General features: G+C 53.5%; 3 long non-coding RNA genes and 1 other non-coding gene across 9 annotated transcripts in view; 1 reads left to right on the top strand and 3 right to left on the bottom strand.

The window, feature by feature from the left end:
- LOC131501047 (uncharacterized) overlaps positions 1 to 2488 on the bottom strand; it is a 4721-nt gene extending 2233 nt beyond the window's left edge. For both annotated transcript variants that reach the window (XR_009256602.1, XR_009256601.1), the window contains exons 1-2: positions 2313 to 2488; positions 795 to 921 (exon numbers count right to left, since the gene is read on the bottom strand). This is a non-coding gene — a long non-coding RNA (uncharacterized LOC131501047). The remainder of the gene's footprint in view (positions 1 to 794; positions 922 to 2312) is intronic.
- Positions 2489 to 29734: 27246 nt separating this feature from the next.
- Positions 29735 to 46280, bottom strand: LOC131500782 (uncharacterized). 5 transcript variants are annotated; one of them, XR_009256459.1, is made up of 3 exons: positions 45986 to 46280; positions 34218 to 34625; positions 29735 to 31757 (listed from the first exon to the last, which is right to left on the bottom strand). It is a non-coding gene; the product is annotated as an uncharacterized LOC131500782 (long non-coding RNA). The 5 variants fall into 5 exon arrangements; XR_009256457.1 differs by lacking the exon at positions 34218 to 34625; XR_009256460.1 differs by lacking the exon at positions 45986 to 46280 and having other exon boundaries at positions 34253 to 35806.
- A 10856-nt stretch (positions 46281 to 57136) lies between these two features.
- Positions 57137 to 60320, top strand: LOC131500893 (uncharacterized). Its single transcript, XR_009256523.1, has 2 exons — positions 57137 to 57656; positions 59746 to 60320. It is a non-coding gene; the product is annotated as an uncharacterized LOC131500893 (long non-coding RNA).
- A 2095-nt stretch (positions 60321 to 62415) lies between these two features.
- TRNAT-CGU (transfer RNA threonine (anticodon CGU)) lies at positions 62416 to 62487 on the bottom strand. The gene has a single exon. It is a non-coding gene; the product is annotated as a tRNA-Thr (tRNA).
- Between the last annotated feature and the right edge of the window lie 162 nt (positions 62488 to 62649).

Raw genomic sequence — 62649 nt, forward strand, 5'->3', positions numbered from 1 at the left:
CTGCCCAGCATTGGGGGCCTGGGAGCCCCCTTGTTCACAGCCCCCACCACGTCTGTCGTCTCCCACCTGCCTCCTGCACTCCTGGGTCCCTGGCCTCTCCCTGAGGGCCTGTGAGTCTGTGGTTCCAGCTGGGGGCAATGAGAGGCCTCGTTAGGGAGCGCCATGGAGACTGGGGGATGGCTTGGAGGGGACAAAGTGTGCCAGGAGCCCGAGGTGTCATGGTCTCCCCACCTGCGGGAGCTGACAAGCCTTGACTGCAGGCAGTGGGTGTGGGATGGAAGGATGGCTCACTCTATCCTCTGGCCCAGACCGGTCTTTCTGGATTTCTCACGATGACAGCCCAGGGCTTGGTCACCTTCTCCCCGTTGCCCTCCGTCCCTGTCCCATCACGTCCTTCCAGCTGACCTCTGATCCCGCAAGGAACCTCTTCAAGTCTGGATCAGACCCTCCAGAAATTGCCCCATAAAGCTAGCCAGGAGGTGGTCATCGGCGATAAGTGAAGGCTTTCGGCCCCAGCCCGGGGCTCCCTGGGTGCGGAGCCTTGGTTCGGGGTGCCTGGCTGGTGGGAGGGCCTCTGCAGGGTCCCCAGGGCTCTGCTTGCATTTGCCCCGTGCCTGTGTGCACCCTTAGTCAGGAACCACTGACCAAGGTTCTCGGTGACTCAGCACCCCGTGCTGACAGTGCCTGTGGAAACCAGAGTTCCTCAGGGCTTTTCAGGAGGGGACCCTAGATAGAAGTTTCTGGCCCAGGAGGGGGCAGAGCCGTGGGGCTTCCCCTGCGTGTGCGGGTCTCACCGAGCACAGACGGTCTTGTCCCCGCGGGCTTCGGGCTGGAGACATCGCTTCTAGCTGCTTCTAGCCGTTTGTCTCTCCCCCACACACCAGCCATTCATTTTTGTGTGGTATGGCCTTCTTTTCGTCTCTGGGGGGAAGAAACGCTTCAGGAGGGAAGGAAAGTCACGGATGGCTGTGGACGTGTTAGGAGCACTGGCCACAGCTCAAAGTCCCTGGATAGTACTGGCCCCATTGCGCAGAGGGGGAAATAAAGGCTTGATGGCACAGTGATGAGGGAGGGGGGCATTGTTTCTGAGCTTGGCAGCCGGGAGGCCTGCCCTTCGCCTTCAAGCCCCTGCTGCAGCCCTCTGGCTCCTCTGTGACGGGTGATGTCGAGAAGGCCAGCCACTGGGGTGGCCGGGCTGGGGGGATCCCTCCCAGCTCCCCTCACCCCATTTGCCAAATCTGACTGGCTCTTTCTGGCAGGAGTTGTGGTCTTTGGCCTGGACTAGCCAGGCCCCTCCAGTCCCCACCTTCCCAGCTATGGCTAAGCGTGGGCAGGTGTTCAAATGGGAACAGAGAGACATTTTCCGTCTGCTTCCCAACACGGGCTTCAGCTGTGTGCACATGCTTTAAAACTTAAAAATCACCCTCACACCTGGGGGGCTCAGTTGGTTAAGCGTCCGACTGCTGCTCAGGTCATGATCTCGCGGTTCGTGAGTTCGAGCCCCGCGTCGGGCTCTGTGCTGACAGCTCGGGGCCTAGAGCCGGCTGCGGATTCTGTGTCTCCCTCTCTCTCTCTGCCCCGCCGCCACTTGCCTGCACTCTTTCTCTCCTTCAAAAATAAAAAAAAATTTTTAAATTTAAAAAAAAAAGGGAGAAAACTTAAAATCACCTGCAACATAACGTTTTCTGAGGGCCTTAAACTTGGTGCTTTACCAGCACATTTGAATCACAGCTCTTCAACCTAATGCCTCCGTGACCTTGGGCAAGTTTCTTAAGCTCTCTGTGCCTTGCTTTCTGATTTGGCAGATGGGGGCGGTGATGGTGGTCTAATCTTGAAGGATCTGGTACGCACAGAGTCCTTAGTGCAGGGCCTGGCACCACGTGCGTTCAGGGCATGGCTGTGGCCACCTCACTCAGCCTCTGCAGCATTCATTCATGCCTCCACTGGACCCATTTTATAGTTGAGGAAACTGAGGTTCAGAGCAAGAAGTGACTACCCCCCCACCCCAAGGTCAAGACATCATTGTAAAATCTCTTGAAGTAATAATGCCATTGAGGAGATGAGGTGGGGTGGACAGTCACGGCCACCCCCGGCCCCCAGGCACACTGAGAGACCAGATCCCCCTCCCCACCAGTGACCAGCCCCTCCCCCACCCGAAGCCTCCCTTGCCTAGGAGCCAACTCCCCCCAGGTCTCCAGACTCTGCGGCCACCTGGGGACACTGCTGTGGATCTGACCTCTTCTCCGGACTCTTCTCCTCTAACACCCCCCACCCCCGCCATTAGGAGCCATCTCCCACCCCCCATCACTCACGCTCTAACCCCAGTTCCCAGAAAGTTCTCTCTCTCTCTCCTGGAGTTCAAAACAGCCCTGTGGACCCCTTTTGGCCTGGCCCTGCCCTGCAGATGGCCCGACAGACGTGTGACCCGGCGTGGCCGGATTCCACAGCGGCGGTTAAGCGTTATTTATTTCCTTTGATGCGCGCGTATACACACGCACAGCCGCCTGGCAGGATGCCCGGCTGCGGGCGGACAGGGAGTCAGGGCGCTGGGCTCCCGCGCGTGCGCGTGGCTGTCTGGGCGGACGCGGACCCGCCCCTGCATATCAGCGTTTTTAATTTAACGTCTTTACTTTGGAAAATTTCGAACATGCACGGAAGTCGGGAAGACCAGACGGTGATTCCGGCATCCCCACCCCGCCGCGTCACCCCTGGCAAGGTTTAGCAGTCTTGCTTCATCACCTCCTCATGGGCTCCCTCTCCTGCTTTTCCCCCATTTGGCTGGAGTATTTGAACGCAAACGGCAGACATCGGAGCATGCGTGTCATTTACAAAAAAAAAAAAAAAATTTTTAATTTGAGTTATGAAATAATTTTAGAGCCGCAGGGAATTGAGAAGATAAAGCCACATGGTGCTGTGTTCCACCCTTCACCCGGTTTCCCCCAATGGTTACACCGCACGTAATTATGCTACAATACCTAAGCCCCGAACGAGATTAGGAAGGTGTGTATGTGCCTGTGGTTCGACGGCATTCTGTCACGTGTGTGGATTCACTTTGCCACCACCACAATAGAGAACAGAACTCCTGAATCACTGTGAAGATCTCCTACACCCACCGCCCTGTCCCCCCATCCGCGAGCCGCGGGCAACCACTGATCTGGACTCATCTGTATAGTTTTGTCATTTTGGAAAGTTATATAAATGGAATTACATTGCACTTTCCCCTGGAGACTGGCCTTTTTCTCCCCACCCCCGCACAGCGTAATGCCCCTGAAAGCCATGAGTTGTCTTGCTTTTTTTTTTTAATTGTTATTTTTTAATGTTTATTTAATTTTGAGAGAGAGACAGAGACAGAGCTTGAGTAGGGGAAGGGCAGAGAGAGAGAGGGAGACACAGAATCCAAAGCAGGCTCCAGGCTCTGAGCCGTCAGGACAGAGTCCGACCCGGGGCTCGAACTCGTGAACCGCAACATCATGACCTGAGCCGAAGCCGGACACTTAACCGACCGAGCCACCCAGGCGCCCCTGAGTTGTCTTGCCTTTTTAGGCTGGGTAGCAATCCATCAAATGGACGAACCCCAGTCTGCTTAACGGGCCACCTCTCGAGGCGCGTCCAGGCTGCTTCCCGTTCCTGGCCACCGTGAGTAAAGCCGCTACAGATGTTTGTGTGGATAGAAGTTGTCGTTTCTCTGGGGTAAATGCCCACTCAGGAGTGGGGCTGCATAAATGTCTACATCGGCGTTCAGTATTTAAGAAGCAGACAAGCTCTTTTCCAGAGTGGCTGTACAGGCTTACCTTTTGGAAGAAAAGCTTTTGTAAACAGGAGCTCTGCGGGGCTGGCCCGGGGCGTCCTCAGCAGCCTGTCCGCGTCCCACATCCACTGAACACCTCCTGTGTCCCGGGCTCCCCGTGAGGTCCCTTTCCCACAGGCGATATGCAGCCCCGCTTTACAGGAGAGCGTTCTCAAGCTCAGAGACAGCTTGCCTGAGGCCACAGCCAGCAAGTGGGGAGCACCGAGATTCAAATCCAGCCCCATCCGGCCCAGAGCCTGTGGGGTTGACACCCACCCTTGCTGGGTTGCAAAACGTGGTACTGAATGTTTGGGGGAGCAGGGAGCAGACCGGAGAAGGGGAGGACGTGGTGGGGAGCACAGACCTGGTGATAGTAGGGGAGACGGGGCCTGCCCAAGGCCTGGCTTCTCTCTCCTTGCTGGGCTGACTTTTGTAGTTACCCCCTCCCTCCCTCCATCACAGGTGGAGCTGGTCCTGTGTTGTTAGCCGGGTCTCCTTGGCCCCAGGAGGTGACCTTGCCTTCCCTGCCACCTTGGTCCCTGCATGGGTGGGCTCCCCACCAGCCCTATCTACACCCTGGAACTTCCTGTCCTCCCCTGTGAGCCTGAGGAGCCGTGGGTAATGCACAGAAAACCTGTCCTCTGCTCATCATTCTTCCCTGCCGCAACTTCTGAGCCTCTATGCTCTTTGCTGTGTCTGATGTCATGAAGATGCCCTTGGCGGTGAGAATAGCAATACCTACTGTTCACTGGATGCTGTGGCTGGTGCTCGGATATATGACTTCATGTGATCCCCGTGGCCATCCTGTAGGCAGCCCCGATTACCGCCACTTTAGAGATAGTCGTTCAGAGGCTCACCCAGTTCACAAATGGTCCGGGTGACCCTGGAGGCACCCTAGAGATGAAGTTTCTGCCTGGCCCGAGGTGTTCCAGGCTGGCCCTTCTCTCCAGCCAGCCACTCCTTACCTCACACCTTGCCTTCCCAGCCATGTGAGCCCAGGTGGGTGACTTGGGCTCTCTGAACCTTCTTGTCACCTCCCAGCAGGGGAATCAGGCTTTCCCAACCTGGCCTGACCATCAACAGACTGACAACCTGAAAAACACCCAGTGGTCAGAAGGCAGACAGGGGCACTGGCAGGTGAGGGCCCTGTACCCCGGGCGTTGGTCCCAGTACTGGCTGTGACCCTGGGCAGGTCACTTTAGCTCAGGGCCCTGTCACATAGCAAAGATGATTTTTCGGACAGGATTTGCTGAGTTGACTCCTACGACAGCTCTCTGTGAACCCTGGTGCCCTATGTAAATATGAAGATGTTGTGTTCTATCGAACCGCAAGTTTGGACCTCTGTAGTTTCCTTTCTGAGCCTGCTTCTCTTTCATGGCCCCGGTTTTGTTTTTTTAAGGTCGGGTTGGATAAGTGTATTTCTGATTAATTCCTGTTGTCTGTGTGGCGGGTGGCGGGGGGGGGGGGGGCGGCGGGGCACAGAATGCAGTCCTCTTTGTGCTTGGTTTGGTTCAGTGGTGATTTCTGAGCAGTACTGAGTGGCACGCTTAGCACTGGGGACAGAAAGGGGCGCTTGGTGTGTGCTTGACCCTTGAGGGACTCACAGCACACTGGGGAGTCAGGAGTGAACAGACCATCACCATACAGCGTGGTCTGGGGGCACCTGGGTTGCTCAGTCGGTTAAGCGTCCGACTCTTGATCTTGGCTCAGGTCATGATCTCATCTCAGAATTCGTGGGATCGAGCCCTGCGTTGGTATCTGTGCTGATGGCATGGAACCTGCTTGAGACTCTGTCTCTCTATGCCCTCCCCTGCTTGCTCTCTCTCTAAAAGAGAGGAAGGAAGGAAGGAAGGAAGGAAGGAAGGAAGGAAGGAAGGAAGGGCACAAATCAAGGTCTAGAGGTGTACAAGTATAGTTACACACCCCTCCCCATCGCCATGTGTCCCAGAGGGTGTGAATTGCCCAAATCACTCTCCACAATGGCCTCCCTTCTGGGTGCTGAGATTTACCTTAAGACTGGGCAGTTTCTGTCATGCCCAGTGACATGACACTACAGCGTCTTCTCTCCTGTCCTTAAAGATTTAAAAGTGTCATCTCTGCTTCCATCTGTTTGTCCATCTGTCCATCATTCATCCATCTACCCGTCCATTTATCTGTCTGTTCATCATCCATCCATCATCCATCCATCCATCCATCCATCATCCATCAGTTCATCCCTCCATCCATGCATCTGCCTATCTGTCTGTCCATGCATCATCTATCTGTTACCCATCTATTCATCCATCCACCCATCTGCCCTCTGTCCAGCCACTCCTCCATCCAGCCATCCGTCAGTCCAGCCAGCCAGCCATACACCAGGTATTCATTGAGAGCTGATGGCATGCCAGGCCCTGCTGGGCACAGCCTTCCCTGGAGAGGCACAGAGCGGGTGATGAGCAGACGTGGGCTGAGGTTTGCTTTACTCCACTGGGACCCTGCCCAAGATGTGCACAGACTTGCCCCCAGAGTCCCTCCCTATCTCGGGCTGCCTGATCTTGTTAGGAGGGAGGCGGCCCTTGCCTCTCAGCCTGGGAAACCATCCCTGACAATCTGCTTTTGAGAGAGTCACCTCCGCAGACAGAGGGTGAGGAAATCAACCCAGACCACAGACGGCTGCGTGCTCCTCAGGACATGGGCTTCCCACCCGCCTCTGCTAACGACGCCACCCCTCGCTGCCTTTCTAGGGATGTGAGCCCTGGGTGCTCTTAGTCACTGCTGATGGTGTGTCCAGCTTTGTCTCCCCATCCCGGGCCTTTGAGCTTCTAGACAAAACTCCAAGTGTTCATGCTGCCCATGGAGCATTTTTATAGCCTGTTCCACCTGGTCCCAGAGCCTGACAGTGACCTTTTTCATTACATAATTTAAAGCAAGTCCCCACTGATGGTACTCGGGAAAACCAAAGCCCTAACCTCACTATGGACCCTTGAGTAAAGGAGTGGGATGTGTTTTACATGGAGCTCTCAGCTGAGGGTGGAGAGTAGATGGTGCAAAGACACCAATACAATGCCAAGAGGAGGCCATGGATAGTCAGGAGGGGTGAGATGTGGGAGATGTTTCGAAGGGGTGCTGGGGACCCATGGCCAGTGGTGGCTTGGGGAGGAGGTGTCCTCTCTGGGAGCTGGGGAAGCCGAGCCCCCTCCATAAGGAGAAGTCACAGATCACTGGGCTACAAGGGTACATGATGTGGGTGGGGGTGGGGGCAGGAAAGAATTTAGATCTGAAGAAGGGCGATGAGCTACATCCATGTCAAGGGAGAATGGGGGCATCTGTGGCAGATGGCACAGCATGGACTAAGGCCCTGTGGCAGCAGAAACAAAAAGGAGAAGGGGCCAAAGGTGGCCCGCATGGCTGGACAGGAAGCAAGGTGTAAGATGAGGTTGGAAGGTGCAGGAGCCAGTCGTTTAAGCGTCTGACTTCGGCTCAGGTCATGATCTCACGGTTCGTGGGTTCGAGCCTTGCGTCGGGCTCTGTGCTGACGGCTCGGAGCCTGGAGCCTGCTTCCGATTCTGTGTCTCCCTCTCTCTCTGCCCCTCCCCGCTCACGCTCTGTCTGTCTCTCAAAAATGAATAAACGTTAAAAAAAATTGAAAAAAATGAAACTGTACACACCCTACGTATTAGTGTCCTCAGGCTGTCATTGCAAGTTGATAGCAAGAGCTTGGCTGAAAACAACACAAGGGGATTCTCACAGAGTTCTGCAGGCTCTAACTCTGAAATTAAGGAGTCGGCAGGCTCTGGTTTCTCGTGGCTGTAACAATCCTTGGTGCTCCTGGTTCCATAGGCACATCACTCCATTGTCTGCCTCAGTTATTACATGGCTTCCTCACTTCTTTAGAAGGATCCCAGTTCCTGGATCAGGGCCTACCCTAATTCAGTCCGATCCTACCTTGACTTTGACTATATCAATAAAGACCCTATTTCCAAATCAGGAACTTGGAGTTAGGACCTCAGTGTACCTCTTGCAGGGCGGGGGGGGGGGGGGGGGGCGGGGGGGCAGGGGCGGGGGGGGGGAGAGGACATAAATCAAGCCACAACACAACAGGACCCTGATTTTGTTTAAAAAAATGCATTCGTGGTCACGTTCTGTTTCTTTATCTGGTTGCTCATTACGTGAGAGATTTCGCTGTGAAAATCCAGAAAGCTGTACGTTTCTGATCCGTGTTCTTTTCCACACATGTGTTACATTTCCATCAATGTATTGGCTGATAGGCACGTGCTGGAAACAGACTGGCAGCTGCTGTATCGTGATGCTAATGGAGGCTTCCCCTGGGTAGTGGGTTTATGGATCAATTTCATTTTCTCCCAGCATGTTCCAAATATGCTGCCCTAGGTATGCATTACTTTCATCAAGTAATAAATCCATGCATATCCTAAGAGAAGAGCTGGGGTTGGAACCGTCGTCAGTCACCCATCCTTCCCTGTCCTCAAAGCGATTGGAACAGGAGGTGGGTGACTGGATGGGAATGTGGCCTGCCTGGAGAATCTGCTCCGAATAAACATTTTTAGCCCCATTACCCACCCCCTTCAAATGGCCTGCTCATGACTGTGGCCCTGATGATCCACACAGGCTTTCTGTGGAGCGGGGCTTGGCAGTTACCTCGCCTGAGTCCTCTTTGGGAGGACGGAGAACCAGGGTAATAATAGAACTGACCTCACGGGCGGCTGGAGGCTTCACTGGGATAATGCACGTGAAACCCTGGGGCCCTGGCACAGGGACGAGGTGCCACGAATACCGTCCTGATGAGAAAATGCCCAGAGTACGCGGCAGGCAGCTCAGTGTCTTTGTTTAACGGTTCCGCTTGCCGGGGAAGGTCCACTAAATGACACCTCGCCCCGTTGCATGGCATTCCTGGGGGACACACAGGGTGGCGAAGCCTCCCCCCCACCCCCACCCCCCGGCAAGTTTTCCCATTTTGCTCCTTTTTAACACACCTTGGTGCTCACCCCCGCTCACCGTGGCTGTGTGATGTTTCATCATGTGCCTTTAAGGCCATGTGCTGCCATGACAGCGAAGCCATCACGGGAAATTTTAGAGGAAGCAGGCGGGCTGAGATGCTGGGATGCTTGTGTCGCCCTCCAGGCCCCGCCCCTGCCCTGGCCCCACCCAGACCACGCCCCCAAGAGGCGGTACTTCACCAGGTCTCGTGCCCCACCCAGGGTTTGGCTCCCCAGGGTTTTGGGGATGGGAGCCCTCTGTGTTTGGGGCTCGGTCTCCTTTGGCAATGTCTGTCCTAGTGGCAAATGCAGAAACCCTCTGCCCCAGCTGGGCTGCAGCCCAGCAGCAATCCTGCAGATAAACTTAGGCTCGTGGAACGTGATTTATGTACAAGGTTATCCTTTGCAACATTGTTTATAAAAGTGAAAGGTTGAAAACAGCCTAAACCCACATCAGTAAGGAGCTGATTAAAGAAACTGGCAGAATCCACATCACGGGATACTGTACTCGGCCGCTGTAAAGAACAGTGAAGAACCATCTCTACGCTTTATTAGGCGAGTAAAGCAAGGTTCAAACAGCATACAGCATATACACGCCTCTTTGCATTAAAAGGGAAAGATGCGTCTATATTTGTATTAGCTTCTATTTACATAAAGAAACTGCAGCTACCCACTGAATGACTAAGTGTTACTTACGGAGGTGGGGGGCGAAACATGGGGACTTGGGGAGGAGAGGGGACAGAGACTTGTTTGAGGCCTTCTTTCTTTTTTGGACCCATGTGAATTTCCTACTTTACAAAATTCCAAATTGAGGGAAAATGTAGCCTCTGTAAAACAAAGGCTGTCTTAAAGCAGCAGCTTTGGCGTGAGTGTCACTCTGAATGTCATTTCAGGCCCTCAGAGCAGTGTGACCTTGGGCAAGTTACTCAACCTCTCTGTTTCAGTTCCTCCATCAGTGAAACAGGGGTCATAACAGCTCCAACTTTGGGCCGTTGGGAGAATTGAATGAGATCAACTGTGTCCAGCGCCTGGCGCGAAGTAGGCAAGCAGCAAGAGTGAGCGTCCGCGGTCTTCCTGAAAGTGTGGCCATCTGGACTGGGACCCAGGTGGCAGGATGTGAATCCCTGGGCCGCTGTGAGCCCTCTTCTGTCAGTCTGGTGGCTGTCTGTCCTCCACTGCGGGGGCCCTGGCCTCGTGGGAGCTGCTCATTAAGCAACAGTGGGTTCTCTCCCCGCCCTCCCCCCCTTCCATCCCCACGCAGGCAGCAAGGGGGGCAGGCTCTGGTAGGCTTGAGTCCTCAGCGTGCATCCGCTGGGGACCTGGGGGGAAGAGGGTTGATGTAAAATGTGTGAGCCTCAGATTGCTGGCGCTGTGCATGAGGACACGGAATGGGGAGTCCCCCTGGGGGCCAGCTCCGGCCTCCTGCGCTGCCTGAACCTCTGGCTCCACTTTCTGGAAACCCTAAGAATGAGGAACCCCAAGTGTAGTCCACAGCACCAGCCGAGAGGGACGCCACCTCCCCCAAGTCAAGCAGTTGCCTACGAAGCATCCAGACTCTAGCAGTTTGCGGGCTCTCCCACTTCCCAGGGAGAGCTTTTTTCTAGAAGGTTCAGTAGAACCATGGCTTTAGGGGGTGGTTTCACTGAATAAACAGCCCCTGTGCCTCCCTTTGTTCACCTGTGAAATGGGGATGATAACCTTCCCGCCTCCTCCCGGTGAGCTGAGGCTGGCTGTTGCTCCGGAGGGACCAGGGGATCTCGTTTGTGTGTGTGTTGTGTGTCGGTCGGCCTTTACTCAGTGGAGACATTCCTGAAATATGAGTCAACATGACTTCTGTCACAATTGCTTTTTTTTCTTTTTTTAATGTTTATTATTTTGAGAGAGAGAGAGAGAGAGGGCGTGCACAAAAGCAGGGGAGGGGCAGAGAGAGGGGGAGACACACAATCCGAAGCAGGCTCCAGGCCCTGAGCTGTCAGCGCAGAGCCCAACGTGGGACTTGAACTCATGAACCGTGAGATCACGACCTGAGCCCAAGTCAGACGCTTAACCGACTGAGCCACCCAGGCGCCCACAATTGCTCTTTCGATAAGGTGAACTTGGGTGGCTGTGTAGGACACAGCTCCAGACTCAGATATGTTGGAACTCAGATTTTCTGTAAATTCATTTCATTTCTGTTTAAGCCTCCATCTGGTCAGGCTGGTGGAGATGTTCCACTTGGCTTTTTCAGGACTAACCTGCCCTGCAGAGTTGACGCTGTGGTCCAAAGGCCCTGACAGAAACAGGTGATGTGTGGGGATATCAGGAACCCCTTGAGGTTCGGGAATTTGGGACTGCTCGGGACAGGACCCTGTGTTCAGGGTCCTCTTTTTTCCCTCTAGAAGTCTAACACTCAAGAATCAGAATGGTGTTCCCTTCCTCCCTTCTTTCCCTCCTCAGTGTAATCTTTACCCTATTGGCTTCCAGCATGTTCTTGGCGCAAGGGTGGTACCCTGGCCTCAATTCGCCGAAGCCCCTGAGGGCTAGGACAGGAGTTGGCAAAGCATCCATAAAGTGCCAGAGAGTAAATATTTCAAGCTTTGCAGGCTGTCTGGTCGCTGTAGCAATGACTCCACTATGCCGCTGTAGGTCAAAAGCAGCCACAGAGAGGATGTCAAGCAAATGGCTGTGACTGTGTTCCAATACAACTTTATTTGCATCGCTGCAAAAAAGAAATGATAAATACGCGACGTGAGAAAGATGTTAACTGATGCCACGGTAGTACTCATGTCGCAATACTTAAATGTATTAACGTATGGTACACCTTAACCTTACACAGACGTTCCGTCCCTTCTATTTCAAAAAATGTTTCTGATCTAAAAAATATTTGAAAGCTTTGTTTCTTTTGCTGCGCTAGTCTTGAAAATAATCAACAGACTGGACAGGCAGCCGAGGGAGCAGGAGAAAGTAGCTGCATGCCACATACTGATCAGGGTTGACATCCAAAATATATGAGGAAAAATTCCTGTAGCTCAAGAGCAAAGCAACCAACCACCCAGTCAGAAAATGGGCAGTGGACTCGAATAGACCTTTCTCCAGAGAAGTCACAGCTGGCCAACAGGTGCATGAAAACATGTTCGACATCCCTCATCGTCAGGGAAGTGCAAATCAAAACCAGTGAGGTATCACCTTGCACCCATTAGGATGGCTATTATAAAAAAAAAAAACAAAAAACTAACCCAACGAAAGCAAACCAAACCAAAACAAGTGTTGGGGAGGAAACGGAGAAATTGTGACCCTTGTACACCTGCTGGTGGGAATGTAAAATAGTGTGCCTGCTCTCGAAATGCTTTGGAGTCTCCTCAAAATATTAAAAATAGAACTACGCCTGGGTGGCCCAGTCGGTTGAGCGACCGACTTCGGCTCAGGTCGTGATCTTGCGGTCCGTGAGTTCGAGCCCCGTGTCGGGCTCTGTGCTGACGGCTCAGGGCCTGGAGCCTGCATAGGATTCTGTGTGTCTCTCTCTCTGCTCCTCCCCTGCTCGTGCTCTGTCTCTCTCTCAAAAATAAATAAACCTTAAAAAAAAAAAAAAAAAAAAGAACTACCAGATGATCCAGTAATGCCACTTCTGGGCTGGAAAGCAGGCACCAGGCACAGCAGCCAGGATGTGGAAACGCCCTAAGTGACAGAGGGATAGATCAAGACAATGTGGTCGAGACCTGCAAATGGGATACTATGCAGCCTTACAAAAAGAAGGAAGTTCGGCCACACGTGGCCTGAATGCGCCTGGAAGGCAGTAGGCAAAGCAGCACAAGGCGGTCACAGAAAGACAAACACCGTGTGATGGTACTTCCCTGAGGCATCAAAAGTAGTCCAGCTCCCAGATGCAGAGAGTCAGAGGGTGGTTGCCAGGGCCTGGGGGCAGCGGGAATGGGGAGTTCTTCTTCAATGGGTATATAAAGTTTCGGTCATGCCAGTTGAGAACGTTCTGGAGATCTCTACGACACTGTGCCTGGAGTTAACAGTAGTGTCTTGTGCACTGAGAAATTTGTCGGAGAGGGTAGATTTCATGTTATATGAAATGTTACCACGCTGAAAGAAAGAAAGAAAGAAAGAAAGAAAGAAAGAAAGAAAGAAAGAAAGAGAAAGAGACAAAGAGAAAGAAAGAAAGAGACAAAGAGAGAAAGAAAAGAAAGAAAGAAGGAAGGAAAGAAAGAAAGAGACAAAGAAAGAGAAGAAAGAAAGAAAGAAAGAAAGAAAGAAAGAAAGAAAGAAAGAAAGAAAGAAAGAAAGAAAGAAAGAAAGAAAGAAAGGAAAGTACAGTGTGCTGTAATTGGCCCCACCCTGGCCTAAGCCTTTGGAACCCAAAGCCGCACAGGTCCAGAAAGTGCTCCTGTTTTGAAAAGCCACGCAGATATTCACCCTCAAACGCCAGCTCATGCTTGAAAACCTTTGTCAAGTCAGATATCACTCCCTAATTGACCTTTGGGAAGGAAGATATATTTTCTGGCCCTGGTTTGCCCACAGTTCCCTGTGCTTCATGCTGCCGGGGTCATCTGAGTCTTGGCATCTCTTTCTTGAATGTCCTGGGTTTTTGTACGTCCCAAGAGCACCAGATGGGCAGCTAAGGCCTCTTGCTCAGGGGTCAGGGGCCAGGGGGGTCCAGCTGGTCTGGGGTGGAGTCCTGGTCGCACCACTTTCTTTCTTCCCTTGGGCAGCATACCCATCATCTCTGACCTTCGGTCGCCCAATCTGTTAACTGGGAAAAGCACCTCTGCTCAGGGTTGTCCCAAGGCTCATGTGCCACAGTGTCAGCTACCTGGCCCTGGGCCTGGAGGAGGTGGGTGTTTAACCCAGCAACTCACTCCACTTATGCTGGCAGGAGACTTGAGGCACCTGATTAGAGAGAGGGTTTGAAGGTAGAAAGGGCAGGACGTGGCACGGAGAATCAATCAAATCTCTTCACTTCTGTGTGTCCGTAGGTAGCTCCGTAACCTTTCTGAGCCTCACTTTCCTCGCCTGTAAAACAGGGCTGATAAACGGGACCGACTCGGTGAGACAGCACGCAGTGTCTGGTATGCAGTAGGCGCTTAATAAGTGCGGCTATTGAGTGTTTACTTCTGCCGGGTCCTGTCCTCAGTGCCATGTGCTTTGTGGACTCGCCTAGGTTTACTGGCCAGGTTTCCGTTGAGCACAGAGTCTGGTCGGGGTGGGAGCAGGGAGGGTCCTCTATCCCTGGGTCACTCAGCAGGGGAAGTCCCTTGCTGAGGTTTCAGTCGTCCAGAGCAGTCATCCCATCTGCTGGGATATATAATATCACTTCCATTCTTTTGGGTTTTTTTTTGTTTTTTTTTTACTTAATTTGTTTATTTTGAGAGAGAGACACAGCATGAGCAGGGGAGGGGCAGAGAGAGGGAGACAGAGAATCCCAAGCAGAGTCTCCTGTGTCAGCACAGAGCCCGACGCAGGGCTCGAACTCATGAACTGTGAGATCGTGACCTTAGCCAAAATCAAGAGTCAGTTGCTTAACTGACTGAGCCACCCGGGTGCCCCACATCGCTTCCTCTTGATCGTCTCTGCTTGCACAGTTATCTTCTACTTACGGCCAGTAGTTGCTTTCTGCAGTGATAGATGTGTGGCAAACACTTTCAGAATGTTACTTGGTTTCTGGGACGCCTGGGTTGCTCAGTCAGTTGAGCGTCTGACTTTGGCTCAGGTCATGATCTCCCAGTTTGTGAGTTTGAGCCCCTTGTTGGGCTCACTGCTGTCAGTCTGTCAGCACACAGGCGCTTCAGATCCTCTGTCCCCTTCCCTCTCTGTCCCTCTCCCACTCGCACTCTCTCTCAAAAAAACAAACATAAAAAAAAAAAAAAGAATGTCATTTGGTTTTTATTTTCTATTTTTTAATGTTTCTTTTTTAATGTTTCTTTTTTCTTTTTCTTTTTCCTTTCTTTTTTTTTTTTTTTTTTTTTTTTTTTTTTTTTTTTTTTGAGAGAGGAAGGGGCTGAGAGAGAGGGAGAGAGAATCCCAAGCAGGCTCCATGCTGTCAGCACAGAGCCCAACACGGGGCTCAAACTCACTGATTGTGAGATCATGACCTGAGACCTGAGCCCAAACAAAAAGCCAGACACTTAACCCATGGAGTCACCCAGGTGTCCCTGTCGTTTGGTGTTTAAAAAGTAAGTTGGCTTTTAAAAAAAAAAATGCAAAGAAAGTATAGGAGGGAAAAACATGACTCGAGTTTGGGAAGCTCTGGAATAGGGCAGGGGCATGGTAGGTAACATAGTAGGGGTTTGAGATGGTGAGATAGCAACCAGATTCAGTGGGAGTGCCCGAGGCCGTCTCCTTCCTTAACATCAACCTCAGTTCCCCCATCTGCCAGATGGGGGTGGCGATAATTATGACAATTCACGGAGGCCGAGCATATGACATGCTAGGGACAGGGGCTGGCACGTCATAACACCGAGGTACTAATTTTTAGGGTAGGTGTGGGAAGCCAAATGCCATGTGGCGCCCCGGATTGGGTCCTGCAAGAGAAAAAAGACATTGGTGCAAAAAACGGGAAGTCTGGATAAAGTCTGGGGTGTAGTTAATAGTCACGTACTAATGTTGATATCTTAGTTTTGACAAAAGTACCGTGGTTCTGCCAGACGTTAGGTTAAGGGAGGCTGGGCGAAGGCCTGGCAGTTGTGTCTTTGCAGTTCCTCCGTCGATCCAAAATTCTTCCCTAAGAAAGTGTGTTTACAGGTATTAACATTGACGGGGGGGCAAAATACTCTAGTTAATCAGGGACGCGAGGTGCTGAGTCGAGGGAGTCAAGGATAGCTGTCCTGAACAGGGGTGGGTGGAGGGGAAATGTCGAGTCCTGGAGGAGAAAAGGTGTTCCTCACGGAGGGAGCTGCTGTCTGTGGGTGAAGAAGCATGGAACCAGACCCTTCCCCACCACCTGGCCTTTGCCCCTGCTGTTCCCCTACCTGGAACACTTGTACTCACCACCTCCCAGAGGTCTCGGGGCCCCATCCACTGTCACACACTCTCAGGGACCCCTGTCCTTTTGCTTCTTGGCCTGAGCCCACCATGTCATGCATTAGTTCTTTGTGGGATTCAGGGTGGTCTGTGCCACCCACCGGGCCTCGCTCAGAAGGGCCCCAGCCTTGGCCGAATGCTCTGCTGGCGCCATTTTGAAATGCTTAGTGAGTCTCAAACCGGGGCCTGCGTTGTCTTCTGCACCGAGCCCCCTGCAAATCGCGTAGCTGATCCTAGTAGGATCCACGAGCTGAGCACCTCCCTCTGCTAGACCCCTGCCTTTGCTCCCTCTGGCCTTTGTAACAAATTACCACAGATGAGGGAGTTCAAACGATGCCATTTGTAGTACCCTTGCCGTTGTGGAGGTCTGAAGTCTAACCTGGGGCCTCGGGGCTGTGTTCTTCCTGTGTCCGTTTGCCTGCCTTTTCCACGCTCTAGAGGCGGCCGCACCCCTTGGCTTGCGGCCCCTTCCTGCATCTCTGAGGCCAGCACTGTAAGCATCTTCTCTCCCCTCTGACCTCTGCTTCTGTCCTCACATCTCTTGGCCTCCGGCCCTCCTGCCTCCCGACTACAAGAACTTGTGAGTGGGCGGGGCCCACCCACATAACCCAGCTGACTCTCCCCATCTCAAGATCTCGAATTTCGCCACACCTGCCACGTCCCCACTTCTGGTGAGGTTACAGGCACCCGTTCTGGGGATTAGGGTGTGGCCATGCTGGGGAAGCCATTATTCGGTCTCCCACAACCATGGTGGCTGGGATCCTGGGCCTCCTCTGCTCACCACTGCATCCCCCTGCCGCGGTGTCGCACACGGCTGACAGCAGACACTCAATGAACAACCGATGATCGCATGGGTGGGTGACAGGAGCAGCCGTGTGCAGGCCGGGAGGACAGGAGACTGGCCTGAGCCGGGACGGCCTGGTCAGTCACTCGGCTGTGGGTCGGGCAGCAGCCACCGAGAAGCTGGCCGGAGGTGCCTGGAGCCGCAGAAGGTGGCCACTTCCTATCACAGGCCAGCTGGGGTGGTCTTCAGCCTTTCCACGTTGGCCCGGTGACCCTGATGGCCTTGATTGTCCTTGGCTGCCTGGGAAAGGGGCACGTGTGGCTCTTTTCTAGCGCCCCTCACCTTTTCTTCACCAGGGTCACCCCTCCTCTGCTTTCTGGGGAGGAGGCTGCTGGGTGATAGCGGGAGTGGTGAGGCCACTGGGATATCCCAGCACCCGGCAAAGGGGTTGTCGTTGTGGCAGGGACACTGCGACCTAGTGACCTGGAGGTCATGCCCTAAGCCCCTGGCCCCCTCTTCAAATGGGCTGTGGGGTGGCCTTTCTTTCGGTGACCGTAACTGCCAGCACGGGCTGCATGCCAGCTACTGTGCCAAGTTCAGGGACAGTACAGTGGGAAGGCCCAGGGAGTCTCTGTGCTCCCGGGGGACGCTCTGCAAGGTCCATCTCGTGGCTTAGAGGAACATGTGAGGACGCACTTCACGGTCGTTTCAGAGAGAGCAACACGCTGTGAAAATAGCACAGTGGGTGACGGGTGAGGGGCCAGCCTGAGGTCGGTCCCCCCAGACCTCTCTGAGCAGGTCCCGCCTGAGCCCAGCCCGGAAGGACAGAAGCACCAGCCCCGTGGAGAGCCCGGGACACAGCTGCAGGCAGAGCCAAGGGCAGAGGTCAAGGTTGGAGCTGGGGTCTGCGAGGAGGGGTGGGTGGGAGCACCTATATATCTGTACTATCTGTCGGGTGGCGAGGCTGGCCTGCCTGCACACGGAAGGAACGGGGTGGCCGTTGGTGTTCGACTGAGGCCTCCCTGCTCCACTTAGCCTCGGTCAGCATTCATGCGGCCAGGAGGAGAGAAGCCACGGTGCACAACACCCTCCTTCCCTTGCCCTTGCTCCAGAGAAGAGCTTTCAGATGCCGGTGTGGGTCTGGGAGGCAGGATGTCCCTCTCTCCCTGCCCCCACCCCACCACGGGATCCCAGGGTCCACAGTCTGGCCACAGAGGGCCATGCCAACAGGTGGCAGCCCCAGGTGAGGCAGTGAGGTGGGCTCAGCTCTGGTGGTGGTGGTGGTCGGGTTCCGTTTCTCTCCAGAGCCTCGGCAAATGGTGTCGAACGTTTATGGCACCAAGAGGGCTGGGTCGCGTAGATGAGCCAGGCCAACGTGCTCACCTCCGGGTGAGCTTAATTAGAACTTGGCTGATATAAAGAATGGTTGGAAATGTCTAGCTGTGGATAGAAAGCATATGGGGAGATGATGAGGTATTTTGTCACTGCTCTGAGCAGTGACACGTGGCCCTCAACCAGTGATTGGAGAGATCTGGTGTATAAATACCCCAGCTCCCTCACCTCCCAGGTGTATGTTCAACACCATCTCCCCAGGTTCCTCGGTGGGATTGAGCCCTGGTTGCTCAAGCAGCAGTAACTTGCTTTGTGACACGTCCCTGCTGGCTTCCTCTCTTGTCTCACATCACCCCCTCCCATGACCTCTCCTTGATGTATTGTCTGCCCAACAGAAGTATTTATTAAAATCGAAATAAAATCATGTTCCTCTTCTGCTGAAAACTTGCTATTTCTCCCAGCACATGTGGAGAAATTTCCTTTTTCTCCCCCTATAGCCTCTGCTATAGCCTGAATGTGTCTCCTGAAAATTTGTATGTTGAATCCTAACCCCCAATGTGATGTTATTAGGAGGTGGGCTCTTCGGGAGGTGACTAGGTACAAGGGTAGAGCCCTCGTGAAGGGACTGTGCCCTGAGAAAAGAGGCCCCGGACAGTTCCCTTGCCCCTTTACCATGTGAGGACACAGCGAGAAGATGGCCGTCTGTGAACCAGGAAGCTGGCCCTCACCAGACATCAAAATGGCCAGCACCTTGATCTTGGACTTCGCAGCCTCCAGAATTGTGAGAAATAGATTAAATTGTTGATAAGCCTCCAAGTTTGTGGTGTTTGGGTTATAGCAGCCCAAATGCGCTAAGCCAGCCTCCGAGGCCTCGTGATCCGGTCTGGCCCACCCTCTGTCTTTGTCTCCATCAATCCTCCTCACCCTGCTCCCTCTGCCCTAGAAATCCTCGGCTCTGCTCTAACTCAGGGCCTCTGCTCATACACTTCCTTTGACCCGGATTATTTCCCCTGTAACTCTTTGTATGTCTCTGTCATTTTGGCGGGCTCAGCTTCCACACGCCATCTTGAAAGACTCTTTCCTGACCCGCTCCTCTGAATGACCCAGTAGGGTCTTCCTTGGAGCGCCCCTTCCCCGAGCTTTTCACACTCAGGGGTGTGTCCCCTTCAGTTCTGTGGCCACAGTCCCTGCTCTGAGAGGCCCAGATTCTGGACATGGGAGACCTGGGGTTGAATCCTATCTTGGCTTCTTAGAACATGTCTCAGTGGGCCTTCCTGAGTGACACCCCCCGAAACACAGCCACTTAAAACAGCGATTCGTTATTTCTCGTGAGGCTCTGGGTTAGCTGGGGAGGTCCTCTGCTGGCCATGCCTGGGCTCACTCAGGGCGTCAGCCAGACGGGGAAGGTGTGGATGGCCTCCACCGTGTGTGTGGCTGGTGTTGGCTGTTGCCTTCAACAGCCTCCATTCTCCTTCCTGAGGCCTTTCATCTCCTGGGAGGTGAGACCAGCTTCCTCATGTAGAGGCCTCAGGTCGCCCTTCCACGTCAGCGAAGACGGAAGCTTCCAGGCTTCTTGAGGCCTGGGCTCGGGGCTTGCACTACTGCTCACGCACTCTATTACTGAAAGCGAGTCACGAGGCCAGCCTGGGGGGCGGGTCGAGAAATACAGTCCACGTCTTGGCGGGGGAGCAACAGGGGATGTCTGACCACGTTTAATCTCACGCAGTGGGCTGTGAGGTCTTCGGCCAGCGACCTCACCTCTCTGTGCCTCACTTTTCCCCACTGTGAAATGGGTCTTTTGGCATCTCTTGTATAGAACTGTTTATGGGGCTCCAACAGATGACGCGTGCGAAGTGCTTAGCACCCCGTGTATCTGTTGCAAGGTGCCCAGTGAGAAGCAACGATTATTATTGTCGCTGTTAGTAACAACATTACAGTAATGAGAGTGGGGGACTGGCAAATGATGGGTGGATGGATGGATGAACGAACAAATGGCTTTCGACGTTCAAACAGCCTACAGTCCCGACGACCCATCTGGGGATAAGTCCTCTCATTTCATGGAGTTGACAACAAACAGCACCTGGCAAAGACCAGGGAGTTCAAACAGTCTGATTTCTTGCTTTTCAAAATTTTTTTATTTTTTTGGTAATGTTTATTTATTTTTGAGAGTCAGAGAGAGACAGAGCACACGTGGGGAAGGAGCAGAGAGGGAGGGAGACACAGAATCCGAAGCAGGCTCCAGGCTCTGAGCCATCAGCACAGAGCCCGACGCGAGGCTCGAACTCACGAACCGCGAGATCATGACCTGAGCTGAAGTCGGACGCTTAACTGACAGAGCCACCCCGGCACCCCCAAACACTCTGATTTCTAAAGACACCTGATCTCTTGCTCAGTTTACTTTTTTGTCATCCGGATTTGGGAAGGGGGGAGGTCAGATAATTCTGCATGCTTTGTGCACAAAAGATTATATACAGCGCTCTCTGTCTCTCTCTCTCTCAAAGACACCCCCCCATCTCCAGGGCCTCGGTTAAATGTAACCAAACACTACCAACTGTGACAAACTCAGCCAGGCTTCCCACTGGAAGGCTAAGCAGCAAACCACATGTGGCCGGAGCCCCAGGGAGTTTGTTGGCACGCAATCCCCAATGGGGGCCCGGCTGGGGTGCATCCCAGGTGGGCAGCTGTGAAGGACTCACCAGCTGCTGTTCCAGAGCATAGCACACCTTCTGGGTCCTGCTGTGGGGACCCTGCCGTAGCCCCTGGAGCGGGAGGCTGCCCGTGGGGCTGTGTGGACAGAAGGGAGCTGATCTTCCTGGGAAGGCTGGCCCTTTAGGAGCATTTTGGCTCTGAGGCCGTCTAGGTGAATTGTCAGCGATTGGGGAATGTTGCCACCTGCTAGTGACACTGTCCCTGCCCCAGCCTGACACTGGGTGCGGGAGGGGCCGGGAGAGGGAAGAGGGAACAGGAGCTACCTTCGTTTCCTAGGTCTGCTGCAGCAGCTCTGAAAACCTGGCGGTAGAAAACCATAGAAATTCGCACTCTCACGGTTCTAGAGGCCGGAAGTCCCAAATCAGGGTGTTGGCAGGATACTGTCCTCAAAGGCGCCAGGGAAGAATCCTTCTTGCCTCTTGCTAGCTTCTGGTAGCTTTCCGTAATCCTTGGTGCCCCTTGGTTTGTAGCCATATCCCTTCAGTCTCTGCCTCTCTTATCACATGGCCTTCTCCCTGTGTGTGTCTGTGTGTCCTCTCCTGCTTTTGGATTTTATATTTTTTAATGTTTATTTTTGAGAGAGAGAGAGTGAGAAAGAGAGAGAGACAGAGTGCTAATGGGGGAGGTGCAGAGAGAGAGAGACACAGAATCTGAAGCACGTTCCAGGCTCTGAGCTGTCAGCATAGAGCCTGACGGGGGGCTCGAACTCACAAACCATGAGATCGTGATCTGAGCCGAGGACAAACTGTCCTCCCCTCTTCTTACAAGGACCCCAGTCATTGGATTTAGGGCCCACCCCAATCTAGTAGGACCCCAGCTTATCTTGATTGCATCTGCAAAGACCCTTCAAATAGTGTCAAATTCTGACGTTCCAGGTGGACGTGAATTTGGTGTGTGTGTGTGGGGAGGGGGTGGATACCGTTCAACCCAGTATGGGAACTAGGGCGGAGGCGGTCAAAGGACGTATGGTCAGGGTACAGATGCCAGGGGTTCTGCATATGAACCGGAAGCCCACGAGCAACCCTGCGTGAGACTCAGGCGAGGCTGGCCGCGGGATTTGGACGGGGCTCCCACCGGTCGGTCCTTCTCCAGTCAGGCCCTCCCCCACGAGACAAGTAGCCATGGAGCCGGGGGCATGTGCCCACCTGGTGCCCACACAGTCACCACTTCTGGACCACGTCCTGGGGATCCAGGACTCCAGAATTCCTGCCCCAGCAGCCCTGAGCCATTTCCAAAGCCTGTTCTGGTGTTTCTCTCAGTCTGCCCTGCTGATGGTACACGAGCCTCCCAGTGTGTGCACCCCTAACCTGAAGGGGGGCTCAGCGACAGCCGTATGTGGGGGTCAGAGCAGAACTCGCACTTTCAGGCTGGGGTGTCATTTCAGGTGCACAGGACCCCTCAAGGTGCAGAACGGAGAAGGGTGGGGAGGGAAACGGGGTGCTCTGTGGAAGTCAAGAAATCTGGGAGAATTCTGAATTCAGTCCTGACCTTCCAGATGATAGTGAGGGTGTGTTTGTTGAAGAGAGAGGACAGCATATATTTTATTTACATGATTTATAACTTTTAAACCTGTAGACATACAGTACCTGGGCCCCCATTTCTCTTCTTGCCCCGGGTCCGGCAGTTGTTATAGGCTACAAGTTGAAGCAAAGAATGTGGAAGGTTCAGCATCCAAGAATCACCCTTGGTCTCATCACTCTCTAAATTATGTTGTATATGTCGTGTGAGTGTGTATGTGCATAACTTGATTTTGTCGGTCTTTCTCACTAGCATATAAGCTTCGTGAGATCAAGGACCTCTTTGTTCCCATCTGTTAAATGGGATTTGTAATACCATTGGTTGGTGTGCCTGGGTGGCTCAGTCCGTCAAGTGTCCGACTTCGGCTCAGGTCATGATCTTGTGGTTCTTGAGTTCGAGCCCCGCGCTGGGCTCTCTGCTGACAGTTCGGAGCCTGGAGCCTGCTTCGGATTCTGTGTCTCCCTCTCTCTCTGTCGGTCCCTCACTCATGCTCTGTCTCTCTCAAAAATAAATAAACATTGAAAAAACATTTGTTAAATAAAGAAATAGCCACTGCTCTACAGGGCTGCTGGAGGAGTGAGCAAGTTAGTGGTCATGAAGCCCAGAGTACAGGGCCTGGCCCATGGCAAGAGGTCTGTGAGATTCACATGAGTTGCTGTTGAGTCACCTCTGGAGCCCCAGAACAGTGAACGGCGCCTGCCGAGTGCCAGCAACTATGGGTGGGATGAATGACGGAATGGCTGAGTCAGTCAAATCCGTGCCATCTGGTCATCAGACCCAGTGTCCCCCAGCAAGGCAATGTGATCACACGGGCGTTTTGAGACAACTCCTCCGGATGCCAAAGGCAGCCATCCTGGAGGAGTGAGGCAAGAATGAGCCCCAGAGCACCAGGTGGGAGACAATTCTTGAGGCCAAGGTTTCAAGAAATGAGATTGCGGAGAAGGTGGACAGGTGGACAGGGAAAGGCGTAAATACTCAGATTCAGTTTTGGACAAGTTGGATTTGAAGGGCCCTCAAGACATCCAGGAATTAGCCAAGGCTTGAGTCCCAGAGTTCATACTGGCAACATTATCTGGGCAAGGCTCCCTCACCACTCTGAGCCTTGGTTTCCCCATCTGCAAAATGAAATACCTCACTGGTAATCGTTAGGACCCCCTGTGGGAATATATGCACATCGCCCGACCCACAGCCAGGCACCCTGAGGAGAAAGCTCGTGTCTGTATTACACTGTCACTTAGAAGCAGCAGACACACCGGGCGCCCGGGTGGCTCAGCAGGTTAAGCGTCCGACTTCAGCTCAGGTCATGATCTCTCGGTCTGTGAATTCGAGCCCTGTGTCCGGCTCTGTGCTGGCAGCTCGGAGCCTGCTTCCGATTCTGTGTCTCCCTCTCTCTCTGCCCTTCCCTTGTTCATGCTCTGTCACTCTCTCTCTCAAAAATAAATAAATATTTAAAAAAATTAAAAAAAATAATAAAGTTTTTAGCACACAGAAGGGATTGCGCTCCTGGTGGTGGCTTCTTGCATTAGGATTCTGACCAGAATGGCCCTCGCCCACGTACGTGTTCTAAAGTCCTTGACAAATGTGGCCTCCACATTCAATGAGTCCACTTTTCCTCGTCCTTCTCCAGGGATTCACCAAGAGGTCAGTCCAGGGGGGCTTGAGGCATCCCTCGGTCTGCGTCACGGCTTCACGCTGTCATCCACGGTCAGCCACACATGGGCTCTAGGCATCCCTGTCGCTGACCCCCACCTGGCCACGGGGGGGACTCTCTCTCTACTCCGGCGAAATTCCGGGACTTGGGGCACCACCACCTCCTCCCCCAAAGCCTGAGCTCTGGAGAGAGGCAGACAAGATCAAGAGAACAGGTTTTGCAGAGTTAGACAAAAAACCTTTGCGGTTCATAACGTCAGCGAGAAAATTCCAAAACCCCGGGGCGAGCTGTGATGTGGACGCTGCTATCAGAGGCCGGCCTCTGATTGGAGCCGCCCGGGGCCTCCCTGCCAATCAGCGCGCGCGCTGCGAAGCCTGGAACTTGAGAGCTTAGCAACGAGAAATCCGGAGGAACTCTGGAATTAATTTCAGGAAAGGGGCAGGAAAAAAGGAGAAGGGAATTAGTAGGCAGATAATCAGGCAGCGCAGTTTTATGATTACCTTGCGGCCAAGGCAAGTCGCGAACATTTGCAGCATTAATTACAAGCCCAGAGGGAACCAGCCAGCTATCTTGTCTCAAACGCTGGGGCTCGTGTTTTGTTTATATTTTGTTTTGGTTTTTCTTCCCCCCTGAACTGGTGCCGATGTGAGCTGGTGCTGATGTGTTCAGATGTGAACAGGGCCAACAGGGCCAAGAAAGAACAGGTCCAATAATTAAAGAAAACGCTCCCTCCCTCCCGGATCCTGGCTGCCACAGCTCCTTCCAGGAGCCTCTTGGCCAACCTTTTCCTGGGATCATCTTCTGTCATGTGACATCACGGATGCCAGCCTGTCTGAAATGGGAACTGGAGGTCGGGGTGGCTGTAAGTGGTTTGTGTGATTTCAGACGGAGGCCCAGGCGAGGTGATGGCGGCATTGGTTGGGCCATTCGATGACTGTTCAGTAACTGCCTTCACCACCGAGACGGGGGCTGTAAGACAGAAGTGAACATCTCCTAACAGTCCTTGCTTCTGCGGCCTGACAGTCCAGCCGGGGGCGGGGGAGACTAGGTATTCCTAATGACTTAATCACGCAACTAGCCGTGTGATTACAACTGGGCTGATTCTGTGCAGGGATGGGTGGGTGCTAGGAAAGGGGCGTGTGGGTCGGGGCCCCTGCAATTAGAAGGGCCCTGACTATCTTGGTCCTGCTTCGAGTAGGGTAGCGGTCACATGGGTTCTGGAGGGAGGCTGGACGGCCCAGCTGGGCCAGGCAAACACAGCTCGAGGGGCCTCTGGGCCGGCAGAGTTAAGAGTTTGTCCTAAAGCAACAGGAAAAATGAGAAACCATTTAGGTTTATAAACTGGGACGTGGGGTAATTAGATTTATAGCTGAGGTACAACACTCTGTTGGAGGAGAAGAGATCAGAGTCGGCAAGGAAGGGAGCGGGGTGATGATGTGTAGGTGGTACCCCCCCGGGGACCGCAAGCAGGACCCCATGATTCCATGGGGGCCTTGTGGATGGTTGTCCTCAGCCAGCTCCGTCCCAGGGCCCCGGGTCCTCGAAAACACCCCTATAGGCGCCTTGCTCTGCGATATAGTGTGACCGACTCATCCTGATTGCCTATGACCTGCTTGGTGTCAGCCTCTAAAGATCCCGTTCCCCAGGAACCCCAGGATTGTTGGTCCCCCTCCTCCGGGACGGGATTAAGTGGGTCAGAAGAGCCAGCTTCGCTCACCACGTGGGGGCTTCCTTGCGTCTTCTCCCCAAGCAACCTAAACTACAGGCTTAGCAAGCTGACTTGCTGTGTGGTCTGGAACAAGTTACTTGGCCTCTCTGGGCCACTATTTCCTCATTTGCAAAATGGAGTTTGACCTGGGGAGAGCCTGTCGGTCTCCTTGAAGCCCTGATTTCCTAACTGGGCTGCTGCATTTTCAAAGCTCGATCACAGCAGAGGACCGAGCAGAGAGGACAGGGCCGTATACCCACGGTGCAGCCTTAAGCAAGGTGGCTCGCCTCTCTTTCCCTAGTCGCTTCTTGCATAAAATGAGAATAATAGTACTTATCTCATGGAAATGCGAGCACTGAGTTAAATAAAATTATTCTGTGTCTGGCAGAGTTGGATCCTCTGGTTAACCAAAAATAAGCTGGAGACTTAGGATTTTCCTAAGTAGTGACTTATTTACCGCACTTCTACTCTTTTTAAGACTGCCTTTTACCTCTGTCTGGTCCCATGAGGTGGAGCCAGGGTCCTTTTTGCCACTGTCTCCCCATAATAAAGTTTGTTGAGCTAGTCGAAGTCACATTCTGTCCATTTTACGAGTGAGAAGACTGAGGCTCAGGGAGGCTAAAGGTCCTGCCATTAAGTGATGAAGGCAGAATTTAAGTCTGGATCTGATTCAGGGTCCTGTTCTTTTTTTAAAATGGTTGTTTATTTTTGAGAGGGCACAGCGGGGGAGGGGCGAGAGAGGGGGACAGAGGATCTGAAGCCGGCTCTAGGCTGACAGCAGCGAGCCCGACATGAGGCTCGAACTTGTAAACTGCGAGATCACTGCCTGAGCCGAAGTCGGAAGCTCAGCCGGCTGAGTGTGCCCCCAGGACGCCCCCAGGTCCTGTTCTGTCTGCGAACTGGCCTCTGCTCCCTCGGGGTGGGGGGGGGGGCGGGGAAGGAGGGACAAAAGTGATAGGGCAGGGGTGCGAGCAGGCAGATGTGGGGAAGGCGCCCCCTGTGAAGATGAGTGAGTGGCAATTCTCCGAAGGGAGCAGCTCCAGTGGCATGGCATGACAGGAGCAGCCTGACCTGATCCTCATGTGGACAGGAGCATACGGGAGGCTGTTTGCTCCCATCGCTGGTTGCTGTGGAAATGGATGTGCGTGTGTGTGTGCGCGCGTGTGTGTGTGTGTGTGTGCATGTGTGTGTACGTGCTGAGATGGACCTCAAGTCTGCGACCCAGGCTTGCCCCAGCGTTGCCAGCAGTGGGTGGGCAGACCAAGCCAATACCCTTGAGAGGAGGGAGGGAAAAAGGGGGCGTTCTCATTTTTATCATGAAAATCTTGGTACACAGGCGTGGGGTATACGGTACAGTAACCCCCAGCTACCCACCACCCACCTCCAGCAATCCCACCTCTTGGCTGATCTCATTCTGTCTCTCCTCCCTTCCCTTCCGCCCTCATCCCAGATACTTTGAAGCACATTCCAGACATCAACCGTTTCTTTTGCAAATATTTTAGTATATGACTCAAAAAAAAAAAGGGATTTTTTTAACCACCATCACCCCTACGAAAACAAACAGTAATGCTTTCATATCGGCAAATATCCGGTGTTCGGATTCCTCTGGTTGTCTCATGAATGTTTTTGTCACAGTTGGTTCAAATCAGGACCCATATAAGGTCCATACGCTGTGGATATGTCTCTTAGGTCTCTCTTAATCTGTAGGTACTCTCTTCCTCCCTTTTTCTTCTCTGGCAATTTATCTGTTGAAACAACTGGGTTGGTTGTCCTGTGGCGCCACTTACGGAATGAGTTTTGCTCGTTGCGTCCCCGTATTGTTATTATATGCATTCTTCTCCCCGCTATCTTTCTTTCTCTCCCTCCCTTCCTTTCTCTTTTCTTTTCTTTTCTCTTCTTTTCTCTTCTCTTCTTTTCTTTTCTCTTTTCTTTTCTTTTCTTTTCTTTTCTTTTCTTTTTTCTTTTCTTTTCTTTTCTTTTCTTTTCTTTTCTTCCTCTCTCTTTTCTTTCCCTCCCTCCCTTCCTTAGCAAGCTCCTGGAGTCACGACACGAGCCACAATCAAGAGTCGGACGCTTAACCAGCTGAGCCACTCCGGCCTCCCTCCCAGCTGTATTTCTGATAAATCCCTCGTTAGAGCTAGAAGCTCACTTAGATTCATGTTTCGTTTGGTGTGTGTGTTTGTATGACTACTCTTCAGTGGCTGTTTAGTATTTCCCTTTGAAGGCACATAATGTCTGGCTGCCCCTCTTTGTGGTGTTAGCAGTCATTGATGATGACGGTCTGGGTCGACTGGACCTTATAAGATGGTGGCATACCAGTTCTGTCCTTCTGTCTTCGCCTATTAGCTGGAACACTTCCATAAAGAGAAACTTGCCCTTATCTACAGTCTGGTTACTGCCAGGTAGATATCGTTCATACCAGAAACGATAAGTGCTTGCTTCTTTCCCTTCACTTGACAGTTTTCAAAATAATGAGTTAGTTCCTCAGTATCCTCCAACGATGACAAAGGAGTTGCTGTTTTTCTAGGTATCTTTGTGAACCCATAGATTTCGATGCAAATGGCATGTTTTAACCCGTTGGAGTTACTATTCCTATTGATATCAAATGGTCCCATCTGTGGCCAGTGGGAGCCTCTTCACACTGTCCCCTGCATCCTTTCTGATGCGACCCCAGAAGTCTCTGACAGCTCCACACGATCTGGGTGACAGGATGTTTCCAGGCTCATTGTGCACACTTCCTGCCTCACACCTGCAGTCGGCCATATTTCCACAGAGCCCTGATCTCCGGTGAGAAGTGGTGTTTAGAGACTATAATGTGGGTGCCAGGAGTGCTGATAGCTACTGAACTGGTCGTTATTTAAAAAAAAATTTTTTTTTAATGTTTATTTTGAGAGAGAAAGGGAGGGAAGGAGGGAGGGAGGGAGAAAGCACACAAGTTGGGGAGGGGCAGAGAGAGAGGCAGAGGCAGAGAAGCCCAAGCCCAGTGCAGGGCTCGAACCCACAAAACCACGAGATTGTGACCTGAGCTGAAACCAAGGGTCAGACGCTTAACTGACTAAGCCCCCCAGGCGCCCCCATACTGACACTTCCAATTCAAATCTGGGGCTACAGGAGTTTTACTCTGTCTCTCTGATCTTACATTCACCACTCCTTTCTTTCATGACAGTGTGACAGAGCCTGCTTCTAAAAGTGGAGATCTCTGTTGTGTCTCCCCTTGAGCAGGACGCTGAAATCTTTCCCCTCAGACATGAACCCGAGCTCTCTTTGAGGAGGGTATTTAGAGGTGGTTCAGGGGAGCCCACGTCCAAGTCCACCAGGGGCCACGTTCTCACGGGAGATGAACCAGCTCTGTCCACCATCCCTTTGTGGATCCCCTCACCTAGCTGCTTTCAGTCCTGCCTGCACACTTGAATCGTTTGGAGACTTATAAAAACCCCTCCCGGTCACATTTAAGTCGGAATACCTGGGGCTGGAAACCTCTGATCCATAAACCAGTCCAGGTAATTAAAAAAATAATATATTTTTTTATTTTTTAGAAAGAGAGCAGGGGAGGGGCAGAGAGAGAGAGAGAGAGAGAGAGAGAGGAAGAATCCCAAGCAGGATCCACACTCAGCTGGGAGCCCGACACGGGGCTCGATCTCACGACCCTGGAATCATGACCCGAGCCAAAATCAAGAGTCAGACGCTCAAACACCTAGCCACCCCTAGTGCAGGTAATCTTAACGTGCAGCCAAGATTCAAATCACTACTTTAGCTCACCCTCCTTGGCCAAAGGAAGAGAAGGAGGAAGTCAGGGGCAATGATGGAATAGTGTTGCCTTCGAAGATCATTAGCTTGGGTCCGAACCGTGGTACTCCCAGCTTGTGCCCTTGGAATCTTGGGAAGAACACCCACCACTAGAGCTTTCTGCAGTACTCAGAATGGTCTCTATCGATGCTGTCCAATGTGGCAGCCGCGAGCCACATTGAACTAATTGCTGATGCAACCCAGGCTGGGAATGTGTGGATTTTTAAACTTAAAAAAAAAAAAATGTTTATTTATTTTGAGAGAGAGCGCGTGCGCACGCAAGCGAGCAGGGGAGGGGTAGAGAGAAGGAGGGAGAATCTCAAGCAGGCTCCACACTGTCAGCGCAGAGCCCGACACGGGGCTCAATTTCACAAAACATGAGATCATGACCTCAGCCGAAATCAGGAGTCAGATGCTTAATCGACTAAGCCACCCAGGCGCCCCTAGAGATCACGTATATTAAGCTCACGGTGCACACAAGGCATTCAGTAAAATGCCCGTTTATTTTCCTTGTTAACATCGGCCTGTCGCTCTTTAAAAAAACAAAACGAAACAAACTTGCCATGAAAGTGAGCGCTCAGCAGCACCCTGCCACCAAGACGAAAAGTTCTAAGCGGTTCCACAGGACCTCCTGGAAAACATTCCTTAATTGTAGAAGTTCAATTGCAGCAGGACGTTATCAGTTGCAAGGGCTGTATTTCATTACAGATCTAGCCGCAGCTCAATAAATTAAGCAATCACTCAAAATAACATGTTGCTTTAATCCCCTCTTGGAACAATTTCAAGTTGTTTGGTTTCATATTAGCACAGCGCTTGAAAGGAGACTCACGTTGGCCTCGTTTCTTGTTCCTCAATTCATCAGCCCTTCTCCGGATAGGTCTTCGCGCGACCAGCAGGAGGGAGCCGAGCCAGAACTGCTTTTTTATCAAAACCCGGAGCGTTTCCATCCTCTGGCCTTTATGTGTGCCACGGCTCATTCGCTAAAATTACTGGCGGGCTTATCTGCAGCGAACACAGAAAGAGACACCTCTCAGCAGCCAGTTCTGGACGTGAAAAGCAAACTTGCAGGGGCTTTTCTGTTCCCATCTTCTCCCAAGTGGTTGGTTTATAATCTCACAGCAGAATTTCATTTCTCCTAGAAACTTGGCACCGGAGGTGTCAGCCAGGGAACATATTTGTTTGTGTAAATTAAAAGAAGAATATGTTTTGACCATATTTAAGTTCTAACTGCACTAAAGAAATAAATACTGAGCTGCACAACGCTTCTCCCTGCACGGTTCTGGCTCCCCTCCCCAGACTCTGCCTTTGTTTATAAAACCCAAGCTGATGAGAACTCTGAACAGGTTATCATCCCGGAAAGCTCAGGGGCCACGTCCACCTCACCCGGGGCCACGTGGGAAGCCCGCGTACCTCACTTGCGACTTGCTTCCCCTAACGGACTGTGCCCTTGATGGGGCGGGTGAGGGTGCGGAAACAGGCACCCCGCGCATGTGCTGTGGATGGGCACCGGACAGCGGCTGTCGGAATTAGAAATGCACATATGCTCTGGACTGAGAAATCCCGCTTCTAGGAATGTATCCTAGGAGTGTACTTAGACCCGTGCCAAAGAGAGTGTATGTTATAATGGCAAAATCCTGCCGTTAAGTGAAATGCTGGCCGGTAGGGGACAGGTTACGTATGGTGCAATGCTAGAAGTCATTAGAAAGAATGGGGTGGGTCTGGGCTGTCACCTCTTCAAGATACATTGGAACGCCCCTGGCTCTCTCGACGTTATGAGCAAAAAAAAAAAAAAAAAAAAAAAAAAAAAAATTCACTTGAACATGGCTTGAAAATGTATGGAGATTATGCAAACTGCATACAGTGGCTACTTTTTAGAAAGGGAAATTAAAGGGAAATGGCCAAGGGGGTCCTTCATTTCCCACATTTTTCTCTTCTGTACTATTTTTCTTGCCATGAGCATGGTATTATTTTTACAATTTGGGGCAATGACATAACATAGTGTATTTAAAACGGTGTCCAGGGGCGCCTGGGTGGCTCAGTTAAGCGTCAGACTTCCGCTCAGGTCATGATCTCGCAGTTTGTGAGTTCGAGCCCCACGTCGGGCTCTGCGCAGACAGCTCAGAGCGTGGAGCCTGCTTCAAATTCTGCATCTCCCTCTCTTGCTGCCCCTCCGCTGCTTGCCCTCTTTCTCTCTCTCAAAAATAAACAAACATTAAACAACTGAATAAGATGAAGTCCACACTCAGGCACAATATAAAAGGGTAATACTCTTTCCTTACATTTCTGGCAGGCCAATGGAGTAGTGGTGGGGATCCTTGCTTCTCTGGCTTCTTAATGCAAATAATCTGTGGTGGGCTGCATGGTGGGTCCCAGAGAGATACCGGATACGTCTACCCTCCCAGTCACCGGAACCTATGAACATTACCTTGTGTGGCAAAAGAGGTGTTTAAGTCAAGGATCTGGAGATGAGTTTATGCTGGATTATCCAGATGAGTACTATGTGCCTCCTTAAAGAAAGAAGCGGAGACAGACACAGAGTTAGAAAGCCTGAAGACGGAGGCAGAGATTGGAATGATGGGGCTATCGGCCGAGGACGATGGGAGCCACCAGAAGCTGGGAGAGGCAAGGTACAGATTTTCCCCTGAAGCTCTGGGGCGGGGGGGGGGGGGGGGGGGGGATGTGACCCTGCCAGACTTTGGACTCCTAGCCTCCAGGACTGTGAAAGACTCCATTTCTATCATTTTAAGCCTCTTGGTTTGTGGTCATTTGTTACGGCAGCCCTAGGGAACTAACACCACGCCTGCTTTTCTAACGCCTCTAAAATGCATGAAGGAAGCACAGAGGTATTTTAAGAAACAAGTTTGGGGGCGCCTGGGTGGCTCAGTAGGTTAAGTGTCTGACTCTTGATTTCGGCTCTGGTCATGCTTTCAGGGTTCATGGGTTCGAGCCCTGCGTCGGGCTCTGCGCTGGCCGTGAAGAGCCTGCTTGGGATTCTCTCTCTCTCTGCCTCCCCTGTTCATGTTCTCTTTCTCTTTCTCTCTCTCTCTCAAAATACATAAATAAACTTAAAAAGAAAGAAAGAAACAAAGAAAGAAACAAAGAAAGAAAGAAAGAAAGCCTGGCCTGTGTGTTTAGGGGGAACACAAAAGATTCGTTCATTCACAGCACGGGTATTTCTTGAGCATGTCCTTGGTGACAGGCCCGGGTCTAGGTGGTGAGGGGACAGTGGAGAACAAAGATGCCTGACCTCCTGGAGCCGGTACACATCCCTGAGGTGGGAGGGATAGTATGTAAGATAAATGGAACATAGAGAAAGACCCGTGGTGGTGGAGGGGGCCAAGGAGAACAAGAAAACATGGAAGGAAGACAAGTGTCCAGAAGGGGGCTGGGGCACGGGGAGGTGACACTGGAGTAGAGCCCTGAAGGCGATGTGGGCAGGAGCTGTGTGTCCACCTGAAGGGAGAGTATCTGGCAGAGGAAAGAAGCACAGAACTTGGCCCCACCTGTGACCCAGTGGTTGGACCACAACGAATAGGAATGAACTGCCCTTTCTCCCCTCAAGTTTCCTTCCCCACCTCCCTTCCTCCCAGGCTTTCTGCCTGCCTACTGTGTGCCCGCAGCTGGGGGCCCAAAGATGTCCAGGGTCCCCAGGCTCAAGAGGTGGGGGGAGGGGACAGCCCTAAACAGATCACCACAAACAACATGGCAGGCATCGGAGCTTGGCCAGGATAAGCTGCCTGCCCGGCCCATGGCGGAGAGCAGGGCAGGGTGGGGAGGAGCAGTGGGTGTGTGTTGGAGGCGAGGTTGGGGAGACCGAGGCGAGCAGGAAAAGGGTGTGACTTCAAGTCCAAGGACGTAGCTCTGATCCAGTGGGAAACTAACCGGTGCGTTGTGGCGGTGCCTCGAGACGTGCCTGGGGGTTGTCGTATTCTCAAGTACAGCAGGCACACCTGGGGGGGTGGGGGGAATGAGTTCCGAGGATAACCCACCCCTGTCGGTTTCACACAATCCACCAAGGGAACAGTCCCCACGTCCCGAGTGGGGATGCTCTGGGCCGCACAAACACCGGAACTGATCTGAGGTACAATCGGAGATTCGCTACTCTGGCAGCTGCGATGGAAAAAGGGCAACGCTGAGCTGCTCCCGGATCCGGGACCCGTCAGGCTCTGGGGTCAGAAATTAGCGCCGGACTCTTTCCGTCCTCCCCATCCCACCCCCTCGCTCATGTCTCCCTCTTGCAGCTTATTAACTTCAGTCTCTGCGATCGCGGGTATCTCTGGACGCCAGAGAGTGGGGATGAGGCAACTTTCCCTCCAGGTCCAGGTAGGAGGAGCCTTGTCTGGCCTCGCTTGGGTCCCATGACCCCACGCGGACCGCTGGTGGTCAGGCACAGAAGTGGGCCGCCGTGATTGGCCATATTTGGTCACGTGCCCATGTTTGGCCCAATTACTACAGTTGAAGGATGGGTGACGGCCACCTTCGGCCATATTTGCACATGGCGTCCGGTCTGTTGGCAGAAGGCGGGAAGCAGGTGCTTGCAAAAAACAAAAAATAAAAAACAAACAAAAAACCCCAAGAAACACAAGACCCACAAATAACAACAACAACCCCCCCCCCCCCGGGGGCACCCAACCCCTCCGGAGACATCTGCTGGCTGTGCTGCTCCTACCTTGACTCTGCCGAGAATTGCCTCAATCCTGGGTCAGACGCTTTGAGATCCACTCCTCTGTCCCCTAGCCCCAAAGCTGCCTGCGGGATTTACTCAGACCTGTCGTAGGTCTTTTTGGCTACTGCCATTATGTTACTCTGATCAAATTAAAAAAAAAAAAATTTTTTTTTTTCACCTTTGGTTTGCGATGGCCTCTCCTGCCCCTATAGGAGCCGCCCGTGTGTTGAGAGGGGCATTGCTTGACCCACAGGTGAAGGTGTAGGTGGAGAACGGAGTGCGTGGGTGAACGTTCACTTACTGCACGTGCCGCCGGAGGAGGTGCAAGGTCCTTACCTGTTCTTTCCTCAAGGAGTCCCTCTCTCGTCCCCTGGCCCCCCTTCCCAGCCGTGTGGTATACCCTCCGTGACAGGGCCCTGGTGGCATGAGGGCCTCGCTGGGCATCACCCAAACACACCCTTGGGGGCTTCGAATCTCTCGCGGTCTTGAGTAAAGCTGATACGTTCCTGGGTTGAGACGCGAGCGCGGGAAATCCGGTTCATTTGGTCGGTGGAGCTCTTTGGAGCTGAGAGGGTCTGGGGCGCCATGATTGGCTGCCGGTGTCCGCCATGGCCACCTACCTCGAAAGGGCATCCCGGGTCCTGCCGCTGCGCTGGACTGTTTGCTAACCAGGGGGCCTCTGTTCTTCAGCCGGAAGCCCCGTCACCCACTGTGAGATCAGGGGACACTCAGGGTCCAGGACAAAATGGCGTGGCTTAAATAAAACAACTGCAGGCTCTTAGGGAGGAAGGCTTAAGGCCAATGGCTAATTCTTTTTTTTTAAGTACTTATAACCCACAAGTCAACTGGGGTCATCTTATTTTTGGAGATTCCAATGGAATAGGCTTGAACTCTGTCCCACGTGCCACTGTCTCCCACGTGGGAGACCCAACTTTCCTTGGAAACGTCCCAAGCCTTGGAGGTGAGGGGTGCTTAGGTCTCTCCTAGGCACCAAGGCTCTAACTTCCCGTGTCTGATGAACTCATTCTGCCTGGGCACCCTTTCGCTGGCCTCCTGGGGACGTGACACAGACGGTTGCACAAGGCCTATGTTTGCTTTAATGCTCCGATGTTGTCATCTTGAACTTCTTAATACTTTGTGAACCAAGGGCTCCACATTTTCCCTGTGCCAACTATGTAGCCAGTCCTGCTTTTCTCAGGAGCTGCTTCCTTTCCACCCCACGTCGACCCACTAGGGACCGTGCCCCAGTCCGCACATTCTCCCCACTTCCGTCCACACAAGGATGTGGGTGTAGGAGGCTCTGTTGGTCTGGGACAAAAGACAAGCGCCGACCTCTCAGCCAAGGGAGCAACCTCAAGTCAGCACTTGAATTGGCTTTGGAACTCTTCAGAGAGTCACGGGGCGGGGGGGTGGGGGGCAGGATGGGAGGCAGATGAATCAGAACTGGCGAAGGTTGGTACTTGGTGGCCCTGGATGGTGGGCCCGGGGTGCTCCTTACAGCATTTTCCTTCCTTTGAGTATATACTCCTTAAAAGGCTAACCGCGCATCTTCCACGTAACCCGGAAAATGCCACCTGTAGGTATAACGCGGAAGAGAAGTGACCGTGACAGGGCACACCCATGCACGTGTGGCAAGCTGCGTTATCCCTAACAGCCAAAACGTATGAACGATCCAGATGCCCGTCAGCTGGCAGGTGGGTGAATAAAACGTGGATAGCACTGGGCCACAAAAAGGAATGAAGTGCTGCCGCGTGGACGGACCTTGAGAGCGCGATGCTAAACGAAAGAAGCCAGTCGCAAAGCGTCACGCCGTGTGTGATTGATAGGAAATGTCCAGAACAGGCCATCGACAGAGAAGAAAGTACATGAGTGATTGCTCAGGATGCTGGGGGGGGGGGGGGGGGGGCGGCGGGGGTGTGTGTGGTGGTGGCAGATGCTAAATTTTTGGGTGATAAGAAGGAACTCTCTCTCTCCTGCACCCTCTCCCTGTGCACGCGCAAGTGGCCGTCTTCCTTTCAGTCACCTTCTCGTGCCTTAAGATGTTTTTCATTCTATTTCCCAGTCGTACAGACTTCAGAAAACGATCTTCTCTGAGGAGAAGTTCCTTCCACAGCCACAGTGCCCCGCTGAGGTGTCTTTCTAAAACTCTAACACTTTCCTCTTCAAAAGTTACTCAGTCACAGCTATTAAAATCACAATTTTAAAAGCCCCCCCCCCCCCGGGTGTTCTGTTATGGCAGTCACTAATAATTCCTAGCAGTTGTAAATTCCAAGAGCTTTGTGATTCCCTCAAGAAACGAGAGGCCGACTCAGTCTCTCCAGAGCCAGGGGTCTCTGACCGAAAACGTAACTCTTAGCAGCCGCACAGGTAGGGAGAGAAGGTGGGAAAGAAATGTTGCCAGGGCCGAACCCGAAGGCAGGTTTCGAGTCTGAAACAGAGACGGGCTGATCGCAGCCTGTGGACCAAGTTCAGCTCATGTCTGTTTTTGTAAATAAAGTTTTATTGGAACACCCAGGCACGTCTGTTCTGTATCGTCCACGTCTGGTTTTTTTGTCCTAATGGCTGAGTGGAGTAGCTGGGACACAGACCACGAGGCCTGCAAAGCTGAAAATATTTAGTGTCTGGCCCTTTAGAGACAAAGTTTGCGGGTCCCGGGATGGGAGAGCCAGGCTTGAACCCCAGCTCATCACCTGCTGGGTGTGTGACCTTGGACAGGTCAGTTCCTCTAAGCATTTCCTCATCGGCAAGCTGCGGACAGTTGTGCCTCCTTTTCATGTTGCTTGGGCAACTAAAATGACTTCATATGTGTAAAGTGCCTCGTATATATAAAGCCCATATACATGGGTGGTTATGTTATTTAGAAAAGGAAGCTGCTAACTCCTCCTTTACAGGGTTATCTGCAGCAATGGAGATAATGCCTGTGAAAACAGTTGGCGAAAACATATGTTTATCATTGTCATAAATATCTTAAAGGCTTTTGAGATGTGCCTGGGTGGCTCCGTCGGTTAAGCGTTAGACTTGGGCTCAGGTCTTGATCTCACGGTTGGTGAGTTTGAGCCCGGCATCGGGCTCTGTGCTGACAGCTCGGAGCCCAGAGCCTGCTTCGGATTCTGTGTCTCCCTCTCTGACCCTCCCCTGCTCGCTTGCTCGCTCTCTCTCTCAAAAATAAATAAATATTAAAAAAAAAAAAAAACATTTTAAAAAGGCTTTTGAGATGATTCCTTGCTTCTTAGTAATATTTATAATTTGAGCTTTGAGGGTATAAAAGACCTGTAATAACAGAGGAAAAAGGACCTTTAATCCACACATCCAAACCCTCTCATTTAACAATCCAGGAAACGGTGCCCCCTGGTCCCCAGCTGGGACTTGAACCTGCCCAGAACTAGAACCCGAGTATTTTTTTCAACTGAACTCTGCGTCTTCCCCAGTAACAGATGCTCAGGAACCCAGGCCCCCCACGTCTCTAAATATTTGTGCCGCGGCTGAGCTCCCCGCCAGAAGCTGTTGAAGGCGCTCTGCTACAGAGCGTTGGCACACGGGTTTGGGACGGGGAGGGGAGCAACCAGAAGCACATCCGCACCCCCTTCAGGGGCCGTCAGGGCTGGCCCCGCACCACCCACGACCTGCTTTCCTGGAAGGTGTCATTTAAATAGGTTTGGATCAGGGGCACCTGGGTGGCTCGGGCAGTCAATTTTCTGACTTCGGTTCGGGTCATAATCTTGCTTTTGTGTCCCAGGACACATTACTGACACACACATTACTGACACACACACATCTGAGTACACACGCGTGTATGCACGCCCCTTCTCTCAGATGCTGACGCCACACACACAGTGTGAAACGTCCCCCCCCCCCCCATATGGGATAATTTCTTTGCTTACTCTCCCACCTGTGCCTCCCAACTCAGCTGGGAGCCCCATGGGGACAGGGGCTGTCGGGCTCCCGGCTGTGCCTCTGGGACCCAGCACAGTGCTTAGCACACAGTAGGCCCTCAACAGACACGTGCCCAGCGACAGGAGGCAGGAAGCCGGTGTCCAGCCGGGGCGCTCTGATCCAGAATGAGCAGCTGCAGTTCTCAGAACCTCGAGACTGAGTGGCTCAAGAACTTGTTTGGGGGAAGTCCCTAGCTAAAGGCACTCCTGGCTTTTCTCACCTGGGGGTCTCCCCCCTGAGCAGGAGAGAGGCACAGAAGGGGTGCCTGCGGGCCCAGCCCCCATCCTGGCAGCCTGCAGGGCAGGGGCGTGGGCTGTGCTCTGGCAGCTGGGCCGGCAGCTGGCCGCCAGGCTCTCGGTGCCTGCCCCAGCTGGCCAGCTGGGCCCCGATGCCACCCCCCACCCCATGACACAGCAGAAAGTGAAACCAGAGTCCGCCCCTGCCTGCTGGGGCCGAGCGCCCGCTGTTTCCCTGTAAAGCCACCCGTCCGGGGTGTGGGGGGGGCGGGGGGGAGGCAGGGAGCTGGCGCCCAGGCCTGGCATGGGGTGGCCTGTCGAAGGAGTGTCCCTCCAGGCTGAAGGCACTGCTGTGGCCCCTGCCTGTCTCATGGGGCTATTGGTGAACCATGGTAGCTGCCCCATGGAGCCCTGTGAACTCCTCTATCTGAGACAGAGGGTTCATTATTGTCCCCATGTCGCCGAGAAACTGAGGCCGACAGGTTGCCTGGTGAGGTCATGGGTCGTCACGACCCCAAGATGAGAGACACATCAGAGCTCTGCGTGGCTAGGGGCAGAGGTCTCTGTGTTGGCAAGCAGGGAAGGGGTCGGGCACCCCCGAGAAGGGAAGACATGTGACATCCAGACTGTCACAGGCGGACCCCTCCCCAGATTTGAATTGGGAACCCACCCCGCTCCACCTTGACTTCTGCCCCAGGCTCAGTCAACCGTGTACCACAAAGGGCCCTTCTCCCCGTGCCCCAAATTGCAAACCAACTGCTTAGTGTAAATAGAAATGAGCTGTACAAAGAAATACCTATGAGAGAAACGTACATCCTTAGCCGGGTGCCGCTTAAAATTATTGAGTAGATCTGTGCATCAGACTCGGGAGATCGCTATTCCGAGGGGTGGGTTTCACGTGGGAGGAAATGGCAGCGCGGAGAGGTTGAGTCATTTGCCTGGGGGAGGGGGGCACAGCAGGGGTCACAAAGTGCAGGCAGGCTGATTCCAGAAACCTGTGCTCACTGTTGGGCTGTGGTCTCTCCTCCATGTCTGGGTCGTCTCAGCATATAAGGCGCGTGTTCAGTAAATATTAGTACTAACACCTTCCATGGTTAATGCCTCAACTCCCCCATTTTCAAAGCACCTTCGGGACTTGTACTGCACTTGAGCGCATAGCACTGGGTACAACCAAGAACCCCTTGAGGCCAGATCCTGGGGTGTTGCCCTCCCTTGGCAGATGGGGAAACCGAGGCAGAGAGTGGGAAAGTGACGTGTCTCGGGGAGCTGGGGAGAAAGCCAGGACCGGCCAGGGCCCCGTGCCAAGGTGAAGATCCCAGAGGCCCAGGGCCAGGCTGAACGTGAAATTTTCGCCTCATTCGCCTGGTCAAACAGGTAATGCCTGTTTCTTTTCCACTTTCCCAACTTCCCCGCCAGGAACCCCCAGAGCAAAGGCCAAGGCTGACAGTCCCCACGGCTGCCCTGTTTCCCGGGTCTGACTTCCAGCCCTCTGCCCGTGGAGATAAAAAGCATGTTTAGCAACCAATGTCTGTGCGTGGCGCCTTTTTCTCGCTCGTGGCAGTGACCAGTTCTGAGCGCTGTGAGTAGAGAAGGAGGTGTCTGGGGAGAATTGCGGGGGGGGGGGGCGTCTTTCTCTCTTCCTTTGGGTGCTGGAGGAACTCAGAGCTGCCGTCTTCCCAGCCGGCCCAGGGGCCCTGAGGAATACTGCAAGAGCAATAAGGATTTTTAGGGGCATTATGATAGTGGAATAGAAACACATCTGCCCCCAAAAGTCCCTCATTTTCCCTGCGGTAACGAACCAGCTGGGCAGGAAGTGGTGGCTCCCGGAGCACCAAGAGCCAAAACTAAAAAGGAAGAAACGTACAAAGTTAGAGCAAATTTTATACAAGCCAAAGCTTTCACGGTATGCGGCGGCTCCACCCAGGCTCCCCCAAAGGCTGACGATTATTGGCTGGTAATTGGCTAAATGTGTCTGTGTGCGGCGGCTTCGAGACCGACGCGCCTCCTCTGTGCCCGGAAAACCAAGATCTGGAATCCCAGCGCGGGTCATGAGGCTCGTCCCCTGACACCAGGTGACTCCCACGACTCGCCCGTGACGTCTCTCCAAGACCCCGAATGGTTGATTACTCCCCACTCTCGTTACTGATCTAAGGAAACCATGGATCCGTCAATACCTCCTCGCGGGGACTGTGGGAAAGGTGGTCAACTTGGGAACCTGCAAGGAAACATGCGGGAAGGGAGCAGCTGTTTCCAACCAACTGCAGGTTGAAGGCTTGGGGAGGGGAGCCTGCTGGTCATCACTGATGGGACACAAGGCGGGGAGAATGCCTGCTAAGATCCGGGATGCCACCTCTCAGGTCTGGCCGCTAGTGAGTGAGGACTGGGAAGTCCAGGGCAGTGGCTGCCCTGGGGCCTGTGGCCTTCAAGGTCTCTGCAGGTGGGCCACCCAACCCGACCCCCCCCTGCCAGCCAGCACTCCTGGCTGAAAGGGTTAACCCTGAAAGGGTTAAACTCTCCACCCAAGGAGGAGGTTAAGCTGACACCCAAGGAGGAGAAGGCTGCTCTCGCAGGCTGGCATATCACACTGGGCCATCTAGACAAGAGAGGGGCTGAAAACAGCCTCTGGGAGCTCTGTCAATGGAGGCCACCTTATCACCATCAGAACGAAAACGGGACGCAAAGCCTTCCTGACACAGAACCAGCTCCCTGGGCGCTCGCTGTCTCCTTGGCACCTGCCGTGTGGCCCCGGAGCCCTGGCGGGGACCCTGGGCATCTGTGCTGGTGAGCACCCAGCCGTCTGGGCCAGGCCTGCAAGGGCGCGATTCTACACTCGCCATGTGACTGCTGGCAACCCGGCCGGATCTCTTCTTTCAAGCAGCACCTAAAATATTCTCTGGGTGAACCCGAGGCTAAATATGGCCTGGCCTACAAGTGCCTGGTCTGGACCTTTTAATGCCATCCCAAGAGACAATCAGGAGCCCACGAGGCCTTCTGGTGGCCTGGAGTCCGGTTGCTGGGGCCAAATGGGAGTCCCGTGGGACTGGTGACTCAGGGCTGGGTGTACCTTGCCTGAGCGGGCTTCCTTTCGGTGTGTTCTCCCTGGGGATGCCCACCCAGTTCTCTCTGGGCTGCTGGCCCCGCGCCGTGCCCCCCGGGCCCATCCCAAGTGGAGAGTGGAGAAGACTTCCTGCTGGCCTGCAGAAGCACAGCTCTGCCCCTGAACCTTCTAGACTCACGTCCGCTCTCTCTGCTCTCGCCCAGGCGGATTTGCCCCAAGCCCATAGGGCGGCCTCCTCTATTTCCCTTTGAGCATCTGGGAGGCCGGGCTTAGTGAAGTGAGGTACTGCCCTCAGCACGGACCACGTGGCAACGGCTGGTGAGCCCTGAGAGTCTCTGGGGAGTCCTTCAGGAGCCACACACCCCTCTTGTAGCCAAGAAATGCTGCCGGCTGGGTCCTGGGAGCAGAGACCCCCGGACACCTGTCTTGGGGCTCGTGTGGGCTCCAGCGGTGCCTCTAGGGCCACGGTCAGGCCTGGGCTGGCAGCGGTCCACGCTGTCTTGGGCAGAGATGCCAACAGGCCTGAGCACTGATCTCACGCACGATTCCAACAAGAAAGCCTAGTTTTCCACACGCCTCTGAGAACACCGCGCTGCCCGGCTGGCTGAAGACTGAAGGTAGATGCCGACTCCCTTCCCTGCGGAGGCCAGATCCCGGAGAAAAGGCTCAGTTTGCCCCCCTCCCCCCCCCTGCCCCCCTCTTCCCGTGGCTTTTTTCCCCGTGGCTTTCTTGTGACAGCGATGTACACGTTTTGTAGGTCTGTCTCCCTTTTGTGGAGTGGCGTGGCCATTCAGGGACACAAACTGGCCTTGTGGTTCCTTAAATGCAGATGTGTTATAAAAGGAAGATGATGTAAAATCAGAAACCTGAGGGTTCTGTAAACACTGACGTGCCCCCTATAACTGAAGATGCGAGGTAAGGCTGCTCTGAAGAGAGCCCCAGGGGGTGCTCAGGGTGACGGGAGGGCCCCCAAAGTTCAGTCCTTCCAAACTCTCCACCACATCCACCCTTTTGCTTGTAAAAGCCCGCGTGGCTACGGGGCCCGAAGAGTCTCTGGTTGTTTAGCTCACGTTTGCGTCGTGTTTCAGGGTTTCTTTGCACCCCGTTCCATGCACAAGCCGCAAAGAAGCCTTTTACATCATCCTGATGCCGGGCAAGAGAGAAAATTCCGGCTTACGTGAATTCTGATCAACACCATTTTCTTTTGTTGGCGTAGGCACCTCGGGGCTGGCAAACGAGTCTAAGGACCTGAGTTTGCCTCAACTTTCATCAGGCTCATTTTTATCCTCATGCCCCTAAGAGCTGTATTTATTCTCCGATCCCAATGAAAAGAGGGTGCACCGATCCACTTCTAGAAAGCCATACCTTTAGCTGGCAAGATTCTTCTTTCTGTTCTTAATATAAAGAGTGTGTGTGTGTGTGTGTGTGTGTGCGCGTGCACGCGTGTGTTTTTGGGGAGCGGTACTGGGGTACTGGGAAGGGAGAAACAGAGGGAGTGGTCCCTCACAGGGACTGGTTGGCATCACAAACACGTTTCATTCTTAAGGAAATATTCGTCACACTACCCCCTCTAAATACCTCACCCCTAGCTAGCTATACATTTCCACCCCCTTCGAAAACTTTTTGTCCCTAGGCGATGGGCTCTGCTTGTATATTGCGAAGAACTAATTTCAAAGTTGCTATTTTTTTTCCCTTCTAAACCCACACTTCTTGGTGGGGTGGGGGGGGGGGGGGATAGCAGCCGCTTCATGAAATTTCACACAGACGGGCCAAAGGAGAAAAGCCAAAATGCATTCAGCATATTCAGTGGTTACACGTTCCTTTTTTTTTTTTTTTTTTCTTATTGCTGCAGGGAGGGCAGGGAGAGGGGAGGGTGGTGGGAATATGAAAAGAAGCTGTGATTCTCTGCCGAATCACTGAGGACCTCTCACTGCAAAGTCCTGATTTATAATCTCTCCACCATACTACTTTGCCTGTTTCCAGACTCGGTGGGGGAGTGGGGGGGGCAGAGTTCGCTAAATGTATTCAGCGTTACAGGCTCGGTTTCAGAGGGCTTCGTGGAAGCAAGGGCTGTGCTCTCTCTCACAAGTGCTCGCCTGACAGCCGACCAGCTCCACACGCAGCTCGCAAGTCCGCCTGGTTCCCCGCAGCACTTCGCAATCCAGCAGTGTTAACATACGGCTTCCCCGCCCAGTTCAATGGCTCAGTATCTTGGGGCCACGTTCCCGATTCCGGCCTCGTTAATTCACGTAAAACACCCTATTTGTGGAAGTATCATTAAAGGCTAATTTGGCGAGAGATCCTTATTTAGCAAAGCAAATAGGATCTGACAGCTCTCTGGTGCGGCCAGGGCGGTGACAATTCAGCAAAGCACAAACACAATTTATGTCACAACGTGACAACTGCCCATCATTGAGCCACGCTGCAATTCTGGGCTCCTGGATTTTGTGCTGTTTCATCGTGTCCCATAACAAAGAGAAAGAGCCCGGGGAGTAAAGGACAGTTTTTGCCAAGGCCCCCAGCAGCGCAAATGTCATCTGTGTGTACATGTGTCGTGTCTATTAAACACAGAATCCTCTAGCAAGAACCTTGTGTTCCAAAGTTCTTCAGGAACAGCTCACTTGGCTATTCTGTGCAGTGGACACCTGATTGAAATCCAGGTTTGCAAGTAAATAAACTTAAGGTATGTGGGTGTCTGTATAGGTCACGGCTGGAGGGCAGGGCTGTGTGTGTAAATTAATACGACGTAATAAGGTCAGCGTTCTGGGAAGGGTATGGGTGCCCCCACCTCCCCTGCCTTGCAGAGCTCCTGGGAACCCAGTGTCCTGAGTTTCTTATAAAATGGCTTAGAGCGAGGTGGCAAAGAAATCCTGTGACTGCCGGTGGGAGCAGGCAGAAGGTTGCTCCTTTGACAAATTTGAAGACAAATCTAATGTAATTACCATTCCCAGTGTGATTCTGGGGTGTCAAACAAACACTTTGACATGACGGGAATGCCACTCAGTCCCTTCAAATCCTACAACATCTTACTAAACCACAGGGGGGAAAAAAACAACAACTGTACAATTCCCTTATCTCTCTGGCCTCCCAAGGCAAGAGGCCCTTAAAAACATAGCAGGTTCAACAAACTGAGAACACACACACGCACACACAGAATATTCAACCCACCCCCACCGTACAGCCTTTCACTTTTACCAAAAGTAGCAAACCTCCCCCCTTTTCTCCAATCAGCTTTTAGACGTGCAGCTTGGAGGTGTTAGCTCTTGGCTGGCTCTCTCCACGGGCTGCTGGGCCCGAATCCCTCGATGTTTAGAATGACCCCAAAAGCGGGACTTTGTGGGCCAGTTGGATAAAACATAAACTCATCTCGCCCTCAAAACCCCGATTCTGGGACCACAGCCTCCGAAACGGTTCCAAAGAAATGTGTTCCCCTCCACAGCTCACAGCACTGGGGCAGGCTGCCTCTGAGGCAGGATTTTGGAGAATCCTGGATAATTAAAGGAATCCTGGGTTTTCCTGCAGGGATGACAGTTGATCTCATGGAAAAGCCAGCACCGTGGTGGGAGGGATGGGGGAGGGTATCTGCCTGCCCCTTGGGGGTATCTTCTCCTTCTTCTGCTTCCCAGCCCCACTGTAAGGCCTGAAAGCTTCCCAGGAAAGACGCTGGGCGCCCAAAATGTCCCTCAGCGAAGCACAAGTGCCCCTGGTGCCGCATACGTTCCCCACCCCACCCCCCATATCCAGCTAAAGTTTAGTTATTTATGCTCCTAATTGTCCTTCATTAAAGTCAAATTTGCTGCTTGCCCGGATTGGGGGAAATGATTTCCACCTTAATAGCTCAATTAGCCTCCGGGTTCTGACAAGGCCACCCCCCCACCTTTTCTCCCCACTTGCACCCCCCTCCTTTTTCACAACTTCTCCTAAAAATAAATTATAAATATGGATGTGTCCTCAGAGGATCTGAGCGGCACATTCCAACGCTCCCCACGGTGGGGATTGGAAGCGAGAGAAAGCAGAAAGGCCACTCCCCCCCATCCCCAAATCAAAATGCCTTTTTTCCCCCCTAACTTTTGCCAGAGCAACACGGTGTGGTCTCGGGCCCTGGCACCCGGATCTGCACCCCGGAACCTAGTTTTCCCCTAACCCTCCCCCCCCTCCTTGCGCCTGCCCATCAGAAGCTAAGCCAACGTGCTATGGCCGCCTGCTCCTCGGAAGGAAGGGGGGAGCCGCCAACTTTACTTCGGGGAGGTGGTAACTCTCTGGGGACCGTCCTTCCTGCTTCTCCGTTGGTCCCCAGGGCCCGGCCCGAGCCCGCGCGGCCCGGGGCGCACGTGGAGTGGCAGGGCGCGGCGGGCGCGGACCGGCGGGCGGGCGGCCTGCTCTCCGCGCGGCATTGATATCGGGGTCACGCAGCGAGTCAGTTTCCCGCACGGGCTTTCCGGGGTGGGGGCGGGGTGGCCGCCTCTCCAAACGCCCATTAATTTCCCAGCCCCGGCATCGGGGGAGCGGGGAGCTGCCTCGCCCCATCCCACCTTCTCTCCTAACACGCCCCTCTCGGGAGCCGGGGAGGGGGCTGGGGGAGGTGGCCCAGCCCCGCCGCCTCGGGGGGCGGCAGCGGCGGCGGATCGCAGCCCAGACGAGCGTCTAGCGCCGGGTCCCCGGAGAGCCCGGCGCTGCCCCCGCCACCACCTCCCGGCTCGCGTCCCCCCTCCGCACGCCCCCCCCCCCCACCGCCAGGCGGCCACCCCGCACCCCTCCGGCCCGGGGGCCTGGGCACCCACCTGCCGCGGCCCCTGCCCTGGCGCGGGGGAGGGTGCCGTGCAGGCAAGAGGGTAGACTCACCGCCGCTACCTCCTCCGGGGGCGCAGGGGGCCCCCCGGGGCTGCGCCTTCCTGGGCTCCCGAGAGGCGTGCGCGGGGCGGGGGGCGCCCGCGGGCCCTGCAGCCTCCGCCTCGATTGGAGCCCAGCCTCAAATCCTTCACCGCGGGGGGTGGGGGGGGGGAGACTTCCAGAAAAAGATCCCACCCCTCCCCAGACAAGATCCAAGTGATGGGCGGGGGGCGTAGAAAATCCTTTTCTGCCGAGAGCACGGAGCCGACGGGGCTGCACCCGGCCTCCACGGTCCGCTGCCGCCACAAAGCCGCGCCCCCGCCCCCCCCCCCCCCGGCCCGGCCCCCCCTCCCCCGCTCCCCCCCCCCCCACGCCCTATGGCCGGCCCGGGGCGGGGGCTGGGCCGGCCCGGGGTTGGCGGCGCTGGGGAGGCGGCGGCGGCCCAGGCGGGGCGGCTCCTCCCCGGCCCGGGAGAGAGGGCGAGAGCCTGGAAGCGGCGCGCGCCCGCCTGCCCGGGTGGGGGCTGGGGCGGGGGCCGGGGTGGTGGTGGGGGGGTGCCTTCCTAGAAACCCTCGCCAAATATAGTCAGCGGATAGGGGCATTCCTAGAAATGCGGCGGCGACGTCAACCTCGACCTGTGGGGGCAGAGCCTGGGGTTCTCCAAACTGGGGGGGGGGGGGGCTCGGGGGAGGGGGAGATCCCCACTTCCAACACCCCGTGGGCCGGAGGAGGGAGCCTGGGCTGGGCCTCCCTCCTGGGGGCGGGCGGGCGTCCTCCACATGCGCTCCAGGGATCCCTCAGCTGGGGTGCAGGGTGCCTGAATGGGGACACATCTACTTGAGATTCAGACTCGCCCCCAGATCTGCTAGCCTCTTTTGGGAACACTCAGTGACAGCGCCAGCAGGAGCTTTTAGCCGGTCCTCCCAATTTTCTTCGTCCCCCCCCCCACCCCCCATGCGCAAACTGCACAAGTAGGAGCAGCGTCCAGACTGGTTCCCAGCCCTGGTGGCCACCTCTTGGTGGCCCCGAACCTGCTTGGGGATGACCGGAGTCCCTTGGAAGCCCCAGGTTTGAAACTGGACAGACAAGCTCTGTTCCCAAGAACTCCCCAAATACCAACCCACTTTCCGGCCAAAAAATAAAGTTGTGTTTTCCGCCCTCCCTGTTCCAATGCACTCTGTTGCTGTTTTCACAGCCGCTGGCCACTGGCTCTGGGAGATGTTCTGGAAATTGGAGGTGGGGCATTGACGGTCCCCTCTCCACCCGGCAAAGATCTGGCCCCTGGGGTGACACCCCACTCCATAAGCTACATAAGGTTCCAGCCGTAAGGGGGACCCTCCCCTACAGCTCAGCCCCTCCTGAAATCTTCCCCACCTGCAGCCCTTGTCCAGGAACCCCCTGATCATCATGCAAGTGTCCCCTCTTGCCCAGACAGGATCCAAATAACTGAGACATGACTTGTCCCCTTCCACTGCCCAGCCTCTTTTCGAGTAACTGTGATGGGATCGAGAGCCTCCCAGGATCATAAAAAATGTATTTGCTGTCCTCTGTTGGCCGACATGTGTCACACTCAGAAAATATATCACCCAACCCAGTGGGCCCTTCTCATGCCATCAAGGGGGTCCCAGGGACCCCAGCCAGAGGGAGTGAGCCAGGCAGAATCCTCGATTCCTTGTCTCCCAGGTGCACCCCTATCTCCTGCCCCCACTTTGCAGGGAGGAAGGGAGGAGGGGGTCCTCATTTGCAGCCACTGCACAGGACTTTGACCCACTGGTTTGTGACTCAAGTCCCTTCTCCCTCACTGGGCTCTAATTCCAGAAGCCTGGAGGACAGTGCTCAAGAAGAGGCCAGGAAGGCTGTGTGTGTGTGTGTGTTGGCGTAGGGGTTCTCTGGGTTTACTCTGGGCCGAGGGACCCCTAGGGGATAGTATTTCTCATAGCAACTTGGAGGGAAATGTGACAGAAGAGGATAGGTCAAATGCCTCTTAAGGCAAAGGGCTGATCACTGATAATCATCAGTCCCCATTTCCTCCTGAGGCCCTACTGTGTGCCAAGCATGTGACATATACTAACTTACTGAGCTCTTCCCATTTTCCAGAGGAAAACACTGACGCTTTGAGGTCAGTTGTTCCTTGATCTAAAGCTTGCTTGCCCTCTTTGTGCTAGGCCCAGAGCTGACACTGGAGCCCCTGTGGCCAACAGGTTGGGTCCCTGGCCCCAAGGAAGGCATCGTCTCCGGGAGAGACCTGAGTCAGCAGCCAGTTACCATGCTGACCCGTGTGGTCCCGGGCACGAGCTCTGGAGCCCAGCTGCCTTGGGTCAGGACACCATGAGAGACCAAAGCTGGGCTGGGGGTGTCCACTGGGACCCCCCACCCCGGTCCCACTGGCGTGTGGTCTCCATGACTGGATACTGCCATGGGGTAGGACACGGGAGAGGCTGGACTCTCCCTGCTGGTGCTTCTCATCAGCTAGGTGACTCTGCCTGGGCCTCAGCTTCCTCATCTGCAAAGTGGGAGTTATTATTATTTTTTAAAGTTTATTTACTTAGAGAGAGAGAGAGAGAGAGAAAACACAAGCTGGGGAGGGGCAGAGAGAGACTCCCACGTGGGCTCCACATTGCCAGCACGGAGCCTGACAAGGGGCTTGAACTCACGAACTGTGAGATCATGACCTGAGCGGAAATCCAGAGTCAGATGCTTAACTGACTGAGCCGCCCAGGTGACCCTGTCAAGGGGGAGTTATAGAACCTGTCTTCTAGGACTTTCACAGGGATTCAGTGAGACAAGTACCCTGGTAGGGGTATTTGGCTTTTTTTTTTTTTTTTCATTTCTTCTTCTAAATTTCTTCTTTTTATTTATTTTGTGTTTAAAAGTTGCAGGGTGAAGTACCACTAACAGAAAATCCGTCACAAAAACCTCCTAACAAGTGGAAAAAATAATAATCAGAAATGCCGCAAAAGTTGGCCCCGTTCACATATTTTCAGACTTTTACTGAGTATTTCCTCCGCTGCAAATTGGTTCTGTGACATTTATACAAGCATTTCCGGATGGCGCTGCGCACCCCAGTTCATCACGGTCTCTCACCCAAAGCTGAGAGTCCCTGGCTTCTGAAGGCGATACCTGCGAGCTCGGGAGACGGTCCATCTGAGGCGCTGCGGACGTTGCTCTGTTCCTTCACCTAAAGATCTTTCCAGGGAGGCGGTGTTCTTGCGTTTCCCCCTTCTCTTTGCTCTCACCTCCCCACAGCGTCAGAACGAGGTTTTGGAAATCCAAAACAGATTTTCTCTGTTTTTGCGCTCATTCTTAGGGGCAGGGAACCCGCTTGCCAAGTTCATAGGTAGCTCCACACTGAGAATGGGGTTTCGCCCAGGATTTTAGCAACATTTGACCAAAGAAGGGCCTCTGAGTGAGTCTGCGAGATGGTTGGTTGTGCGTGGGATTATTACCTGGAGGAGGCGATGTTGGAGGAAAGAGGAAAGAGCTGGGGGCGGGGTGAGGGGGGGTGGGCGTGGAGTCTGGGCAGCAGGTATGGCCTGTGCGAAGGCCAGACCGCTGGGGAGTGGAAATAGCTTCCTGGTGCCACAGTGGCACAGGCTCAGGGGCCTGGAGGGGCTGACCCCCACCCACGTCTGTGCACGGGGCCACAGGATTCTGGAAGCTCACTCATCACCCCCGGTCCAGGCCCTCGGAGCTGGGTGCAGAAAGAAAACGCACGCTGTGTTGGGACCAGCAGGGCCTGGGGGCAAGACCCCCCCCCCGAAGGCAACCAGGGCCCTGCCTTTACCTTGGACTTTAAAAGCCCCCTAAAAGATGTCCCCCAATCCCTTTGAGGCCTGTTCTTGTCTGTTCTGGCTCAGCTGCCTGGGACTCACGCTGGTGGCCAAGCTGAAATCTAGTTCAGCTCTGGAAGAGGCGCCAGACTCCGGAAAACACCCCACTCTCCAGCCGGAAGCCCCAGGGGCCCGCTCCAGCCCTTCTCCCAGGAAGGAGCCCCACCCGCACCCGGGTTTCTGGCCCGGAGCAGATGCCAAGGCCCAGGCCGGAAGTGCAAGGTGGCCACACCAGGCAGTGGGAGCCTCAGGGAAAAGGCCTGGATTCCTGCTACCCTGCCCTGTCTAGCCCCCACGGTAGGTGGGGCGAAATCAAGTTTTGTTAGAGAATGAATTAAAGAAAGAATGAAAAGTACTGGAAAGGAAGCAGCCGGGCTGGGACCATAGTGACGTCCCATCTGTGAAAATGTTGAGGCTCCCAAGAGGGGGAGAACAACAGGCCCTGTGTAGACCGAAAGATAAGCTGCCATTTGGTGAGACCGAGGGGTCTGCGGTTCCTGGTCTGCTGGCGACAAGCTCCTCGCCTGCTAGAGGCATCATGACACTGGTGTGTGAGAAAGGCCGGTTAAGAAAGCCTTTGCAGGGTGCCTGGGTGGCTCAGTGGGTTAAGCGGCTGACTTCGGCTCAGGTCATGATCTCACGGTTCGTGAGTTCGAGCCGCACATCGGGCTCTCGGCTGTCAGCGTGCAGCCGCTTGGGAGCCTCTGTCCCCCCTCTCTCCGCCCCTCCCCTGCCTCTGTCTCAAAAATAAATAAACATTTGCAATGGAGAGAAAGCCAGAGATCAATCGGGCTGTGACCTGGGACAAGTCCTTGGCCCTCTGGAGTTGAGTTTCAGTTAGTTTCCTGATTGCCAACAATGGGGATGTTAAAAGGATTAAATCGCCTGATTCACAAAGTGCTTGTTGGGGTCTGGCGAAGTGAGCGCTCAATAAATTGTAGCAACGATCAGTCGCTATTAAACGGGCTAGGAATAGATTCAAACCCCTGAGGGTTTCTCCCTTGTCTACTCTAAGTTGTGGTTGGGGTCCCAGGCACCAGGGACTGGGGTGGGTGAGTCAGCCTGGCCCACGCGGGACCTGGTCCCCTAGAAATGCAGAGTCGGCTCCTTGGAATCTCAGCAGAGTGGCCAAGCTGTGTCAAGAAACTGGAAGATGAAGGAGTGGAGGGGGCGCCTGCGTCCGCATAGACCTGTCTGGAACCCGCGTGACAACGGACCTCGCGACGCTCTCGGGCCGGCACCAACTTAAAAAGAAATGCTGTTGGATTTGAAGTATTTGACCAGAGGTGGTGACGGGCAGCCCACAGGCCAAGTGCAGCCCGCGGATGTGTTTCATTTGGCCCGCAGACCATTTAAAATAATAATAATAAATTTGACTTGGTGGCCAACATTTTTAAATCAGGAAGTTTCATATTTAAAAAATCCAGATTTCTGGCTTCTCTTTAAAAAAAAAAAAAGGGGGCGCCTGGGTGGCTCAGTCGGTTAAGCATCCGACTTCAGCTCAGGTCACGATCTCACAGTCCGTGAGTTCGAGCCCCGCGTCAGGCTCTGGGCTAATGGCTCGGAGCCTGGAGCCTGTTTCCGATTCTGTGTCTCCCTCTCTCTCTGCCCCTCCCCCGTTCATGCTCTGTCTCTCTCTGTCCCAAAAATAAATAAACGTTAAAAAAAAAATTAAAAAAATAAATAAAAAATAAAAAACAAAAAAAAATAATCAGATGATCAAAAGACTGGGCAATGCAGGGCCGCATTCCCACAGGGCAACAGTCGGCTGGAGCAGGACAGTGGGACCCAGTATCAGGGGAGGCTAGCTATGTGACAAGCCCAAACTTTTGGTGGCTGACCACAATACAGTTTCATTTCTTGGTCATATTATCACAGCCCAAGGAGTGGGGAGCACGGGGATCCACAAGTTCTTGAGGAACCGGGGCACCTTTTCTTTCATGGCTCTCGTATCTTCTAGGACTTCCTTCTTTCTCCGTGAACTGGGAAGATGGTGAAGGAGCCTCCAGGGAAAGCAAACCAACTAAGTGCATCGGCTAGGAAGTGTCCCACGCCGGTGGGAACCAATCATGAGGCCCAGCAGGCACCTAAGGGGGCTGTGAGTTGTGGTGCCTGGCTCAGAGACCAGGAGGAAGAGGTGGCTTATGAACGCCAGCATCTCTGTTTCAGGTGACCGTCCCGATGCTTCCTCAGCTCAGTCATGGACGTTCTCTTCTCATTGCCTTTCCTCACCCCTCTGCCACTCAGCTCTTTGGCTCAGAGGAAACGACCAGTCTTTGGTCAGAGAATAATCATGTGATACATTCCCCACCAATGAGACAAGATGGATTTGGATGTGATGCCTGGAACTGCAGCAGCCATTTTGGGCCAGCGTTGGGGTGAAACCAACATGCTGCTGGCAGAGAAGAGAGATGGTGGAAGGGACCTGTGTCCTGAGTGGCCGCATGTCGTTGCTCAAGAAATCAGCTGAGAAACCCACCCTACCTCTCGTAGTAGTACCCCCTGGTAAATGCATAATGAATTTCCTTATTTTTAAAGGCAGTTTAAGCCAGGGGAGCTGCTGTTCCTTGCAGAAAAAAGTACGCAAAGTGCTAAGGCCATATAGTTTTTGCCTGGCTGGATTCACTTAGGTCAGCTGCCTGGCCATATAGATATTTGGGTTTTGACCCCTTGACTTAAAATTCTTTCCTTTTTAATGCAAAGCTTGGCCACCCCCAAGCTTTATGGCCTGAAATAGAAATTTCTGAGTGTCTACCACGGGAGAATGCGATGTGCAACTTTCAGTGCTGCCTGGGACAACAGGGTCCCATCCAGGGCCTGAATCTCCACCTGCAGCCTTGGGAGTAAGGCCTTGATATGCCCGTTAGGGTAATGGGTGAGGGGACCGGGGAACCTAGACAGGGGAGGGATGCATTAGAAAGGGACAGAGAGTCTGAGAAAGAGAACGGATCGTGTAGGTGACAAGGGGAGAGCGGGTCAGAGGAGAGTCACCCCAGCTGGGTTGGGACAGCGTCTGGGGAGAGGCCAGAGGCAGCTTCCTATGAGATGGGCCAGCAAAGAAGAAGTAGAATTCTTAAAGCCATGGAGTTGGGTTGTTGGAGTCTCTCCCCACTCATGCTGGCTCTGGTATCTTCTGGAGGCCCACAGGGGGGCTTTAAAGGGCTGTTCAGTCCCTCTGGAGTGTGACCTTGGAATGCCACATTCCGCAAATGTCTGCATAAATCTGAGTCAGAGAAGGCTGGTTCTGGAAAAGGCCCAGGGATGGGCCATTTCTGCCTCTGCCCACGTGTCTCTAACCCTACCCCAGGCCATTCCATCCTCTGGACCCTGGGGACAGTACCTCCTCTCTCTTCTTCTCAATTATGCCATCTGTAAAGCGCAAGTAATATTTTCCTCATCATTTACGTGCCAGGCTCTGAGCCAGGTGGCCTGATGTGGGTTAGACCACACTAGACCCACTTTTTTTTTTTAATTTTTTTTTTAAATGTTTATTTATTTTTGAGAGAGACAGACACAGAATGTGAGTGGGTTAGGGGCAGAGAGAGAGGGAGACACAGAATCGGAAGCAGGCTCCAGGCTCTGAGCTGTCAGCACAGAGCCCGTCGCGGGGCTCGAGCTCAGGAGCTGTGAGATCATGACCTGAGCCGAAGTCGGATGCTCAACTGACTGAGCCACCCAGGCGCCCGCCCACCTTTTTTTTTTTTTTTTTTGCCTGTAGTTGGGAGGTATTTCAGGCTGACCCAAAACAATAGAGAATAATTTTTTTAAGTTTATTTATTTATTTTGAGAAAGAGAGAGAGAGAGAGAGAGCAGGGGAGGGGCAGAGAGAGACAGAGAGAGAATCCCAAACAGGCTCCATACCAGCAGTGCTGAGCCAGACGCGGGGCTCGAACTCATGACCCATGAGATCATGACCAAAACCAAGAGTCTGATGCTTAACTGACTGAGCCACCCAGGTGCCCCAAAACAATAGAGGATAAGTTAATAGATGCCCATAGACTACCACCTATGGTGGTTTAATTAATACGTAAGTCAAATAAAGCAAATTGAGATTCACTCAATACCCCTCGTGTGCCCTTTCTCCCTCTCGGCCACCTCGGACATCCCCACAGACAACGCCGCCGTCCTGAATGTAGACGTCATCACATGCAGGCCTGTCTGTATGCTTTTACCGCCTGTGTAGCCAGAAACAACTACAAGATGTTTGCTCTGTACAACTTGCAAGATGTTTGCTCTGTATAATGGTATCGAGATGCCTCCTCGTTCCCTGCCTGCCTTGTGTTTTGCTCCACGTTTTGTGTGCCTAATCCACGGAGTTGGATGGAGTTAGGGTTTATTTATTTGAACTGGCTGAGCTTAATTCTCTTCTGTGCGCACTCCACAGTTTGCTTTTCTCTTTTCCTGGACGGACACTTCGCCCTTCCCAGCAACGCTGCTATGAACAGCCTAGTGTAGACGAATTTCCGCACGGTTTACGGGCCAGAGCGGAGAGGCTGGATCTCACTGAACACGAGATTTTCAGAAACGTAGTGGCTCTTAGCCCGGCGTGGCCTCTCGGAGTCCTTGTTGTCTTAGACCCAGAAGGTCTCACACATTCACACACCCTGTCTGGCTCCCCTGGGCATCCGAGCTTTCGACCTCTGGTCTCGTGGGAAATGCACTGGGCATGCAAGGCGGTAATTGTAATGATTTGTGCTAGGTGCTGTGAAAGCAAGAGACCCCAGGCACTGGTGCTGCATTGAGGAAATAGCAACTCCAACTGACGAGTTCAGGAATGATTCAAAATCATAGTTAAGTTAGGCGAAGTTTTGTGGTATGAGTAGGAGTTTTCCAGGAAGCTGGAGGTGGAGAAAGGCCATGATAGGTAGAGGGAACAGCCTAAGTGCAGGCCCAGAGGACTGAGGAACAAGTCGAATTGAAGGAATAAGAGAGGCTGCTGTAAAACACTGAAGAGCACAGGGGAGATCGGTAGGACACTTGGGGCCCAGAATGCCATGCTAAGGAGGTAGGATTTATCCTGGTGGTGGTGGGCATATGGTGAAGGATGGAACGATAAGGGTGGCACGTTCACTGCTGTTTTCAAGAGAGGTCAGGTGACAGTGGAAGAAGCGTGGAAGAGAAACAAGACTGAAAGCAAAGGAAACCAGGCGGGAGTCTATTGCAATGGTCCAAGCACCAGTCATCAAAGAAGAAATGGAACCATGAAGGTCTAAAGCAACACACAGGAGGTGACTGGCGAGAGTTTAGGCGCTGACCAACTGGATGAGCAGGGGAGGAAGGAGGGGTGAGTCAAGGGTTGGAGTAGGCAGAATAATGGTCTCCCAAATATGCCCACGCTTTAATCCCTAGAACCTATGAACGTGTTGTGTTTTGTGGCAAAAAGGACTTTGAGGATGTAATTAATGTCATAGATTTTATTTAATGTTTATTTATTTATTTATTTATTTTTTTTAAAATTTTTTTTTTTCAACGTTTATTTATTTTTGGGACAGAGAGAGACAGAGCATGAACGGGGGAGGCGCAGAGAGAGAGGGAGACACAGAATCGGAAACAGGCTCCAGGCTCTGAGCCATCAGCCCAGAGCCTGACGCGGGGCTCGAACTCACGGACCGCGAGATCGTGACCTGGCTGAAGTCGGACGCCCAACCGACTGCGCCACCCAGGCGCCCCAATGTTTATTTATTTTTGAGATAGAGAGAGACAGAGCATGAGCAGGGGAGGGGCAGAGAGAGAGGGAGACACAGAATCTGAAGCAGGCTCCAGGCTCTGAGTTGTCAGCACAGAGCCAGACGCGGGGCTTGAACTCGCAGACCGCGAGATCATGACCTGAGCTGAAGTCAGATACTTAAGAGACTGAGCCACCCAGGCGCCCCCTAGAGTCATAGACGTTTAAATAGGAGGATTAGACTGGATTATCTATTGAGATTGAGGCGGGCCCAGTCTCAGTCCAGGAGCCCCTTCCAAGCAGAGAACTTTCTTTGGCTTGCATGAGAAAGAGGCAGAAGGCCAAGTAAGATGTGAAATGTGCGCATGTCAGGACACACACGTGCAGGGACTGGAGAGGGGCCTCGAGGCGCCACGGAAACAGAGCCCCGTCCTACCCACGCGAGGAACTGAATGTGGCCACCAAGCTGAGTAAGCGTGGAAGCGGATTCATCCGGAGCCTCCTGAAAATAGCCCAGCCGGGCAGCACCTTGACTTTAGACTCGTGGGAGATCCAGAACCAACCTGGGCTTCGGACCTGCAGAAACGGAAAGATTAGCAAATGGGGCGGTTTTAGGTCGCTAGGGTTGCGGTAAGGTGGTACAGAGGCGGGAGGAAAGGGGCGCGAGCATGGGTTCTGGGTTTGTCGCTGGGCTGCGGGCAGCTGTCCCCATGGACCTTGTGGGGACTTGGATGGAAACTAGATCTCCGTGTTCCTCATCAGACTCTTCCTGTGTTAATTATCTGTTCCTGCAGCAGCAAGATTACCAGGAACTTGGCAACTTGAGGCCACAGGCATTTATTGTCTCCCAGTCTGCGCGCGGCTCCGTTGGGTCCTCTGCGAGGCTGCAGTCCAGGCTGGGCTCTCTTCTCGGTGCTCAGCCGGCGGCTTCCTCGGTTTGGGCTGCTGTAACAGGAGACCACAGACCGGGGGCAGGGGGTGCTTAAACAGCCCACTTTTATCTCTCACACTTCTGGCCGGGAAGTCCAAGATCAGGGTGCTGGGAGATTCGGTGTCCGGTGAGGGCTCATTTCCTGGCTTGCCGACGGCCTTCTTGTCCTCACAGGGTGGAGAGAGACCGAGCTCTTGTGCCCCGTCCTTTTTTTTTTTTTTTTTTTATGAGGCATTAATTCCACCGCAAGGGCCTTAACCTCAAGACCTCATCCTGTCCCAATTACCCCCCAAAAGGCCTAACTCTTAGGAGTAATACCATCACACTGGGGATTAGGGCTTCGACATACGGACTGGGGGAGGCGGGGAGTAGGTGTGAGCTACAAACCTTCAAGCCCAGAGCAACCGGAAGGACTCATTTTCTTCCCTTTTTTTTTAAGTTTTATTTATTTATATATTAAAAAAAACATTGTTTTAATGTTTATTTTTTGAGAGAGAAAGAGAGAGACAGAGCATGAGTGGGGGAGGAGCAGAGAGAGAGGGAGACACAGAATCGGAAGCAGGCTCCAGGCTCTGAGCTGTCAGCCCAGAGCCCGACGCGGGGCTCGAACTCACAAACCGTGAGATTATGACCTGAGCCGAAGTCGGACACTTAACCTACTGAGACACCCAGGCACCCATATGTATGTATGTATGTTTGTATGTATGTATTTGTTCATGTATTTATTTTTCAGAGAGAGAGCCCAAGCAGGGGAGGGGCACAGGGAGAGAGAGGGGACACAGGATCCAAAGCCGGCTCTGCACAGACAGCAGAGGGCCCGGCGCGGGGCCCGAACCCACGAACCGTGAGATCATGACCTGAGCCAAAGGCAGATGCTTCACCGACTGAGCCACCCAGGGGCTCCGGGACTCCCTTCCGAGTCCCCACGGCTGCTGACAATTCAGTCCCTCGTGGCCTGTTGGACTGAGGGCTTCGATTTCTTGCTGTGTTGTTGGCTGGCTTCCATTCCTTGCTGTGTGGGCCTCCCCAGCACGGCCGCGCGTGTCCTTGAAGCAGCCAGAGAGCGTCTGCTATCCAGATGGGTGCTGCCGTCTTATGCAACATAATCAGAGAAGTGACATCACGTCACCTGTGCCGTATCCCGCAGGGCACAGTCGTCCCACTTAAGAAGAAGGGAAGACACGGGTGTGAACAGCAGAAGGCAAGAATCGCTCAGGATATTGTCAGAGTCTGTCCGCCAACGCTTCTCAAAGGAAGGTACGGGGTTTCTTTTCTGGGGGTGTTTCAAGAATTGTGAGGGATTTTGCAGCCCGCCCGGCCTGGAGTTCAAGGGTTCTTTTTTTTTTTTTTACCCACGGTAAGCCAAAACCCAGGTCTGCTCACCTGGGTTCGAAGGGCCGGGCGGGGACGGGAGGGAACAGACTCACGGGCAGCGTTCTTTGTGGGCCGGCCTGGTGGTTTGCTAAGCAAAACTCAAGTTGATATGACATAAACAACGTCTGCTGCCTCCAGGGGCCTGCCACAATATTTTCTTTTAAGTGCTACTCGTGCCTGAAATACGCTTCTGGTTTTGAAATGTGGTTCTCCACTCATGCACGGCTACAAATCACTGACTCTCTTATTAAGAGCGCCGTTTTTTATTCTTTACTGGAAGTTTGCAAAGCACATGACGTCATTCCAGATGGGAGACACGCCAGGGCAGTGGGCTGGAGGCCTCTCCTTGGAGGGGGTCAGTTTGGAAGACAAGAGTGAGTTTTTTCTTGTTTTTATGTTATTTATTTTACAGAGGGAAAGACAGAACACGAGTGGGGGGAGGGGCAGAGAGCGAGGGAAGCACAGAATCCCAAGCAGGCTCCAGGCTCTGAGCCATCAGCACAGAGCCCGACGTGGGGCTCGAACCCAGGAACCGTGAGATCATGACCTGAGCCAAAGTCAGAAGCTCAATCGACTGAGCCACCCAGGTGCCCCAAGCGGGAGCTTTTTCCCTGCAAACTTGGCATCTCATCCATGCAGGGCCAGCCCTGTGTGAACGCCTGTGCTCTCCAGAGCCCTGGCATCTGTTTACTCTTTATATTTTCTCTTTTTTTCCCCCCTGTTGTTAAGTTTGTAAGTTTTTGCTGCCAAAACAGTGCATCCGGAAGTAACACAGCTTCCCTTCCTGAGGCCATGATAATAGGAAAAAAAAAAATTGGTCCTTTGCTCTGTAATCCCTCTGTACCCCTCACCCCACCTGCACGTCTCCATGATCAACAGCAGGACATGGAGCCTTCTGCATGGGATGTGAATGTTCTGGAACATTCTGAGAAGCCAACATAAAAATCTCTGTGTATGGGGCGCCTGGGCGGCTCAGTGGGTTAAGCGTCTGACTTGGGCTCAGGTCATGATCTCACGGCCCGTGAGTTCGAGCCCCGCGTCGGGCTCTGTGCTGATGGCTCAGAGCCTGGAGCCTGCTTCGGATTCTGTGTCTCCTGCTCTCTCTCTCTCTCTGCCCCTCCTCCGCTCACTCTCTGTCTCAAAAATAAACATTAAAAAAATTTTTTTTTAAATCTATGTGTATGGATAAATATGCTTATTTATAAGCATATTGGCTAACGTTACAGCTATACAAGATGGACAAATTCTAGAGATCTGTACAACCTAGCGCCTATTGTTAACAACTCTCTTAAGGGGCCAGATCTCACGTTGTGTTCTCAGACACACAAAAGAGCAAAAGGGCACAGGGAACTTGGAAGTGATGGTATGTCTCTCACCTTGAATGTGCTGATGGTTTCCCAGGTGTGTGCCTATGTCCAAACTCATCAAATTCTATACATTTCAATATGTGCGGGGCTTTATTTGGTTATCAGTTATACCTCAATAAAGCTGTAAAACCACCTCCCCCAAACGGGGCACAGCTTTTCTTACTAAATGAATCTCCAGATCCATAAATCAATCCTTCCTTTTCATGGCGGCCCATGACGCCAGGGGATGGATGGATTGCCCTTTCACGTCCTGGTTGGTGGATGTTTACAATGTTGTTGTCAGAAAGCCTCTGTCGCATGAGAACCAAGTGAGTGTGTACCAGTCCAATTATAGAATGGGAGAAACTGAGGCCCACAGAGATTAAGTGGAGGGTCCATGGCTCCCCCCCAGGTTCTGGTAGATTCCCCCAGCGGAGAGAAACCATGGCGGCCCTGCTATTGCACGCTGCTGCCACACGGTGTCACTGTTGAAGCTTGCTCCCCGTGCAGCCTCTGCTAACCAACAGCCCCTCCTAGCTACCACCCAGGAACCTGAGCTCCCTCTTTGCCTTCAGAATTCTTATTTCACCTTCTCTGTCACTGACCATCGTGATCTCTCCTTACAGAGCTCCCTGTGCAAACCCACCTTTTCCCCAGTGGTCAAGTTGTCACTGAACAAACACAGCGGACTTCAAGCTGACTTTCAGAAATTCACAGACAAGTTACGGGAACCCAAACATGGCTTTACAGATTCAGGAGTGCAAGTGGTTCAAACCAACATACAATGGCTTGCTTATTCAGACACACCATCAGCTTTACCCACTTTCGTGAAAAGAGGACCCAAACTCAGAATTTGGCTCACTAGTGTCTGATTCGACAGCCTGCACCAAGCTGGTTTCACAGCTCCGTGGTATCCCCAGATTTCCAGCAGAGATGATGACTTTGAGATTCATGTGTAGTCTTCCGGGCTTAAAAACAAAAAACCGGGGCACCTGGGTGGCTCAGTCAGTTAAGGGTCGGACTCCTGATCTCAGCTCAGGTCATGATCTCACCTTTCATGAGTTCGAGCCCCACATTGGGCTCTGTGCTGACGGTGGGGAGCCTGCTTGGGATTCTCTCTTTTTCCTTCTCTCTCTGTCCCTCCCCTACTTGTGCGTGCCCTCTCTCTCAAAATAAATAAATAAACTTAAAAACAAACAAAAAACAGCAAGCACTTCCCCACACATAAATATATACCCTTAGACATTTTGTGCAATTTTTTTTTTTTTTTTGGAAAAATGGTACCTACAGCACATTATGTAACTTGCCTTTTCCTGAAGCCCATTCAACGTGTGGGGCAAAGGAGGGTGGGCAGGGTAGGGACAGTTTTGGGGGGTGGTGAGAATGGGTGTTTTCCTAGGATGATGGCACTGAGTGAGGCTTTACTCTTTGGAGAGAAGGACAGGAAATATGTGTGGACTAACGTCCTCCCACCGATACTGGCCTAACTGAGGGCGGGGGGGGGGGGGAGTGTGGTTTTTTTGTTGTTGTTGTTGTTTAATGGAAGGAACCTAAGTGTTCCTTTGTGACACTTTTTTTTTTTTTTTTTTTGAGAAAGAGACAGAATGCAGGGGAGGCGCAGAGTGAAAGGGAGACACAGAATCTGAAGTAGGCTCCAGGCTCTGAGCAGTCAGCACAGAGCCTGACTCAGGGCTGGAACCCACGAACCACAAGATCATGACTTGAGCAGAAGTCAGATGCTTAACCCACTGAGCCACCCAGACACCCCTGTGGCGCTTCTTTAAAAAAAAAATGAATGACTGCTCCAGGGGAGAGAAGACAACACTCAATCATTATCTGTCTTAATTCTGGATCATTCTAACTCTCCTGCCTCCTAATAGGTTATCTTTGGGTTTGTGGGCTCTGGAGAGATTCTGGAAAAAAAAAAAAATTCTGCACGTGATACAGTCATCTCCTATTAAATCTAAACAATGTGAAAGTTTTCAGGATAAGAAGTGAAGGAATCCTTTGCACAGATCTCCGACTGGCCAGCTGTTAATTTGATGTGGATCCTTCTACCCTCTGCCCAGTCAGGGAGGGCGGGGCCCAGCCACACGAGCGTCACCCAGCCGCGCCACTGAAGAACGAGAACCTGTCTTTTAAGGCGACCCCCGGGGCGAAGAGAGCTTCTCGGTGTGGTCTGGCAGCATCAGGGCCACGTGGGGGGTAGTCAGGCCGCATCTCGTTTTTACCGAATATGCAGAAGCCCCGGAGGTGGGGCCCAGCGATCGGTGCTTAACAAGCCAGGGGATGCCGAGGAAGGCTGACGACTGTGACAGCCGCTGCTGTGGAGTCGGGGACTCTTAGCCCCTGGCCGCTGCAGCTAGGCTCCTCGCTCCCCATCGCATCCCCCAGGCGCCCTCCCTCCAATCCGAGAGAGCCCGCCCCGATGTGGCTCGGTCACCGAGGTACCCCCAGAGTCCAGCTCCACCACGTATCCACCAGGAGCTCCGTTAACGCTCCCTTCGATTAGGAATCTCGGGCCGATCCGGGTTTCCTCGAGGAGGTCAAGCTGGTTTTCAGAGGGCGCAAAACCCCCGCGGGTCGAGGCCACTGCACGCGTGGTTAAAGGCATTCGAGCAGCCCCGCGGTGCATCCTTTCGTGATGCGAAGAAAATAGGTTCCCTGTGACCCCAGCTCCGTTTCCCGGGGCCGCTTCCACGGCCAGTCCGTCTGGCAGCACGCAAACGCCTACAGCTGGCCAGGCGTCCATTTCACAGAAGGGCAAACGGAGGCTCAGGCGGGTCTAGGTCTGGGCAGGATTTCCTCTCTTCATGCAGTGCCTGCAACGGATTTCTTTTTAAAAATAGCAAGCCAGCCAGCAGCTGCCTCTGGGTGTGGGCCCGGCATCAGGCAACGGCAGTCCTCTCATTAGAGAGGATAAAATTGGGCTTTCAAGTTCAGGGGAAAAGCTTAGCGGCTCTCGAGTCGAGTGCCAGCAGCTGTGGGGTTTTTGCCAGGGGCCACGGTTTCTGGGGGCCCCTCCGCTTCCCGCGGGCGGCGGCAGGGGGCGCCGCCCGGGGCGGGCAGAGTTTGCGGACTCGCCGAGGCCGGACCACCCAGACGCTCACCTCCTGCGAGGGCAGGAGCAGAGCTTGGAGCCACACGAGGTGAAAACAGTTGGCCGGCTCCGCACCCATCTGCACCCAGGGGCGAGGCTCTCGGCGCGGCAGGCGGGCGGGGGCCTCTCCGGAGGCCAGCTCTTGAAAAGTGGTCCCAACCCTAAAAAGTCTCGCCACTAGGGGGGGGTTCACGCCAGGCACGGACGGGGTTCGAACCCGTGATCTTCGGTTTACGAGACCGACGCCTTACCACTTGGCCACCGCGCCTGCGTTAGAATGGCGGCTCCGCGAGCCTCTATCCTGGCGTCGCTCCCGTGAGCTCGCCCCGCGGGCACGAGCGCGAGCGCGCCCGCTCGGCCCCCGCGGGGCCCCGCCCCCTCCCTGCGGCGGGAGGGGCGGGGCTCCAGCGGGCGCGCGCCGGACGCTCTC

This window comes from Neofelis nebulosa, chromosome 18 (genome assembly GCF_028018385.1).
Source record: "Neofelis nebulosa isolate mNeoNeb1 chromosome 18, mNeoNeb1.pri, whole genome shotgun sequence".
Taxonomy (NCBI): domain Eukaryota; kingdom Metazoa; phylum Chordata; class Mammalia; order Carnivora; family Felidae; genus Neofelis; species Neofelis nebulosa.